At 33.5% G+C, this 72,089-nt stretch overlaps 1 pseudogene; it reads right to left on the reverse strand.

The window, feature by feature from the left end:
• Positions 1–508: 508 nt before the first annotated feature.
• On the reverse strand, positions 509–19,638 carry LOC120163516 (annotated as a pseudogene).
• Between the last annotated feature and the right edge of the window lie 52,451 nt (positions 19,639–72,089).

Here is a 72,089-nt window from a genome sequence, read left to right on the forward strand (position 1 = left end):
TAATTTTATATAAAAATTAGGTCTGCCATTTGTCAAGAGCTATGCTATTCTTTTGGGTTTGAACAATAGCTTGGAAAGCTTTGGTTGAGCCACTGAAATGGATTCAATCTCATCGATTTCGGGTAGTTGGGTTGTTTTCCAGGAGAACCATAAACTTTAAGCTGTGGATTTACAAATGATTGGTGGGAAAACAAATAGAAAGAAAAAACATGTTATATCAATTTAGTCATAATTTTAATTAAATTTAATAAAATTTTCATCAAAAGTGGCATATGTCATATAACGAAACTTTTTAACGATCTTTACTATTGAAATACTTAAAATGATAACATATGTAATGTTAGGTACTTGGATTGCCCAAAAACTGTTTAGACACCTAATTAGAAAAAGAGAAATAATTTGGACTATTTATTTATATTAAGCCTAAAAAACATTGAAGAATGAATTGAATAAGTAGACTGCATATATCACAATATGGTGTGCTTACTACATAATGAATTAAATGAATGAAATTTGAAAAATAAAGAAGATGATTAGAGTATATAAGATGAGAGCGAGTGTTAGGGGCTAAGCATCCGATGGTGTGATCCAGTGTCTCCAATTCACAAAACTCTTAGCCAAAAAGGGATGTGCCGTCTCAAAATCCAACTCCCTCTCCCTTGATATCGCCGCTGCTCCAGGACCCCTACATTTATACACTCCGAAGAACACAGTCCTGCAACCCATCAGGGCCATGGCTGAGGCGGCGCGAACCGCACGACCGCGCAGGGCCCCCAAAAAATGGGGCCCCAAAAAAGTATATATATAGTGGCATTTTTTCAATAAACGCCACTATAGATGGACCTATTGTGACGTTTTAAAAAAAACACCACTATTATTGCGGCTTTATTAATAAAACACCATTATAGATGGATCTATCGCGGCGTTTGTCAAAAAAAACGCCACTATTGTTGCCCCGAAATCGAATATATTTAGAAAATAGGGGCCCCTTTATAAAAATTTGTACATAGCCCCCGAAAACCCAGCCACGGCCCTACAACCCATTTCCCAATTATTTCTCTTATGTAAAAGCTAACAGTTTTATTCTGATTTTAAATTTTCTAAAATCTTATCGAGTATAGTTAATGATGACAAAGAATATCGTTTTATCTAGAAATTTTAATTTTGAATAATTGCGTTCACGTAATGTGTTATGTAGGTGGTTAATTTATTACGAAAGTTGAAAGAGTTGTTAAAACATACTTCTTGTTGACATGGCCCATTCATCCCAGCCACCTTGAGCAACGAGGTCATCGAAGTAAGTAAAAGAGTAGACAATCCTCGAGTACCGACCCATGGCCAGTACCCGTCACCGTGCAGTTCACAAATGCAAACCCCGTCTTCTCATCCGGTTTGTTTCTGTCAGGGGCCGCTATGGATCCGAATCTTGTAGCTACGGAGTGTACTTCACAATCCTGCATCAACCAATTCCCCCACAAACCCCAACCAACATTTAAACTAATTAAAACATGGGTAAAGTATACAAATAGTCCCTTGACTATATTGTGTCTGCTTTTTTGAGTCTCTACACAATTTAAAGTTATAAAATTATCTCTCAATTATAAGACATTGTTCTAGACTTATCTGATTATTAAAAGTTATGAACTGATCATCCGATTTTTTATGTTCTAAACTCATCTTTTTCTTTTAAAAATATTAATGGTAATCTAAACTGAACGTTAATTTATTAACTGTGTTATAATAAAATTATAAAATGAGCATTTTCTAATCTAAAATTCATTTTATAAAATGATAAAGTTAAATACTATAATAAATCTGAAACGAGGAGTATAAGTTTACAGTAATTTTAAAATCCAAAATCACGGGGTTCATAAATTTGATGTGAAACCGATCCAACCCATTTTAATATTAGACGCTGAGGCCTCATTTGGAAAGTGGGCAACACTACTTTATAACAGACAAAAAGCTCTCTTCCCATTTATTTTATGGATAAGAGAGGGGGATTTGGAACGTAGAGTCCTTTTTATTTGCCAACCATTTAAAATTCAGAAAAGTCACGTGAAACCTATCTCTATTCCCTATACAATGAGTAGGGCCGGTCTTGACTATTTTTAGGCTCGGGTAAAAATAAAAAATAGACTCTAATATAAAAAAAAAGAAATATGTAATACAAAAATTTTATTAGATTTTTTTATTAAATTAAAAAAAATAGTAATTTGTTACAATATAAAAGATGTCAAAAATATATTTAAGAATACAAATACTTATAAAAAAAATATTATATTCGATCATTTTTTATGCAAAACCATTGATGATAGTATCAACATTAATGTTTTCTAATATATTTTTCTCAATACATAACATATCATTTGAAAATAAAAGAACGATCTTATCTAAAATTTAAAAATATATAAAATTAAAAAAAGAATTTAAAAATGTGGTCTACCTAGAATTTTAAGAACAATCTTCAATATGATTCAAACACCATAATTGATAATAAACAATTGTGACTTTACGTGTGAGAGAAATATGATAAATTAAAAAATGAGAATAATAATTTTCAGATAAATTATGAAACATGAAAGAGAAAAGAAGCATGCTAATTATACTTAATTTTTTTCCTCTCATTAAGTTTTGAAAAAAATAATGTTACTAATTTTTTTTATTGATATGAAAAATCGGGAAAGATATTTGGTGAATTGATAGTGGGAATTTGGAAAGACCAAAATTAAAGAGTTCGATTGATTTTTTTTAATTTTGAGAAAGGAATATTATATTAGAATTTTATGGAACGTTAATGTAAAATTCAATAAAGATAATTGTCACCTTAATAAATTCATGGACCCTATTATTTTATTGAGTAAATTACATGTTTAGTACATAAATTATCAGTTTTAGTATCTAAACTTTTACTTTTTTAAAATCATACGTAAAATTTAGTTTTTGTTTCATTTTAGTACCCACCGTTAAAAACTTGAGTTTGTTTATTTCATTTTAGTACACATTCAAAATTTAACGTTAAGTTTTAATTTTTTTTTGAAATTTTAGGTACTAAAACAAACCAAAACTGATAGTTTGGTACTAATCACATTAAGTTTTTAATAACAGATACTAAAATGAAATGAAAACTAAATGTTAGATATGATTTTAAAAAAAAATTAAAGTTTAAATATCAAAACGGATCAAAACTAATAATTTATATACTAATTGCATAGATTACTCTATTTTATTTTATAATTTTTTAATTTATTATCAGAAAAAATTGTACTTACAAAATTATTTTGTAGGCCCTGGCGGGCGCCTCTCCTACCCTGGCCCAAGGCCGACCCTGACAATGAGTTATTACCTTGTACATGGAACGGCCGTTGCCAAAGATGAAGTCGATTGAGCCCTCAATATAACATTGTTTGAAGTAATGACGACTGGCGTCGTCGCACTGAGTATCTTGCGCACCGTATAATCCACAGCAGGAGAAATAAGCCTTGTCACCAGATATTTTGAACGCCACTGCTTGCCATCCTTGCAAATCCGGTGTCAACACACATTTTCGTCCTACTAGAATTCAAACTCTTAAAAATAGGATTTAATTTTACTAGGATTTAAACTCTTAAAAATAGGATAGAGTTCTACTATGATTTAAACTCCTAAAGATAGGATCCACAAGCACTATAAATAGCCCTTATAACTCACTATTGTAGACACGATTTACAGACATAAATACATAGAAAAACACGGAAAATACAAAGGCAAAGCTATTGTAAACGATTCGAAGTAATAAAGGTGAAAGTTTTTTTTTTTTTCGTTTGTTTCTCTTTACTTTTCACTTGCATGCGTTGTTAATCGTGTTTTCTTTAGAGAACTCCAAAGACAAATATTTTAGCCGGTGACCCAGAAGGAGTTTTTTCAAAACTTTGATTTCAGATCTACGCTCCCTAGAGGCTATTTCGCAAAAACAAATTACATTTTTGGAATGAGAGTACGAAAATCTATCAAAAAATGAAAACGTTTTTATTTTTGCCGGTTTTAATCTTCAATGTTCTTTGACATTTACCCACTTAATTTACATTCCTTTCATTTTAATCTTAATTAATTTATATATATATATATATACATACTTGCTAATTTTTTTTTAATTTATCAGTTTTTAATTTTCTCTATTTATATATGTTATTACCCATATATATATATTTATTTTCTTTGCATTTTTATTATTACTATTATATTTATTATTATTTTTACTATTATATTTTTCTTTTATTCTACTTATTTATATTTTATATGTATATTTTTTATAATTTATTATTATTATTTTTTTACTTTCTCTTTCTTTTTATTATTCTTGTATTATTACTTGTATTATTTTATATTTTTTATTTTGTTATATATATATATGCGTATGTTCTTTTTAAATATTTTATTTTTTATACCTATTATTAATATATATTTGGTTTTTTATTTTAAGTGCTATATTTTATAATATTATACATATATTTTTCTATTAATTTTCTATATTTTTATTATCATTATATTATTTTATTTCTTTTTTATTGATATTATTGTTGTTATATATACATTTTATATATATATATATATATATATATATATATATATTCTACACAAGTTAATTATATCTACCTACTTTGTCCCCACCCCTCATCATTGTTTTCTTCCTGTCAATTATACTTCACCAAACCTTACTTTCTTTTCTTCCCTTTTCGGTGTGATTGTCTTTTTTAACTACTTATTATCATTATTAGTATTGTTACTATATATATATATATGTAATTATCTTTATTTGATTTTTTTTACCATTATATGTGTATATGTTCTTATCGTCATTTAATTTATTAATTTATATATATTTACTTTTTTATTTATTTTATATATATATATTATTCGTACTTTGTTATTATTATTTTGTTTAATTTTTTTATTTTCTTTTTCTTTTTTATATATATTTTATTATTTATTTTTTTTACTTACTATTTTATCATTTTACTTAATTTGTTTTCTTTTCATTTTAATTTAATTAATTAATTTCTTACCAATTTATCTAACATGGCTTTTTTACTTTCTTAAGGGTACATTTTCAGTCAATCAAATGTAAGTTTTGGATCGTTATTTTACCTTTTAATTTAAACTTTCAACTTTCTTAATTAAAGACAACTGGAAATTACATAGTACCGAAAGGGCGGTTCAAGGGTGCTAATCCTTCCTTGACCGTAACCGACTCCCGGATCCGATATATCACTGGTAAGACACAGATCATGTAAGAATTATGGTATCCGATCAACCCATTTGTTTTAAATAAATGATCGGTGGCGACTCCCAATCCACATTTTTCAAGTTGAAACCCAATTTCGGGGCCCAACCGAAATACAGTTGCGACAGCTTGGCGACTCCGTTGGGGACACATGTAAGTGAGTCAGGCTAAGGTAATTTCCAGTTGTCTTTTTAACGAAAAGGGTAAGTTTAAATTTTAAGGTAACATTTCGATCCTTATTTCTTACTTTTGTTTATATTTTTTCGAGTAAATAGTTGAACTGACCATTTTCTCAATGATTTCAGCCTTCCAAACTTTTTCATCTAAAGGCTCTATACCCGAGCTCCGAACCCGTTTTAAGTGGAGGTGAAAGCGACGCCTTCGTGTGAATTTATTCATCGTATGGGCCTAGCAAGTAACCTTCGGGATTCATATACCTTATGCCTTCGTGTGAATTTATTCTCCGTATGGGCATAAGGGAATGTATCCTCCTGAGTTTAACTTAGTCCACACAAGCTTGTAATAGGCTTAGGGCTAAGGGTCTGGTAAGCCCAAGGGGGCACCAACAAGGAGAACTCGGGTACCGTTTTTTAGAACCTAAACCGGGAGACTATAGAGAAATAGAGCCTACCCCAAAACCTCATTTCAAACCCTAGGATGCCAGAATTATTTCATGCTTTACTTTCTGTTCAAAGCATGCGAACTAGACAAATATGCGGTTAAGATTTGTTTGAAATTAGCATGCGAAATATAGATCATGTCCGAGTAGGAATACTAAGCATGTTCAGGTAGATATCATGTGGGGTAGGATTTTTCATTTTATTATTTTGATTTACCTTACTAACTCTTTTCATTTTTTTTCTTTTATTTTATTTACCTCATATGCATCATTTAAAAGAGGTGTTGATCCACCAAAAACGTGTTAAACATGAATAATCTGCATTAATGGATAAAGGGGTTGTAATACAAGAGATGAAAATACAGAGGACAATCTACAGGGAGACTATGTGTCACATTCAATCCAGAAGACGTGGTACCCGCAATCGAAGAATATGTCACTTTGCTACAGTGTAAAGGACTCCGAATGGACCGAAATTTACACCGAGCACACTAAAGTCAAATTTTTTTGAGGCAAAGGTTGCAGGGGCAAGAGGAGGAAAAAGTTACTGACCCGAAGATTCCTTTCGAAAACTACGAGAACAAGATGAATTCCATAAACAAGTCGATAAGCTTCGGATTGAGGACTTCAATGACACTTTCGTTAGAAACAAGCTCGACAGAGAGTGAAAGTCGAAGATGCAGTCATTCGAGACCTTTTTTTTGGGGCAAACAGCTTGTCACTTGCACATTTTGGCCAAAGGAGCCTGAACGGTTCGACAGGGTATTCAACCGATGACAGACGAAGGCAGAAGACTAGTCAATATGTCAGAAGCTGTCATGATATTTTTGTTTCTTAAAAGATAAAACACTTTTGTCCCCAATAAGGAATATTCATAATAACAGGCATGTTTTTGGATCAATGCCTCGAACATTTCATGCATTTTGCATTTTGCATCTACATTTCATTTTTAAGCATTTTCATGAAATTAAGTCATGGAGGATTCGATGAAGTGGATTTAACCATATGGAAACAAGATTGTAACCTTAAAGAAAAAATTGAAAACAATATAGTGAGAGTCTGATCAGCCGATTGTAGGACAAAGCCTACCAGGATGATCTAAGAAAAGAATCCCCATATCCTAAGGGCTACGATGTTAAAGCTGTTAGCTGTTACCACATAAGAAGCCCCAAACATTCCTCTGAAAACTATAAGGCGCTTGCCGAAGAAGGGGGCATGGCATATACCATTTGCACTTAGAGGATTGTTTTGTTTGAACACGTCTTCGATCTTTCATGTTTGCTTAGTCTTTTAAAGGATTGAATTTATGCTACTTTCTATGGTGGAGCAATTGAACAAATCTTAATCTTTAGTTCTTCGAATATTAAATGAATTAATGATCCTTTTAATTCTTCAAGAATTATAGATTTTTGACATATGACAAGATTAGACCTTTCTTATCCTGTCTCAAACCCCAAGATAAAATACCTCGATTCTTTACCCAAAACAACTCATGGTCATTACCAAAAAAACCAAATTTTGACATTACCTCCCTTTGAAATTCTTGAACATTGCCTTTATCTTTTTGATACACCCATACATCTCTTTGAGTCAAATAAAGTCACACCATTGTCTTTTTAGACTCAAAATTGACATTTTAATACCATTAAAACCCAAGGCATTGAGTTGTTTATTTGAACAGGAGCATTCTTCTAACTTGGGGCATTTCGCAGATAGCCTGAACATTGAGACATATGGGGAGCAAAAAAAATCATTCGAAATAATTCTATCAATGGCTTCTAAACTTGCTTAAATACACCTTGGATCACTTCTGAACGTTGGGGATGATTAGAGAAGATATTATAGCCGTTTTAGTGTGAAAACATTTAATAAAACAGCTTGGAGCGTGGGGGGAATCGGTTCCCCCTTGAAGGGAATCGGTTCCTAAGTGTAAAATTCAAATATTTCGACCGCTGTACAAGGGGGGAATCGGTACCCCCTTGGGGGGGATCGGTTCCCTCCGAGCATACTGGAATTCTCGGAGCAAAACTGTTTAGGGGGAATCGGTTCCACCTATGGGGGGAATCGGTTCCCTCCGAGCATTCTGGAAATCTCGGGGCCAAAACCATTTAGGGGGAATCGGTTCCTCCTATGGGGGGGAATCGGTTCCCTCTGAGCAATCTGTAATTTTTGACTTTGAATTGGTTCGAAATACTTTGTAAGATTATTTTGAAATTGTTTTATGATTAAAACTTAATTTTACACTTAAGTAAGGATTAAAAATGATTTTTGAAATATTTGGAGTAATGTTTTGATATTCGAATAGTTATATCGAATATACTTAGAAAATCATTTGGAAAATCTTAAAATCCATTTAACTTAATTTGTTATATCGAAATATCAAAATGTTTCAACAATATTGGACTCGAGACAACACAAGTTCAACTTCATAACGAAGGGACGGCTGGTTGCCAACAAAAATTTCCCAATTTCAGAGCCAATTTCAACTTCACATCGAAGGATATTGGACTCCAGACAACGCAAGTTCAACTTCACGACGAAGGGACCGCTGGTTGTCAACAAACAACTTCCCAATTTCAGAGCCAATTTCAACTTCACAGCGAAGGATATTGGACTCCAGACAACGCAAGTTCAACTTCACACGAAGGGACCGTTGGTTGTCAACAAACAACTTCTCAATTTCAGAGCCAATTTCAAGTTCACAACGAAGGATATTGGACTCCAGACAACGCAAGTTCAACTTCACGATGAAGGGACCGCTGGTTGTCAACAAACAACTTCCCAATTTCAGAGCCAATTTCAACTTCACAGCGAAGGATATTGGACTCGAGAAAACGCAAGTTCAACTTCACGACGAAGGGACCGCTGGTTGTCAACAAACAATTTCCCAATTTTGGAGCCAATTTCAACTCCACAGCGAAAGATATTGGACTTCAGACAACGCAAGTTCAACTTCACGATGAAGGGACCGCTGGTTGTCAACAAACAATTTCCCAATTTCAGAGCCAATTTCAACTTCACAACGAAGGATATTGGACTCCACACAATACAAGTTCAACTTCACGACGAATGGACCGCTGGTTGTCAACAAACAACTTCTCAATTTCAGAGCCAATTTCAACTTCACAACGAAGGATATTGGACTGCAGACAACGCAAGTTCAACTTCACGATGAAGGGACCGCTGGTTGTCAATAAACAACTTCCCAATTTCAGAGCCAATTTCAACTTCACAACGAAGGATATTGGACTCCAGGCAACGCAAGTTCAACTTCACAACGAAGGGACCGCTGGTTGTCAACAAACAACTTCTCAATTTCAGAGCCAATTTCAACTTCACAACGAAGGATATTGGACTCCAGACAACGCAAGTTCAACTTCACGACGAAGGGACCACTGGTTGTCAACAAACAACTTCTCAATTTCAGAGCCAATTTCAACTTCACAACGAAGGATATTGGACTCCAGACAACGCAAGTTCAACTTCACGACGAAGGGACCGCTAGTTGTCAACAAACAATTTCCCAATTTCAGAGCCAATTTCAACTTCACAGCGAAGGGTATTGGACTCAAGACAACGCAAGTTCAACTTCACGACGAAGGGACCGCTGGTTGTCAATAAACAGCTTCCCAATTTCAGATCCAATTTCAACTTCACAGCGAAGGATATTGGACTCCAGATAACGCAAGTTCAACTTCACGACGAATGTCAACAAATAACTTCTCAATTTTAGAGCCAATTTCAACTTCACAACGAAGGCTATTGGACTCCAGACAACGCAAGTTCAACTTCACGACGAAGGGACCGCTGGTTGTCAATAAACAATTTCCCAATTTCAGATCCAATTTCAACTTCACAGCGTAGGATATTGGACTCAAGACAACGCAAGTTCAACTTCACGACGAAGGGACCGCTGGTTGTCAATAAACAACCTCCCAATTTCAGAGCCAATTTCAACTTCTCAACGAAGGATCTTGAACCCAAGGCAACACAAGCTCAACTTCACGACGAAGAGGCGGCTGATTGTCAATAAAATTTCATTCAGAGTCAATTTCAACTTCACAGCGAAGGATATTGGACTCGAGACAACACAAGTTCAAACAACGAAGGGACGACTGGTTGTCAACAAACAATTTCCCGGTTCCAGAGCCAATTTCAACTTCACGACGGAGGATATTGGACTCAGAATAATGCTACTTACTTGGATTTCAACTTCATGACGAAGGATATCCAATTTCAAGCTCAACTTCATGACGAAGGGGCCACCCGCGATTTCAACTTCACGACGAAGGGAATCGTGCACACAAGCATCATCCATCTTTAGATTGGATTTCAACTTCACGACGAAGGATATCCAACTCAAAGAAGGAGTATATGTCAACAAAGACCTTCGAGTTCGACTACGCTCAGCTCCAAGGCACATCATTTACAGCATAACCCAAGGCTAGAAGGGTTATCTGCCATCAAAATTATCGAGTTCGATTCCATTCAGCTCGATGACACATCAATCGCACTACTTTTCGGTTACAGTCGAGGTTTTCAAGTCAAGAAGATGACCTAGGTTAACCGTGCTTTAGTGACAAGAAACCATTTTCAAGCAAAAGCTATCTGTCAATGAAGATTTCTGAGTTCGATTCCGATCCAAGGTCTTTAAACCGAGAAGAAGACCGAAGGGCAATGAGAAGCCACGTGCTGATTCAAATTTCGAACTACGGCTTCAATTTCATATCATTTCAAGATGAACTCGACTTCACGACGGAGGAGTCATCCATAACTCAATTTGACAGGGAGTTATTGAAACATCAGAGTCAATTTTCAACTCCACCGAACGAAAAGTGTGTCTTTTAATCTTTGCTCTATCGTCGTTACACGACTATGGGCAAAGAGGGGCAGCTGTCAACAAACCTTTTCGTCCTACTAGAATTCAAACTCCTAAAAATAGGATAGAATTTTGCTAGGATTTAAACTCCTAAAAATATGATAGAGTTCTACTATGATTTAAACTCCTAAAGATAGGATCCACAAGCACTATAAATAGCCATTGTAACTCACTATTGTAAGACACGATTTACAGACAAAAATATAGAGGAAAACACGGAAAATACAAAGGCAAAGCTATTGTAAACGATTCGAAGTAATAAAGGTGAAAGCTTTTTTTTATCTTTCGTTTGTTTCTCTTTACTTTTCACTTGCATGTGTTGTTAATCGTGTTTTCTTTGGAGAACCCCAAAGATAAATATTTTAGCCGATGACCCAGAGGGAGTTTTTTTCGAAACTTTGATTTCAGATCTACGCTCCCTAGAGGCTATTTCGCAAAAACAAATTACATTTTTGGAATGACAGTACGAAAATCTATCAAAAAATGAAAACTTTTTTATTTTTGCCGGTTTTAATCTTCAATGTTCTTTGACATTTACCCTCTTAATTTACATTCCTTTCATTTTAATCCCTTAATTAGTTATATATATATATATACATACTTGCTAATTTTATTTTTAATTTATCAGTTTTTTAATTTTTCTCTATTTATATACGTTATTACCCATATATATATTTATTTATTTTCTTTGCATTTTTATTATTATATTTATTATTATTTTTACTATTATATTTTCCTTTTATTCTACTTATTTATATTATATATGTATTTTTTTATTTTTTATTATTATATTTTTTTACTTTCTCTTTCTTTTATTATTCTTGTATTATTACTTGTATTATTTTATATTATTTATTTTGTTATATATATATATATATGCGTATGTTCTTTTTAAATATTTTATTTTTTATACCTATTATTAATATATATTTGGTTTTTTTATTTTAAGTGCTATATTTTATAATATTATACATATATTTTTCTATTAATTTTCTATATTTTTATTATCATTATATATTTATTTTCTTTTTTATTGATATTATTATTGTTATATATACATTTTACTATTATAATATATATATATATTCTACACAAGTTAATTATATCTACCTACTTTGTCCCCACCCCTCATCATTTTTTTCTTCCTGTCAATTATACTTCACCAAACCTTACTTTCTTTTCTTCCCTTTTCGGTGTGATTGTCTTTTTTAACTACTTATTATCATTATTAGTATTGTTACTATATATATATATATTGTAATTATCTTTATTTGGTTTTTTTACCATTATATGTGTATATGTTCTTTTCGTCATTTAATTTATTAATTTATATATATTTACTTTTTTATTTATTATATATATATATTATTCATACTTTGTTATTATTATTTTGTTTATTTTATTTATTTTCTTTTTTTTTTATATATTTATTATTTATTTTTTTTACTTACTATTATCATTTTACTTAATTTGTTTTCTTTCATTTTAATTTAATTAATTAATTTCTTACCATTTTATCTTACATGGCTTTTTTACTTTCTTAAGGGTACATTTTCAGTCAATCAAATGTAAGTTTTGGATCGTTATTTTACCTTTCAATTTAAACTTTCAACTTTCTTAATTAAAGACAACTGGAAATTACATAGTACCGAAAGGGCGGTTCAAGGGTGCTGATCCTTCTTTGACCGTAACCGACTCCCGGATCCGACATATCACTGGTAAGACGCAGATCAGGTAAGAAATAGGGTATCCGATCAACCCATTTGTTTTAAATAAATGATCAGTAGCGACTCCCAATCCATATTTTTCAAGTCGAAACCCAATTCCGGGGCCCAATCGAAATACGGTTGCGACATCCGGCTTCGGTGCCGGTTCTGTATTATGCCAAAATTATAAAAATGCAACAAGTAAATGTTTAAAAAATTCTTAATCATTTAACAATTAACACTCAACAATCCATAAATGTCAACTCTCCGTAAATGTCATGTTCCAAGTCGAAATTTTACGAGAGAACAATCATCTCTTAATCAATGAAGTAACTTTATTCGTACAATCAGAATCTACCCTTCAACATGGTTACTCGAATGGTTGTCCGGTGCTTATATATATACCGAGTATTTACCTTGAAGCTGATATTTCTAGCAGAGAAATAATTAGCATATACAGTGACAGAAGCAGTTCGATAAGTACGCAATTGTTGGTCGTTCCTCACGATCACAGGCTCTGTCATGCCACTCTATGAATGTCGACTCTCTGCCTCCACCTTGAAAAGTTATGTACGGCTTTGTAGCTAGGGTTGTAAAATCACGTAATCGGATATGTTTTAGTCTGATATGTTTTAGTCGGATCTTAGCAGGTCGGGTAAAATCGAGTACAGGTCAATTCAAGTTAATTTGACATCAGATTCATATCGGGTTCAGGTCAGGTCAAATCAGTTTGGGTTATTTTTAGGTTGATTTGACACCAGATCCAGATCGGGTTCAAGTCGGGTAATTTTCAGTTCGGATCGATATCAGTTTAGGTAAAAACAATTCAGGTCCGAAGCAGATAAAGACTAGGTTAATTCAGGTTCAGGTTGACTTCAGTCGGATCTCGTTCAGATCGGGTCACATCATTGACAGATAAAATTCAGGTCGGATGTTTATCAGATACGGATTGAGTTCAGGTCGGGTCGTTTTTATTTTTTTGGATTAATTATTTTGTCATATTTCGTGATTGTTGAATTGGAAGTTGCAATTGTATATGATTTCGAGTAAATAAGAGAAAAATAAATATTCATGGATCAAATTTGTAAAAAAATAAATTTAATGAAAAAATTGAAGAATGTAAAATTAAAAATAAAATCTTAAAATATAAATTAAACAACACACATAGGTAAGGGACTAATCAAATAAATTTAAAATGTAAGGTTTAAATTAATATAAAAAAGGACTAAATTAAACACATTTAAAAAATTATGGGCCAATTACAAAAATATAAATAAATAACAACTAACAATGGAATATGCAAATATAAATTTAATGACTAAATTGAATACAAATAATAGTTAAAGACTTAAAATTGAAATAAATTAAAAACACAAAAGAGTTCAATCGAAATAAATGCAAAATGTGAAGAAATAATGAAAAATATACTAACTTACATTAATTCAAAAAATTGAAAAAATATAATATATATAATATAAAATTATATTTAAGCTATATAGTTTATATGTTATAATTTATATTAATATAGTATATATATGTATGTATAACTAATATAACTGATATATATATATATATATATATTAAAGAAACACTATGCATAAACTATATAAAGTAATAAATTATATAGTTTATAAAAATCCTAAACCCTATACCCTAAAACATAAACCCTAAATCCTAAACTTTATAAACTATATATGTATAGATACATTTGATAATTCATATATAGTTTATATAAACAATAGATTATATAAATTATATATGTAACATTAACCCTATAGTCTATAAACAATAGTTAATATATGTAACTTATAGTATGTGTATACATGCAATGTAAACTATATATGTAACTTATAGTACATGTATACATGTAATGTAAACTATATATGAAACTTATAGTACATGTATGTATAAACTAAGTATAGTATATATAAATCATATAAAGTAAACTACTTATATAGTTTATAGAAACAATATGCATAAACTATATAAATTAATAAAGTATATATTATATAAAAACCCTAAAGTGACGCCTCTTTCTTCAGGGAGTATAGAACTCGAACATCTTCTTCAAACGGGTTCGCTCCCTCTTTCTTTAGGGAGTATAGAACTCGAACATCTTCTTCAAACGGGTTCTCTCCCTCTTTCTTCAGGGAGTATAGAACTCGGATATCTTCTTCTTACAGGTTCGCTCCCTCTTTCTTCAGGGAGTATAGAACTCATTAGTGTATGCTTGAAGATTTGAAAATCATTATACTCAAAAATTTAGAATTTAAGAGAATCTTTTCGAATCCTTTTTTCTTCTGAGAGCTTGTCTCGTCGAAATTAAAGTCTATTTGATTGCCATTTGAACCTCTCCCTTCCTGGGAATTTGAATTGGTTAATGACTCATCATGCGCGTTTTCTTTTGATCAATCGATCAACTTCTTTGTACTTGAGAACTTTTTCTTTTTCTCCTACATCTCATGGTCTGATGGTTTGCTCCAACACTCTTTTGAGAAGGTTTACAATGGATTTGCTTCACTACCCTTCGGTGAAGACTTAAGATGGATTGGCTTCACCACTCTTCGGTGAAGGCTTAAGATGGAGTTGCTTCACTAATCTTTGGTGAAGGCTTAATATGGAGCTGCTTCACTAATCTTTGGTGAAGGCTTAAGATTGACTTTGCCCCAATATACTATGTGCAAGTCACTTTAATCGATTGATTCCTTTCTTCATACACGAAAATCCTTGTTTTTTTTCTACATCTGATGGTCTTCACTTCAAAGCAATGCTTCTTCTGTGGACTAGATCTCTCTGTTCTTCAGGGTATGCCTCTTTAAATGTAACTCTTTGTATTTGAGGTTTGAAATCTTCATTTCAATCATCGGGATTCTAACATTCTGCATCTTCTCTTTTCCCTGGAAGATCTGTCAAAATCATGTATTTATGTATGAAACAAAAATGCAATTCAATGTATCAGTGTAATGCATTTTCTTTTATGCAAATGATGTTTTCATGAATGCATAAATGTTGAATCAATCTTCACTTGGCTCTAGAGTAGTGAGCTCGATCTTCTCTATTTGACCATTCCTTTCCAGGGTTTGCTCTAGATATCCGTGTAGCAACTCGTAATTTCCAACTGCTTTTTTTTATGAGCCCTCTAATCTTCTTCTATCTTTTGTCATCTTTGTTTTCTTTCTTCATTTCGTAGAAAACATTTTCTCTCTCAACTTCTTACTATGGTAAAAAAATATGATTATGTTGCCCCATTTTCGGAGACTGTGCATATGACTACGCCAAACTCCGTAAAGATCACATGAAGGTCCACATCTATTCTGATTTGACTCTTGAAACACATCACAAGGAGGATTTATCCCAATTTTTCATGTCACCCCATTTAATCAAATATCAAACAAGGCTCATTTATACCATATCAGGTCGAGAGGTTTAACAACATCCCATCATTCAACCTTAGTTGGTTCCATTAGTTTCTTGTTGTTAAAATTCCATCGCCTCTTCTGTGGAAAGAAATCTTCATCATTTCTCAGTTTTAACCTTGGCGTTGTAGAAGGCAAACTTCATCTTGGGTAATGGAAACAACCCATGATCGCAACACTGATCCATCACCATACTCACTGGTTTGTAAAACATTTGACACCACATTCATCTTTTCATGCGGCTTCTACCCAAATCTTTCAACCAGGGAAGCTCTTTGTGTAGCACTAAGAGTTTTCGCGTGGTATTACAAGGATACCAAAACTCAGTTAAAATTAAAGTGAGATACTGGTTCACCAACATTAATGCATTTGAAATCACCAGAAATGAAACCGATGATGGACAAGATGATCATATATAGTAAACCCTACTGTCACTCTTCATCATTTTCACTCTTCATACATTCATGTCCCATCAGAACTATTTGTTCAATTCAATGATCTTTCCACAGGTCTTCATAGGCTTCCAAAGATGCCCCACATTAATACCTCTAGCTGAAACAGGACTTCACTAGTGCCCCAACAATCTTATACTAGTACGGGCCTTCAAAATGCCCCAACACCTCAAATTGTAAGGCTCATTCTCAATGCCTTCTTGGTCTGAAACTTGTTATCTCAACATGATGTGGGTTCAGTCGTGCCCCAACATTACCTTATACTGGTACGGGCCTTCAAAATGCCCCATCAGCTCAAATCGTAAGGCTCATTCTTCATGCCTCCTTGGTCTGAATCTTGTCATCTCAACCTGATGTTGGTTCAGTCGTGCCCCAAAATGGGTACTCATGGATCTCTTCGTGCCCAAAATATCCTAACTTGGACGTTCTCATTCTGGTGTCACTATACAGTAGTGTTGTCAAATAGTCTGAGCGATTTTCTTCATGCTACTTAAGAAGTGATCAACCCTTCTAACACAATGTCTTGCATTTTCATTCGGGTTGAGATATGTTCCCCTTTCAAATATGGCGAGCATCTATTTCTTGATGGGTTACCGATGACGTCATCTGGAAATGCTAAAAGCTTTTATTCTTCATCCATTCTGATCTCTCAGACCATCTGCTTCAAGATTGCAAAATGCTTCATATTCCAGCATTATTTATTCTTTTTCTCAAATGGAGGCACAATGAGCCTCACCAGCTTCAATGACCTTTTACCTTTGAAACTTTCTTGTTTGAAAATGTTTTTCCCTTTTCTCTTATTTTTAGGGAATGTGAAAATTTTATGAACAAATTTCAAAAATACTGTCATTTTCTTCAGACTCGCAATCAAAATAAATTGTAAAAAAAGAGTTCAATGAATATCAAATAAGTCAAAATTTCTTTTAATCCTTCAAAAATTATATACTTTTGAAAAGAGTAAAGATTAATGATGATAAAAGGCTTAAGCTAACTTAGGAAGGTAATGTGTTTCAGTTTGGCTTCTTGCCTCCTTGATTCTGGTTTTGTTTTTGGGTCTGATAAGGCAACTATTATATTTCTCTTCTGGAATATTCACTGGTTCTTAGCCTTCATGAGCGCTTTTGGACTGTGGGATGTTTTATCAAGAGATGTATAAGATCACCCTTCTGTATAGTGGTTGAGGATCTTTATGTTCGAGCAGCCTTTTCAGGTTTTCAACTCGAATTCTCCTTTGGTTTCAAGACGTCATCTAAAATTTTACGTCATGAACCCTTCTTTTATTATTCTTCCTATCATGCATTAAAGATTTTTTTTAAAAAAAATTATTTACAAATAAAATTAACCCTGAGGAGCGGAATGAAATCTGAAGATAGCCTCTCCACTTAGAAATACATGTATGATTAGAAGGGACTTTTCAGGCACGTAACATATGATAGGGCTCACGGTTATGAAAAAAATAAGATAAATAGGCCCAAAAAGTGTTTAAGGGTTATCAAACCAAGGATCAATTTGTTCTGCTGTCTTCAACCTTACTCTGCCTGATTTGAATCTGCTCGTGCATCTTCTATTCTTCTTTTTTTCCTTCAATGTTTCACGATTGACTTGAGATGTTTGAACCGATCGTCTTGAAGTTTTGGGTAAGTTTTCTTTCCTTCTCTTTCTTTATTTCATTTTTTCATTTCCAATTTTTCTTTTTTTCATTTTTTCTTTTCTTTTTCTCTTTCTACATTTCTCTTCTTTCTCTTCATGATGTCAACTCAATTTGATCTTAGAGCGCTTTGTATTTGGTATGCCTCATGGTATCATGACTTGCTTCTGTAGCGAAATTCGGACTGATAATCTTCACTCGCGCGAGCAGATGTTATTCACCTTTGCCCCCCCAGTGTGGAGGGTGATCTTTTGTTTGGGTTGAATCTGAAGAAAAATACTATTAGCTCAAAAGGGGACCACAAGGGGTATATATACATATATTTAAAGGGATAAATGAAACAAAGCTGTTCATCATCTCATACATGGAAGTCTTCGTAAAAGAGGTATCAATTTGTTCTGTTGTCTTCAACTTACTCTGCCTGATTTGAATCTGCTCGTGCATCTTCTATTCTTCTTTTTTTCCTTCAATGTTTCACGATTGACTTGAGATGTTTGAACTGATCGTCTTGAAGTTTTGGGTGAGTTTTCTTTCCTTCTCTTTTTTTCCAATTTTTCTTTTTTTTCATATTTCTTTTCTTTTTCTCTTTCTACATTTCTCTTCTTTCTCTTCATGATGTCAACTCAATTTGATCTTAGAGCGCTTTGTATTTGGTCTGCCTCATGGTATCATGACTTGCTTCTATAGCGAAATCCGGACTGATAATCTTCACTCGCGCGAGCAGATGTTATTCACCTTTGCCCCCCAGTGTGGAGGGTGATCCTTGGTTTGGGTTGAATCCGAAGAAAAATACTGTAGGCTCAAAAGGGGACAACAAGGGGTATATGTATATTGAATCCGAAGAAAAATACTATAGGCTCAAAAGGGGACAACAAGGGGTATATGTATATATATTTGAAGGGATAAATGAAACAAAGCCGTTTATCATCTCATACATGGAAGTCTTCGTAAAAGAGGTATCCCCAGGGGGACGTATATTCAGGATTAACCTTATTTATGTGAAAGTAATATAATTAATGCATGATATAATTATTTCAATGATTTTCAATGACAAAAAGTTTCTTGATGAACAAAATGATTTTTGCATAATTAGGATGCCCCATTTATTCTTCCGATGCAGTGGTGTTTGATTCGATCGGGCGCTACGCATTTGGCTCTGGTGCCCCACTCGAGCTCGTCATCCATTGTTTCACCAATTCCTGAGTCAATGTCCCCTTTTCCACAAGCATCTCTATCTCCTTTAACAGCGGCCTGCAATTTCCCGTAGAATGCCCCAATGCCCCCAAGTGAAAATCACAAACGCTATCTTGATCATAGCTATGAGCAGAAGGGTCTGGTTGCACTTTCACTGGCCTTGGTGTAAGATATTGAACTTTAACCAAACGAGGATATAAATCTGAGATGGAAGTTTGGAACACTTTCAAAGTATTTTTCGATCACGGGACTTTCTTTGGACAACTCGAGTAACTTGCTGCCCCTTTTCTTTTACGGTTGTAGAAGCTCTGGATGCGACATTCATTTACCTCCTCAGCCTTTTTCTTTTGATCGGCTGGTCGTTTGGAAGTGACTTTTAAGTTTCCCTTGCTGATTGCATCTTCAATGGACTCCCCAGTCTGCATAAGGTCCTTAAAGTCATTCGTCGAGTTTCCCAGCATTAACTCAAAGAAAGGAGCTGAGAGAGAATCATGAAACATGATATTTCTTCTTCTAGCAAAGGAGGCTGAACTTGTGCTGCCACTCCTCTCCATTTTAGGGCATATTCTTTAAAGCTCTCAGTAGCTCTCATCCTTATCCTCTGAAGGTTATGATGTTTTGGGGCTAAGCCTTTAACATATCGATATTGCCTCAGAAAACCATCAGCTAGGTTGACCCATGACTTGATACTCTCTGTTCAAATGATTATACCAAACTACAACTGGGCCAACGAGACTGTCATGGAAGTAACGAATCAACAAATTTCATCATCTAAGTACCCTTCCATCTTTCTGCAAAACATTTTCAGATGAATTAGGGGGAAACTAGTGCCATCATATTTCTCAAAATTAGTCACCCTAAACTCATGTGGGATGGCCAAATCAGGGACCAAACTGAGTTCTCTGGCTTCTAACTCCTTGTGAGTGACATTAACAACCTTCATATTTTTAACGGCTTCATTCAACCACTTAAATTCGTTCTCAAACTACCCATAATTGACAAGGCTCTTCCCTTGGTTTGAGTTAGATGCTCCGGAGCAAATTATCATTCTTGATGCATTACTCTAATGAGACTGGTATCCTTTATCAGCGATTTCCTCTCTATCAACAGCCTTGGTTTCCAGCACTCGGATTATTTGATTCGATGCGCCTTGTAGATAACCCGATGATTGATTCCTCGTATCTTGTTGTAACCGACCAACTGTTCTTGCAACTTATCTTGTAATTTCTCATTAGATTGCTCCTTTACTTCCATTTGTTTGCTCATGATGATGAGGAACAATATGAATGAATGATCTTGTTATTACTGAACAAAAATCTTTCATAAGTTATTTCCGTGTTTTCATAGTTAATGTATATAAAATGCTTAAATAACTACATGCAATGCAAAATGCAAATACACGAGGTGTTAATCCCAAAAGTGACACTTATAGAACAACCGTTCACTTAGACAACAAGAATTCAGTAAGTACACCATGTAGTCAAAATACAATTGTGATTCTTCATTTCCTCATTTTCTCGAGTCCGTACTCTTCATGGGATCTGGTATTGCACCTCCAAAATCGTCGGCGTATTCCATCACGTTTGATGAAGTTTGATGTCCTTAAATTGAATCTTGAAATCTTCATTCTTTCCTCCAATGCGAAGTGGTCTTCATGTCGTTATGCAGGGTCTTCTCATCCTTGGTATGAATGTATCTATCCATTGAGTTAACATCTTGGCCTTTGCACCTTTTCTGCAATCAGCTTCAGATCTCTTCATTCATCGGTTGTCCTTCTTCATGGATCGTTTGAACATCTATGGATCTCCCGGTTTTGACTACATGGTGGAGAATTTCTTGCCTCAATGTGGTCAGCCTTCTTGTTAGTCAATCACTTGCGAATTAACACCCCTCGATGACATGAGGATCAAATGCAATAAAATCAAAATAAAATAGACAGAGAACAAAAATGGGTTAGTGCACATAAGATAAACAACAAGATAGTGAATACCGTAAACATCAAATAAAATCTACCCTCACATGCTGGCTACTCAATCATGTTTTAGTAGATCATACCCAAAATGATATCTACCCACATGCTTTTTCATTCACAAAAAATCCTAACCACGTGGTATCTAATTCACATGCTTGTTCGAAAAATAAACCTAACCACATGACCTCTAGTTCGCATACTTATTGCAAAAATAAATTCGAGGAAAAGGTTAGAACGAGTTTCCCCTTTGTGTATGCGTACATAGATTCAGCATAAAATGGGCAGATTTTTGATATCACTAAAAAAAGGGTCCTCGAATTATCCTTTGCTGGTGTTCCCTTGAGCTTGCCAAACCCTCGATCCTCACCTATTATAAGCTTAAAACGGATCAAGTTCAATTCGAGAGGATACATTTCCCTATGTCCATGCGAGGAAACTCAATGTTTCACTCGTAAACATAAGGCATGTACCCCAGAGGTTACTTGCTAAAGCCCATGCGGAGAAAAGTAATTTTTCTCACGTAAGCGTAGCGTTCACCCCCTACCTAACGGGACAGAGCACAGTTAGAAGTCTCTAAGTATCAAAGGGTTATAGCAACAGTGGGGGAAACTCATAATCCTTTGCCTCGATCCAAGAAAAACAACAGACTAAGGTCAGAAAACTGAAACATGCAAATCACATGTTAGTACAACTATTTATTCGTTAACCAAATAATCAATTAAATGCAAACAAGAAAATTAAAACAAACAAGGGATCAAAAACCAAATTAGAACGAACTTATAACTTTCATTTGAAAAGACAATTAATTAATTGACTATAGGCATGACTCTCTAAAAAATTCCCCAGCGGAGTCGCCAAGCTGTCGAAACGATTTTACTTAAGTAGGTGGGAGCGAGATTTAGAAAACCGCGTCATTTTTAATTATTCTCTTTTCAATTGAATTTTTAATTAAAAAAATAATATGATTTTAGAAATCTCTCGTTTTCGAAGGTTTGGAAATTCCTTTACGATAAAAATATACGGTTCGAGGAGTCGCCACCAATATTTGATTAGGGTGTGATTGGGCACCCAAAAAACATTGTCGTTTTAAATAAAAATTGATTTTAATTAAAACGACAAATTTACAGTCTACGTTACCAAAATTCGGGTTCGGGAGTCGGTTACGTGTGGGGAAGGATTAGCACCCCCACAATGCCCTAAATCAGTACCTAGTCGATTAATTAATGTCTTTGCAACGAATATCACAAGTTCGGATTTAATTTGATTTATGATCCCTTAAAGCAACAAAAATGCAAATTTGTAATATTTAAAAAGCAACAAAATAAATTTAATCAAAATTACCAAGCCATTAGAAAGATAAAGAATATTCGATTATTTACAAATATTGAGACTAGACCTTTAGGTGAGTTCTAACGATCTTTTCTCAATGAATTTAAATAATCGAATAATTCTTTTTCTTTCATTCACAAATTTTAAGGTGATGAATCAATTCTTTTGGTAGCACTAATGGGATATACTTTTAATTTAAAATCGTCAAAGAAACTCTCTAGTAAGTTAAGAGAAGCCATTCCGACAGTTTTAACTTAAAAGGATATTACCATTAATCCGATTATGTGATTAGGTCAAGTTGCAAATGAGGCTAAAATGTTTTAAACGTTACACCTAAATATACATACTAACAACATGCTCAGAATACTATATACATGCATACACTTAAAATAAATCTAAATTGAACTTACGAACATGCATAAAATATTAAACGATGGGCTAAAATATAAAGAAAATAAACAACATGCTCTTTTCATAAACATTTCATTTCTAGGTACTTCACACACAATACAACCAAATTGCTACGTAGGACCAAATTGAAAGTTTTCAAAATTACACATCCAATGTAAAAACAATACGAAATAGCCCTAACATGATTCTGGACTAAAATGACATACCATAAAAATTAAGAGACGAAATTAACATTACAGTAAAGCTCGGTTCAGGGACCAAAACAGGACGAAACAAAGTTGGAAAGGCCTCACCAAATATTAACCCAGTACTCTAAAACCCGGTTCAACCCAAAGCCATCAAAACGCTGCCGTTTTGGGCCCACCTGAATTGAAGCCATGTAGACAACTTAATATATGAGATTTTTAGGGTTAAAACTTTTAACCCTAGCCCATTATTTCCCTCAGCCTCGCCATTCTCTGGTTTCCTCTCTACCTCCCACTCTTTCTTCTTCCTTCGCAACCCTCACCGAAGCCCCCGAACGCCGCAGCCTCCGCCACCTAATGGCTCCGATGAGGAGCCTAGACGTCACCTAAGCCTTTCCCGATGACAGCTCCTCTAAATACGACCTAAAAACGGAACCCAAAAACCATACTACCTTCAAAACCTCAACCTCCAAAAGCCCCCCATAAAACCATGGCCACCATGGCCCCTCCCAAACAACCCTGGTGTAATGCCTAAAGGTCCGATGAAAAACCCTAAACTGCCATTTCCTTACCACATACCCAAGATCTAGCCCACCAAAACCAAACCCCACCTCTACTCAAACTAGATGAAAATAGCAACGCTGTAAAAGGAAAACGGTGGCTTACCTTCGGTCTCTCGCCTAGGCACTCAAAGCTCGTTCCAAGGTCCTTTGGGTAAGACAGATTAAACCCCTTCCCCTTGTTTTTTTGGCTGTAATCTTTACTGGGTATTTTGGTGTTTTGTTGTTGGTTGTATTGGGTATTTTTTTTGATTCTGCGTGTATTTCTTCCGTGATGGCTGTTGGCTTTTCTTTTCTCGTTCCTCACTGTTGGATAATATATCCTGCTTCTATTTTTTGTTCTTGCTTCCATTTTGTCTCCTTGTTTTGTGTGTCTGCAGGGCCCTCTATTCGGGCATGGTAAGCACGGGAGTAAGTAATGGTGGCGGCCTCAGTCTCGGTCTCGTTGGATGGCCGACAGGCGTGGGTCTCCCTTGATAAGTTCACGCACTGTCTCGAGGAGTGCATGGTGGGTGCTTAGTGGAACAGTGCACTGTCTCGGGTCTCTAAACACAATTTGAGCCGTTGGATCTCATCAGATCCAACGGTGTAGGCTTCTGCGGCGCTGTAAATAGGGCGAAACCCTAGTGCTCATGTGATCTGGACCGTTGATGACAAGCAGATCCAACTGCCCAGGGAGAGTGGCGGCTGGGGACTTGAAGCTGGAAGCCCTAACGAATTTAGGGTTCTTCTACACTTAGGCTACTATTCGTCTGGGTCTGTTGTACTGATTTGGATTCCGTTTGGGCCAACCTGGTCCCATCTGCTGTAATTTGGACTGTAATGAAACCGGAAAACAAGTAGATCTATGTATAAACTGTATAAACTATGTAGTTTATAAATTGTATGTATAAACTGTATAAACTATGTAGTTTATAAATTATAATTTATATTAATATAGTATATATATGTATGTATAACTAATATAAGTAATCTATAGAATATATATATAGTTTATAGAAATACTATGAATAAATTATATTAAGTAATAAAGTATATAGTTTATAAAATCCCTACCTAAATATTGAACCTTAAATCTTAATCCTTAAATCTTAAACTTTAAACCTTAAACATTATATGTAAATAATAGTTAATATGTGTAACCTATAGTATATGTATACATGTAAATTATATATGTAACTGTTGAGTTAATCGATTGACTGAATCGGCCAAGAGGGAGGTGAATTGACAATAAAAATTTTGTAGAAGCTTTTGCAGAAAATTAAAAGAAATTACACAGCGATTTAGAGTGGTTCGGCTTTATCAACCAAAGTCTACGTCCACTACCTTAGCTATCCACAATAAAGATTTTCTAACAAATTCACTAATTTGTTCTTTCTTTTGAGGCCAAAGAGATAACCTTACAACTTCCTCAAGAATATATTTCAATTCTTGAGAACACTCTTTTCTCAAAGAGAAATACAAATTTGCAAACTTACAAGAAAAACCTCACAAGGCAAATATGTTTGCACAATTCTAGAACAAAGAAAGAACACTCAAGAATAAATACAATTGAGCACAATAAGTGTTCTTGAAAGCAAAATGAATATTGAATGAAAAAATAGGCTTGAAATGCTCAAACTTGAGGTTTGATGCTTTCTCTTTGATTCTCTCTTGATTCTAATTGCTTGATGTTTCTTGTTGTTGATCAATGGCTTCTATGCTTGCTTAAATACACATTGAATCACTTCTGAACGTTGGGGATGATTAGAGAAAATAATATAGCCGTTTTAGTATGAAAACAATTAATAAAACAGTTTGGAGCGTGGGGGGAATCGGTACCCCCTATGGGGAATCGGTTCCCTAAGTGTAAAATTAAAATATTTCGACCGTTATACAAGGGGGAATCGGTTCCCTCCGAGCATACTGGAATTCTCGGAGCCAAACCATTCAGGGGGGAATCGGTACCCCATTGGGGGGGAATGGGTTCCCTCTGAGCAATCTGGAATTTTTGGCTTTGAAATGATTCGAAATACTTTGTAAAATTCTATCGAATTTGAGTAAGGATTAAAAATGATCTTAGAAAGATTTGAAGTAATGTTTTGATATTCGAATAATTCTATCGAATATACTTAGAAAATCATTTGGAAAATCTTAAAATTCATTTAACTTAATTTGTTATATCGAAATATCAAAATGTTTTCAACAATCTCCCCCTTTTTGATATAATAAAACATTTTAGTAATTTTAAGATTTTGAAATCAAGTTTTGAAATTACTCCCCCTTACTTTAACACTTCTCCCATTTATCATTTAAAAACATATTTAACACTTCTCTCCCTTTTTGTTAAATCAAAAAGACATTTTAAAGAATTTAAACAAGGTTTTGAAATCATTTAGCCAATTGATTATATATAATACAAGCTGCTAAGATCACAAGCAAGAGAAACGTTAGCCATTAGTTTCATAATCAATATTCATAATTAATGTGAAATGGCAAAGTTGGTCATATATCTAGTCATGAAGTAAATGATGCAAAAATGAATAAATTTAATCACACCAAATAGATAATTTCTAACCATTCATAAATCCAAACAAATTCAAAGTCAATCAATCCACAAATTCAAACATTCCAAAATATTCAAAATGTTAAAACAATAAGTTTGGAGTTCAAAGCAAAACATAGAATCACATATCAAGATCAGGAGGAGGAAAGCGAGCTCGCATAGCGGCCATTTCGTTAGTGAGGTCATTAATACGCGCGTTGGTTGCTTCATTGTTTGCACGCATCTCCCGAAGAATTTCTAATTGTTGAGCTCCCATTGTAGATAAGTGGGACTTTATAGAAGAAAAGCGTGAATCCATGGTAGCGTATCGAAAATCGAATGTCTCCATAAAGGATTGGAAATATGGAGGCATTTGATGCGTTTGTTGTGCTTGCTCTTCGGGCTGCTCCTCGGGCTGCTCAGGCTCATCTTCGGCTTCATCGATGTCTCGCATTAATTGCTCAAGCTCGAGATCTTCGTCAGCTTCGGGTGGAGCTTGTGAAGAACTAGCTCCCGGAGTATTTGTAGAAGATCGAACCCATTCACCGGTTTCCTTATCCTTAATCCATCCCGCTCTCGTTAAGGAAAGAAGGTTAATTTGTTTCTTAAGGGGAAAAACAACATCTAGACCGACTCTAAGCCCAGCTTTGGAAAACAGATTACTCAAAATGCAACCGTAAACAAGAGATGAACAGAGTTTCTTGTTAGGAACAAGATTTACGGTTTCAACAATTTCAGCAAAAATAATCTGAGATAGGTTAATTTTAATATTGTTTTCGAAACAGTGTAACCACCAAAGATCTAAGGCTCTAAGAGTAGAATAACGACCTCCGGATGGTCGAAACCACCAAGAAATCATTAGATGAAGAAAACGTTCATGAAGGTCTAAGACACTTGCACTATCCCTTCTTTTATAACGAGATCCTAAAACCTATTTTTCATTTGAAATACCATCATTATCTAATCCGAATGTATTGGCTATGTAAGCCGAGTCAATATATAAGAATTGTCCTAGGAGGTAGGAACGAATTCCTATGGTTTCAGTTTCAGTTTGGTTTTTAACACAAACGGCATTAGAATAGAAAATACGAACAAGTTGATGGAAAACGATGGGTTCAAGGTCAAAGAGTTTATCAAATTTCCACTCTTGTAAAAGAGGAAGATATTTAAAATTGATAGCTAACATAGCTTGACGAGAAGGAATACGTTCTTCCCGGATTTTGTAAGAGTCAAATATTGATAATACCAAAAACGATGATTTCTAGGACCAGGATGATTGAAACACGAATTTTGGATAGTCAAGTTAGGATCAATGGGATTAGGATTAGAAATTGGAATAAGAGGAGGATTTGGAGGTGGATTTGGTTGACGGTGTGAACGACTAGATGATGACCTAGCACGTTTAGGATTGGACATGGTTTAGGAAATCGGAATAGAATTGATAACCTGCAATTTAGAAAACACATGTATGCAATTCAATCAATCCCAAAACTCAATTGAGTCCTCAATATTTCAAGGTTCTCTAAATCAATCCTAATGTTCAAAGTTTTTGAAAAACTTTTGAAAAATATGGTTTTGAGAAACAATATATGTATAGTTTTCATAACAACAACATAATTTAATCAAAACACAATAATTTGAAATTTAATTTTTTTTATTTCGAAAATTTAGAAAATTTAGGAAAATTCTTGTGTTTTTGATGAAATTAGTTGTAATATCTAGTTTCTAATCACTAAATAATCAATGCATGATCTAAAATTCAACCTAGAACTAATTAAAACTAGTTGTATGTTCATAAATTGATAAAAAAGAAGTTTTGGAAAAATACCTTGAATGATTTCGGATTTGAGTGAGATTAGATGAAGTTTGCACGTTTTTGATGATTCCAACAGGTTTAGAGGATGATATTTGAAGTGAATTCTGATTAAAAACGTTGATTTGAGGCAAAAATGGAGATTTGAGTGCTTAGAGGGAGAGAAACGCCGGAAGGAAGAAAAATAGAGGGATTTGAACAAAAATAAGGGTTCTGCCCGTGTTTAACTAGAACCCCAGGGGGGTATCAATTCCCCTGTGGGGGGAATCGGTTCCCCTTCAAAGGGGGAATCGGTTCCCTCAAGGGGGGATCGATTCCCTCTGCACCAAAATGCTAAAATTCGATTTTAAACACCCAAAATGCTAAATTAATTTCCTCTAGTGGTATTGGCAACTCATATATTGAAAATTAATCATGTTCAAACAATTCAATTAATCTTTAAACAATATTTGAACATAAAATTAATTTTTTATCAAGAATCATAAACTCCCCCTAACTAATAGCAACGAATGCAATCAAAAATTACTATTATAAGCATTTTTCATTTATTAAAAGTGCTAAAATTATTTTAAACGCTCAGTGAAGATAGATTGGTCAAACCTAATTCTCTCCTAAGTGTCCAAAATCGTTCCTTGTCTAAAGTTTTTGTAAAGATATCCGCTAATTGGTGCAAAGTATCAACAAATTCTGATCAAAATGTAAATTTAATCGTATAAATCATAATAATACATAAAACTGACTTGGTAAACCAAGTTTCTTTCAATTAACCTGTGAAATAATATTTAGTATGCCTAACATACCTATCAATCAGCATTTTCCCAAAATATCCATTTATTGCCCAATGTATGCCAAATGAGAATGCAAGGTACATGAGTTGCACATAAGTGCTAAACGTAAACATAGGTGTTGTAGTGATAGCAACACTATACTAATATAACAAAATGGTGATTCACAAACTCATTATGAATACCTTGGATGCTCACATAGCGTCGAAAGCACACAATGTACAAATACAAAGTTACAACATATGCATTAAACAAAATCGACCGATAACCGTCATATACAAAGTATGTCGAAATGCACCTACGACTCTCAATGCACATACAATAGGCCTTTAAATCAAATTAGTAGGTTAAACATTTATTCTGAAATATTGATAGATGTTAAAATAATATAAAAGTTCATCCATCTATTTTAGGGTAGTTCATACCCTAAAATTATTCGTAAAATAATTTCATAAACTTTATGAAAATATTTCAAAATATGGTACATCATGCTTTATAAAAACATTTGAAGTTAACTCATCGCAAGTCATCCTCATATCATATAAGTACATAATAAATGCACTCACCTGGTATGCCTCACTATTTATGCCTCACTATTATGCCTTACTATCGAAATCTAATTATTCTTGAACTTTTTCCTTGCCTTTCACTTTGCTCGTATCACGAGTTCGATCACGATCTACACAAGCATCGATGCAAAGAATATACAATTATAAAATACAATGTTAGTATCCTTACTAACATTTTTACAAAATAATAATACTCGAAAGTACTATTATTTCCGAATTCTTTTAAAATTCATCTTAACTTTTCCTTTTTATCCATAATGGGCCCTTGTCATAAATTCTTCAATCCAAGCCCAATTAAGCCCAATAAAATTCCACCATTTAATTTCCAGCTCAATACCTCAACAATGCCATAATTACCACTTAAGCCACTAATTTTCTCAATATTCACTATTTTGTACTTAAACTTTGCTAACTTTCCGAAATGACTTAATTTCACATTCTAAATTCAATTTAAGCCCTCAAACAGTAATTTCCAGTAATGTAAATCAATTATTGAGTAATTAAATAATTATCCTATAAATTTTAAAAATTGTTGAATATGTCCCTTAACTTCTAAAAAATTACAAAATGACCCAAAAAAAATTCTAAGGCTTGTAGAACCTTCCAAATATCATTTATAATCCATGGGAATTTTTCCACAAATTTTCCAAACTTATTTCCTCATGGACGAATGCTTTAGGGGTATATTTCTCATGATTTTCACTTGATTCAAGCATGAAGCCAACCTCTATTAAGCATTTCAAGACCTCTAGAATAAAACCCCTAACTTAATTTCATTAAAATACATCTTTCCCCTAAACATAGGGTTTGAACGAATTCAACATCTGCTTATGTAGCCTTGTACAAGTTATTTTAATCATCAATCATGCTTGTATATGATTCTACAACCTCAAGAATATCATAATCATTCATCAATTTCATAAACCCTAATGTGAACACAAACCCTAGAATTTGGGATCTTTGAACTCAAATCAAATTAGAAAGCAATAAAGGTACCAAATGATAGCGTTCTAACATGTGGTAATTCTTCCAAAAATAATTTTTATTCCATAAATAGATAGTTTACTTTTGAGAGTGGGGTTTTATTAAAATCATATTATTGATATGGAATTTACGTTGAAAACTAGAAAAGGTTAAAGTCTGGTAAGAAATTGGTAAATTGAATCGAATAAAAATTTTGGGAGAAATTGAAGAAAGATAAATTAGGCTTAAAAATATTATTTATACATGTTAAAATGATGGAAAATAATATGGATCATTGGATTTGAATATTTATTTCCATGTTTAATTTGGATCGTTGGATTAAAGTGACAAGATTGCGATTTTTGGAAAGTTGGTTGGTAAAATTGGAAAAAGGTAAAATAATTTGTTCATCTTTGACTTTTGAAAGATAATAAGGTTGATGTGGCTAGGTATTATTGTAAATATCAAGTTTCATTAATAGAAAAATGGACATTTCATATTAAATGAATATTTTATTCATTTAAGCTTAATTAAAGGTTAAATTAACATGAAATTCATTAGAAATTTCATGAAAACTTAGCCATTTTCAGCCAACATTTCGTGCTCCCCATGAACAAGGTAAGAGAATTTTTATTTTTCATTTTTGAGCAATTTCTTTGAATTTTGGATCATGCCGCGAAATAGAAAATTATTCTATTAGAAAACACTATCATTTGGTGCCATTATTGTTTGCTAATTTGGTTTGCGTTTAAAGATCTAAAATTTTAGGGTTTATATTCATATTAGGGTTTATGAAATTGATGAAGGATTGTGATATTTTTGATGTTGTAGAATCATATACAAGAATGATTGTTGATTAAAATCACTTGTACATGGCTATATCAGCATATCTTGAATTCAACCAAAACCTAGCTTTAGAGGAAATATGTATTTTTATGAAATTAAGTTAGGGGTTTGATTCTAGAGGTCTTGAAATGTTGAATAGATGTTGGTTTCATACTTGAATCAAGTGAAAATCATGTAAAATATACCCATAAAGCATTAGTCCATGAGGTAATAGGTTGGGAAAATTTATGGAAAATTCCCATGGATTAAAAATGATATTTGAAGGTTCTACAAGCCTTATAAAAATTTTGGGTCATTTTGTAATTTTTCAAAAGTTAAGAGACCTATTAGGTAATTTTGAAAAGTTATGGGCTGATTGTTTAATTACTCAATAATTGATTTACATTATTGGAAATTACTGTTTAAGGGCTGAAATTTAGAGTGTGAAATTAAGCCATTTTGGAAAGTTGGCAAAGTTTAAGTATAAAATGATGAATAATGAAAAGTTTTTGGCTTAAGTGATAATTATGGTATTGTTGAGGTATTGAGCTGGAAATTAACTGCTACAATTTTATTAGGCTTAATTGGGCTTGGATTGAAGAATTTATAACAAGGGCCCATTTTGAATAAAAAGGAAAATTTAAGATGAATTTTAAAGAATTCGAAAATAATAGTACTTTTGAGTATTATTATTTTGTAAAAATGTTAGTAAGGATACTAACATTGTATTTTATAATTGTATATGCTTTGTATGGATGCTTGTGTAGATCATGATCGAACTCGTGATACGAGCAAAGCGAAATACAAGGAAAAAGTTCAAAAATAATTGGATTTTGATAGTAAGGCATAATAGTGAGGCATACCAGGTGAGTGCATTTATTATGTACTTATATGATATGAAGATGACTTGCGATGAGTCAACCTCGAATGTTTTTATAAAAGCATGATTTACCGTATTTTGAAATATTTTCATCAAATTTATGAAAATGATTTTACGAATAATATTAGAGTATGAACTATCCTAAAATAGATGGATGAACTTTTATATTATTTTAACAACTAACAATATTTTAGAATAAATGTTTAACCTACGAATTTGATTTAAAGGTCTATTGTATGTGCATTGAGAGTCATAGGTGCATTTCGACATACTTTGTATATGATGGTTATCGATCGATTTTTTTTAATACATATGTTGCAACTTTGTATTTGTACTTTGTGTGATTTCGGCACTATGTGTGCATCCATGGTATTTATAATGAGTTTTTAAATTACCATTTCGTTATATTAGTATAGTGTTGTTGTCACAACAACACCTATACTTTTATTTAGGACTTATGTGCAACTTATGTACCTTGCATTCTCATTTGGCATACATTGGGAAATAAGTGGATATTTTGGAAAATACTGATTGATAGGTATGTTGGGCATACTAAATATTGTTTCGTAGGTTATTTAAAAGAAACTTTGTTTACCAAGTTAGTTTTATATATTATTATGATTTATATGATTAAATTCGTATTTTGATTTTTATGACATACTTATGTTTTGGTTACGCCTCATTTATATTATTATGCCTCACTAAGTGAATACTTAGTGTGTGATGGTTTCACGTGTAGGTAATAGCGTACAAACGAAGTAAGGAGTGTAGCTGGCACTGTAAATCAAGGGTTGCCCCATCAGTAACAGTATGACATCTCTATATGTTTATTTTGATATTACTAGTTGGCATGTACTTAGATATGTTGTGATGCTCTGATAAGATACTTGGTATTTGGTTGTAGTGCTATATTACATTTGACTTAAACTATTGTTTAATGGATTTTTAAACGTTATTTTATATATTAGTAGTTGAAGAACGTTTATTCAACTATATTATTAAACTGTTTATTTAAAGAAACAAAATTTTACAAATTTTCATATACGAAAATATTTTAAAAGTCATGTGACTTCTGTGACTCGTGTACGGGGACGTATATGAGAAATGGGTGTTATATTTATTGGTATCAGAGCTACCGATTTAGTCGATTCTACTAAAAAAATGAGTGTATTTTATGTAAAAAGTGTGTACATGCCACTAGGATGTAAAAGTTACTGATATGGTGTCAATATGTTATGATTAATGTCACTCCTCACTAACTTAAGTTGTTATTATGTGTGTTGTGTTAGACGTCGGGAACTAAGGATAAATGTAAAAAAGTTGATAATGTTTAAAGGAATGTCGAGATTGAAATTAACCCACAAAGATTAGACATGACTTCAGTAGCACACCTTAGAAGAGTTGGAGCGATAAGGTATTTCCTCTATTTTGTGGAAGAAATTCCCTAGCGTTTAATAAAGTTACTGTATTAGATGAATTCATTAAAAATTTTAAATGGATTACAAGAGAAGTTGAATCGGATGAGGATCTAGAGGAGATTATTTAATCTATTGATGACTCAGAGGTTTCTGTAACACCCATATACGTATATACATTTCCATATACGTATACAATTGTTACATTACTTTGAAAACGTTTTACTGATTTTGTAAAGTCTTTAAAATTTTGTTGCAAACTTAATTTCCACATAAATAAACATAATAAATAAGTATTCATCAAAACACATTACAATATGTTATGTTAAATTTAATTACATGCCAACAGGTTTACAAAAGGTTTACTACCGTCCTATTGTTATTAGTGAGTCAACCTCGGTTAATGATATCTGCTGCTACGGCTTCACTTCTTACTTTATTACTTTATTAATTTTACAGTTACCTATACGTGGAAATACACACGTTAAGTATATCTTAGTGAGTCATAATATAATAAATAACCTTTGGGTATTCATACACATTTTATTCCCCATTTATCATAATCATTTGCCATGATTTTTTCTTTTCATTTGTAACCTCCATTTATGTTTATAATACACCATTATGCACTTTAAGCTATAATACATACTTTTCTGTTGATAATGCACCCATATGTATTTTAACTCTAGCATACTTTTCTGTTGATAATGCACCCAAATGCATTTCTACTAAAGTATGTTTTTCTGTTGATAATGTGCCCATATACATTTCAACTATGGCATGCTTTCATGCCAATAATGAAGCTATATGCATTAGTATTTTCATTTCTTTTAGAGCAATTTATAATCTAACTCATACATAATATCATTTTCATATATTCAATAAAACATAGTAATTACAGTAAAACATACATTAATAATTAAACAATTCATATTAAATAATTACTAATCATTTTCATCTAGATTACATACAATAAAATGTACTCACCTGGCTCACCTTGCTTTAGATATCCAAAATGAGAAGATAATTACTTTGGAACTTGACCTTTGCCTATCGACTTACTTTACTCAGGAGCTTGATTTTGATCTATTCCACATTCATTAAATACGTACATAATATCAATTGTTAGTGTGTTTCCTAACAATTATAACTTAACATTAATCAAAATATTTATTAATAGCTTTCTACAACGATATTAGCCCAACTTAAAATTTATGGCCCTTCAGTATCAAACCCCTACTATGGTATCGATACTACCGTAGTATGGTATTGATACCCCCTTCCAGTATCGATACCAAAATTAGCTTCGATGTAGCCTGGTATTGATACCCTCACCATGGTATCGATACTACTATGCTATGGTATTGATACCCCCTTCGGTATCGATACCAAAATTAGGTTCGATGTTTCATAGTATTGATACCCTTACCATGGTTTTGATATAACATTGCTCGATACTGATACTAATTGAATCAATATTAATACTTCTCATATAATTCAACCCAATTTTTGCCTATGATATCATTACGGTTCTATCAATACCGATACCCCTACCCATATTTTCTAGTTTTCAACCCAAACTTTACCCAACTTTGTCCAATTTTCCTCTCATTTACCCCTAACAATACTATATAAGACTTCTCTACTTAACCCTACTAACTTCCCTTCATTTGGACACTTAAAACATCTAATATTCCTCAAGAGCATTTGATTCTAAGAATCACACCACAATTTCTAACTTGTTATTTTACTCAACCAATTCTTCTAATCCTTCAATTACCTTATTGACAAGTCAATTTTACCAACAAACATTAATAAACCTTCATATATTAATATATCATTATAAAACCCATTTTCTAAAATCTCTTTTATTTCCCTTGTCTCCTTGTTTTAATCTCATCTAAACCTTCATTAAGCTTCCATCATATACAAGGATTCATTAACTAGAAAATATTGAAGAAATAAACCATTAAATTGAAAACTTACCTTTAAGCTTATGAGGGAACTCTTCTACGGGGAAAGAAGAAGAAGAAAGAGAAATTTTTGTAACCTAATCCCCTTTTCCCTTATCTTTAATACCAATTTAAAATACATTTAAATTCTCTTTCATATAAAAGACCAAAATGCCCTCTTAATAATCCAGTCACAATTTAGTCTTAACCATTAATCCTAATCATTCTCATCTTTCATTATTAATAGAATAAATCTTAATATTTTTGAATCATTTCAATATAGTCTCTATATTAGTATTTGGGGCATTACAATTCTCCCCCCTTAATAAAATTTGTCCTTGAATTTTAAAGAAGTACCTGAAACAAATATATGTGGAAACTGCTTTTTTATATCCTCTTCTCTTTCTAGGTAGCCTCTTCCACCTCATGATTCTGCCAAAGCACTTTGACTAATGAAATCCTCTTGCTATGCAATTCCTTGGTTTCCTTAGCCAAGATCCTCACCAGTTCTTCCTCATAAGTCAAATTTGGTCAGATTTCTATCTCTTCTGGAGTGATAACATGCAAGGGATCTGATTTGTATCTCCTCAGCATCGATACATGGAAAACGTTATGGATCTTGTTCATATCTAGAGGCAAAGCTAACTGATAAGCCACGGGTATAACCCTTTTCAATATCTCATACGGTCCAATAAATCTCGGACTCAGTTTTCCTTTACACCCAAAGCGTGATACCTTCTTCCAAGGCGATACTTTCAAAAATACTTTGTCTCCCACTTGATACTCTATTTCTTTCCTTTTCAAATCCACATATGACTTCTGACTATCCGAGGCTATCTTTAGATTGCCCTATATAATTTTCACTTTATCTTCCATATCTTTCATCAAATCTGGCCCTATCAAATCTTAATCTTTCAATTCAAACCAATTTAATGGTGTTCTACATTTTCTCCCATACAGAGCTTAATACGGGGCTATCTTAATACTCGATTAATAACTATTATTATACGTGAATTCCGCTAACGGTAAATACTTATCCCATGATCCCTTAAAATCAATTGCACATGCACTTAGCATATCCTCAAGTATTTGAATGGCTAACTCTGACTGCCCATTTGTCTGCGGATGGAAAGTTGTGCTGAAGTTCAATCGAGTACCCAATGCCTCGTGCAACGACTTCTAGAACCTTGAAGTAAACCATGGGTCTCTATCAAATACTATTAATACATGTATTCCATACAGTCTGACTAATTCTTTAATATACAACTCTGCCAACTTATCCATCGAGTAATCTACCTGAATTGGAATAACATGAGATGTATTGGTTAACCGATCTACAATAACCCATATCGAATCCTTTTTACCCGGTGACAAAGGTAGCCTCGAAATGAAATCTATCGTAACTCGCTCCCATTTCCACTCAGGAATGGTTATTTACTGCAGTAACCCAGATGGCACTTGATGTTTAGCTTTCACTTGCTGACATGTTAGACATTTAGCAACAAACTCTATTACAGCTCTTTTCATGCCAGACCACCAGTAACGACTTTTCAAGTCTTGATACATTTTATTTCCACCTGGGTGCATAGTCAGAGGGCTATAATGTGCCTCATATAGTATATCCCTCCTCAAATCATCATCGTAGGGTATACAAAGTCTTCCCTTATAGTATAGACATCCATCCACTCTTATTTCAAAGTCTTTTATTTCATTCCTCCCGACTTGTGCCATTATCTTCAAACATTTCTCATCTAACTTTTTCAACTCTTTAATCTGATCCAAAAACGTCAGCTTTAACTTAAGCTTAGAAATTAAAACACCATCTTTCTTTACTGACACGCGTCTATCCAAGGCTCGTAAAGAAGCGAAAATCTTTCGACTTAATGCATCTACTACCACATTTGCCTTACCCGGATGATAGTCGATGATTAGATCATAAACTTTTAGAAGAACAATCCATGTTCTTTGTCTCAAGTTTAATTTTTTCTGCTTCAATAAATACTTCAGAATCTTGTGATCTGTATAAATATGGCACCACTCACCATACAGATAATGACGCCAAATTTTTAGTGCAAACACAACTGCCGTCAATTCTAAATCAGGCGTCAGATAATTTTTCTCATGATTCTTCAACTGTCTGGAAGCATAAGCTACAACCTTTCCATCTTTCATTAGAATACACCCCAATCCATTATGGGATGCATCACTAAACACCACGTATTCTTTTCCCAAATCAGGTTGTACAAGTATCGGGGCCTCCGTCAATATTCTCTTAAGCCCTTCGAAACTTTTTTGGCACTTTTTCGTCCATACAAAAGGCACATCCTTCTGCAATAACTTAGTTAGTGGAAAGGCTAACATTGAGAAATTACTCACAAATCGTCTATAATAATCGACAAGTCCCAAGAAACTCCAGACCTCAGAAATGTTCCTTGGAGACTGTCAATCCACTATAGCTTGGATCTTTCTTGAATATACTCGAATGCCTTCTATGGAAACTATGTGACCAAGAAAAGCAACTCGGCTAACCAAAATTCACACTTTGACAATTTGACATACAACTTCTTCTTGTGGAGTGTCTGAAGAACTACTCGAAGATGAACATCATGCTCTTCTCTTGACTTGGAATATACTAAGATATCATCTATAAATATCACCATAAATTGGTCCGGATATGGTTGAAATACTCGGTTCATCATATCCATGAATGCCTCTGGTGCATTAGTCAAACCAAATGGCATTACTATAAATCCGTAGTGCACATACCAAGTCCGAAAAGCGGTCTTTAAAATATCATCGTCTTTGATTTTCAACTGATGGTGCCCTGACCTTAAGTCTATCTTAGAAAACATCGATGCTCCTTTCAATTGGTAAAACAAATTATCAATCATCGGAAGAAGATAATTTTTCTTTATTGTGAATTTATTTAATTGATGGTAATCAATACATAATCGCATTATCCCGTCCTTTTTCACAAATAGCATCGGTACTCCCCACGGAGAAACACTAGGTCTATAACCCCTTATCTAGTAGCTCTTGCAATTGGACTTTTAATACTCTCAATTCAGTCGGAGCCATTCTATATGGAGCCATCGATATAGGTTTTGTACCTGGATAAACCTCAATCATGAATTCTACTTCACGATTCAGAGGTAATCCTAGTAACTCGACTAGAAAAACGTTTGAAAATTCTCTAACTGTGGGAATATCATTTACTTTCACTTCCGAACTCGAGTATCTATCACATTGGCAAGAAAAGCTATACATCCTTTCGACATCATCTCTTTCATGGTCATAGCCGATATCACATTCGAGGGTGATTTCGATCTTTCACCGATTATTACAATTTCTAAACCTTTTGACATTCTTTAAGAACAACCGTTTCTTGCGACAATCAACCTATCCATAATGTGAAGACAACCAATCCATGCCTAGAAATAATTTCAAATTCATCGAAGGGAAACTCCATCAAGTTTGCCGGAAATATAATCTCTTGGATCTTTATAGGACATTTTCTACATATTCTAGTGACTCTTGCACTTTGTCTCATGGGATTTATCGCTACCATCTCACTCACAATTGTTTCTAAAGGAATTCCTCTACTTCTAATTAGCTAGGTACTAATATATGAATATGAAGAACCAGGGTCAACTAGAACAAAAACAGGCTCATCAAAAAGGTAAAATGTACCTGTTATAATTTCAGGGTCATCCTGATCCTCACTAGTCTTGATATTATAAATTCTTGCGACTCCCTGAGTACCTTGTCTCTGAACTAAATCCATTTACCCCCTGGATCTACCCCTTCCTATGCTTTTTACTTTAGGCTACTACTGATCTTTCAGACTGTGTTGAGTTATCACCAGATTTCTTAGTGTAGTTCCGTGCCAAGTGACCTATATCACCACATAGAAAACAAGCTCCACTGACAAATCTACATACTCCTCAATGCAATTTACCATAAGTTTGACATGGATTATTTTCCCTGAAATCTCTACCCGAGCTAACAGCAAAAGACTGGGACTGCCTACTCTTCGGTGCTGCTGCTGCAAAGCTATCTCTCTCAGAGAATCTAGAACTCGAGCCTTTTCCTCTTTTAGCATAATGGGGAGTGAAAGGCATTCCCACTGTTATCCCCATTTGAACACTCTGCTTCGTCGTTAATGTTTTCTCCTGAGCTCTTTCAATAGCTTTGGCTCTGTTTATAACTTCTTCTAGACTCGGCAAGTTCAATGCCATCATCATCTCTTTCAGCTTCAGCCTCAAACCCTCTATGAACCAATCACGTCTGGCCTTATCATTTGGCATAATTTAAGTGGCAAAACGACTCAACTTGTTGTATTCAACCTCAAATTTATGGACGACTCGATCACCTTATTTTAAATTAAGGAACTTTATCAATATTCCTCGTTTGAACTGCTCACCCACATACTTGTTTTTGAATTTTTCCTGGAAAAATTGCCATTTGACTTGCTCTGATGGTGCATACATCGTAGTATTGGACCAACATACTCAAGCTGATCCTCTCAGCAAATATACAACTCCTCTCAACTTCTCCTGATTTGAACATTGTAGGCTTTCAAGCATTATCATCACATCATTTAACCACATATCTGCCTCCATAGGATCCTCACCCTCATCTCCTTTGAACTCTGGAGCTCCTAAACTCTTCAACTCCTTTGGAATCAACATTTGAAGTACTGGAGGAGCAGAGGGAGGTTGAAACCGAGTCAGTATAGCATCAAGGGCTTGCATGAAAGTTCCAAAATCAGGTGCCAGAATCCCTTGAGGTGCAGGTACACTTGTATTTTCAGAAGGAAGAGGATGTGCACTATTATCGTAATAACTTTCACTCCCCATTCCCTCTTGCATTTCTTGTTCTCTCGCTCTTCGCGTGTTCGATGATTCTGACATCTAATAAAACATTAACAATAATAACAATATCATTAGTAAGGAGTGTTATCAATCACCTTCTAATGACACCATCTCAGTAACATTTACAACTTTATTGGCAAGTAATCATTTTTCTATTTTAAAAGAGAACTAGATTTGGCCAAGAATCGGCTAAACCTATAGCTCTGATACTAATAAATGTAACACCCATATACGTATATATATTTCCATAAACGTATACAATTGCTACATTACTTTAAAAATGTTTTACTGATTTTGTAAAGTCTTTAAAATTTTGTTGCAAACTTAATTTCCACATAAATAAACATAATAAATAAGTATTCATCAAAACACATTACAATATGTTATGTTAAATTTAATTACATTCCAATAGGTTTACAAAAGGTTTACTACCACCCTATTGTTACTGGTGAGTCAACCTTTGTGAATGATATCTGCTGCTACGGCTTCACTTCTTACTTGATTAATTTTGCAGTTACCTATGAGTGGAAATACACACGTTAAGTATATCTTAGTGAGTCATAATATAATAAATAACCTTTGGGTATTCATACATATTTTATTCCCCATTTATCATAATCATTTGCCATGATTCTTTCTTTTTATTTGTAACCTCCATTTATGTTTATAATACACCATTATGCACTTTAAGCTATAATACATACTTTTATGTTGATAATGCACCCATATGTATTTCAACTCTAGCATACTTTTCTGTTGATAATGCACCCAAATGCATTTCAACTAAAGTATTCTTTTCTGTTGATAATGTACCCATATACATTTCAACTATGACATGCTTTCATGCCAATAATGCACCCATATGCATTAGTATTTTCATTTCTTTTAGAGCAATTTATACTCTAACTCGTACATAATATCATTTTCATATATTCAATAAAACATAGTAATTACAGTAAAACATACATTAACAATTAAACAATTCATATTAAATAATTACTAATTATTTTCATCTAGATTGCATACAATAAAATGTACTCACCTGACTCGCCTTGCTTAGATATCCAAAATGAGAAGATAATTACTCCGGAACTTGACCCTTTCCTTTCGATTTACTCGACTCAGGAGCTTGATTTTGATCTATTCCACATTCATTAAATACATGCATAATATCAACTGTTAGTGTGTTTCCAAACAATTATAACTTAACATTAATCAAAATATTTATTAATAACTTTCTACAACAATATCAGCCCAACTTAAAATTTCTAGCCCTTCAGTACTACCCTAATATGGTATTGATACCTCTTTTCAGTATTAATACCAAAATTAGCTTCGATGTAGCCTGGTACCGATACCCTCACCATGGTATCAATACTACTATGCTATGGTACCGATACCCCTTTCGGTATCGATACCAAAATTAGGTTCGATGTTTCATGGTATCGATGCTACATCGCTCGGTACCAATACTGATTGAATCAGTATCGATACTTCTCATATAATTCAGCCCAATTTTTGCCTATGGTATCAGCACTGTTCTATCAATACCGATACCCCTGCCCAAATTTTCTAGTTTTCAACTCGAAATTGAACCAACTTTGGCTAATTTGCCTCTCATTTACCTTTAACAATACTATATAACACTTCTCTACTTAACCCTACTAACTTTCCTTCGTTTGGACACTTAAAACATCTAATATTCCTCAAGAGCATTTGATTCTAAGAATCTCACCACAATTTCTAACTTGTTATTTTAGTCAACCAATGCTTCTAATCTTTCATTTACCTTATTGACAAGTCAATTATACCAACAAACATTAATAAACCTTCATATATTAACATATCATTATAAAACCTATTTTTTAAAATCTCTTTTATTTCTATTATCTCCTTGTTTTAATCCCATCTAAACCTTCATTAAGATTCCATCATATACAATGATTCAACAACTAGCAAAAATTGAAGGAATAAACCATTAAATTGAAAACATACCTTTAAGCTTATGACGGAACTCTTCTACGGGGAAAGAAGAAGAAGAAGAAAGAGAAATTCTTGTAATTTAATCCTCTTTTCCCTTATCTTTAATACCAATTTAAAATAAATTTAAATTATTTTTCATATAAAATACCAAAATGCCCTCTTAATAATCCATAGTCACAATTTAGTCTTAACTATTAATCCTAGCCATTCTCAGCTTTCATTATTAATAGAATAAATCCAAAGATTTTTGAATCATTTCAATATAGTCCCTATATCAGTATTGGGACATTACAATTTCTACAAGTAAGCTTAAATATTATAGGAATATTTAAGTTAAACATTAAGTTGCTTAAAGAAATGTTGATTTGAGTTAGAGGAAATAAGTAAGCGGTAAGTATGTTATCCGCTAAAAGTTTAAAGAAAAATGGGTTACTAGTGAATTAGATGGTAATTATGTTATCATTCTGAAGGTTTTAAAATTAGTTTGAATGAGAGTATATTTTAAGTTTTATGGACTTGATAGAGTTACCTTGCGAAGGTTAATTTGAGGAATGGATTGTCTACCCCTTCCATGCTACAATGAATTATCACTTGGTTGCGGTTGATTTACGAGAACTTGAAAAGTTTAGAGTTTGCAGTGGTAGGAAAAATAGTAAATTTGTTTACTAGTGCGATTTTAGCATTAAATGCTATGAAATTATTCTTACAAAGTTGTTGAGTCATATTATTAAATGATGTGGGCATTTAGACTTTCATAGTTGAGATGGAAAATGTTCAACTGTTCGAGATTATTTTCAATGGATCTGAAAAAGTTATATGGATTACCTCAAGAATGAAATAAGGAAATTTTAAAATATAGGTATTCTATTCGACTTGATCTCAAGTGATATGATACCGGTAAACCTTATGGGTCATGATGCAAGTGTGAGTTAGACATGTAGTAAATGTCCGATAAAGATTTAAACGACTATATTCCCAGTGAATCTAATGAAATTATCATTTGATGAGTTTAAGATCATATTGGGCATGGGTTGGTTGTCTCCGCATTTTGGTTGGTTTGATTATCGTAAAAAGCGATTATTTCATAAAAATGCAGTGGATTTAGAAATTATAGTGATTGGTGAAAAAGTAAAATCACCAGCCAATGTGATATCGACAATGATTGCGAAGAAAATTATGTTAGAAGGATGTATTACTTTTCTAGCTAATGTGATAGATACTCAAATATCTGAAGTAAGATTGTATGATATTCCCACAACTTGGGAATTTCCATATGCCTTTTCAAATGAATTACCTGGGTTACCTCCAAATCGAGAGGTGGAATTCTAGATTGATGGTCATCATGGTATTGAGGCTATTTCTATGGTTTCGTATTGAATGGCTCTGACTGAGTTAAGAGAACTAAAGGCTCAGTTACAAGAGTTGCTTGATCAAGGTTACATTAGATAGAGTGTTTCACATTGGGGGAGTACCGGTGTTGTTGGTGAAAGAAATATGAATCTATGTGGTCATGTATAAATTATCGACAGTTTAATAAAGTGACAATAAGAATAAGTATCCACTTCTGAGGATTGATGATCTATATGATCAATAGGAAGGTGCAACAGTGTTCTATAAGATTAATCTTCGGTCTGGATACCATCAATTGAAGATTATAGAAGAGGATATTCCTAAGACAATTTTTCGGGCATGGTATGGACACTATGAGTTGTGGTGATGCCATTCGGTTTGACTAATGCTCTTGCAACATTTATGGATTTGATTAATCGAGTGTTCCATCCTTATTTGAATCAAATTTTGGTGACTCTTTGAGAGAAAAAGTAGTATGTCAAGCTATCGAAATGTGAATTCTGGTTAACAGAAGTTTCTTTTGTTGGCTATGTTGTTTCGGCAGATGGTATAAGGGTAGATCCTAAGAAAATTCATATTATAGTGGATTGGAAAACCCCAAAGAACATATCAAAGTTTGAAATTTCTTGGGACTTTTTGGTTACTATAGAAGGTTCGTGAAGGACTTTTCGATGATAGCGTTATCGGTAACCAATTTTTTTAAAAAATATATGTGCATTTTTTTCGACGGAGAAGTGGGAAGAGAGTTTTGAAACGCTAAAGAAAGCTTTAACAGAGGCACCAATGCTTGTACAACCTGAGTCGGGTAAAGATTATATGGTTTTTAGTGATGCATCTCTTAACAGCTTGAGATGTATGCTTATGCAATAAGGTAAAGTTGTGGCCTATGCCTTGAGGTAGTTAAAGACTCACGAGAGGAATTACCAGACGTATTTAGAGTTGGCAGCGGTTGTGTTTGCTTTAAATATTTGGTGACATTATTTGTATGGTGAGTGGTGCTATATTTATATGGATCACAAAAGTCTAAAATACTTGTTGACTCAAAAAGAGTTGAACTTGAGACAGAGAAGATGGATAGAGCTTTTAAAGGATTATGATATGATCTTTGACTATTATCCAGGAAAAGTTAATATAGTGGTTGATGCAGCTTTTATAGCCTTGAGATCTTTGGATACTTGTTTGTCTTTAAAAGAAGATGGTGCTTTGATTATCGAGTTAAAGATGGTACTTTTAGGTCTGATAAGAGAATTACAAAGGAAAAACTAAAAGTTCTTGGTAAGAATTGCGCAAGTAGAAGAAAATGGTGAGATTAAGGACTTTGAGGTCAGGTCCAACGGATGTTTGTACTATCGTGGGAGACTTTGTATTTCCGACTATGAGGAACTAAAGAAAGATATTCTTGTTGAGGCATTATAGTTTGTTGACTATGCATCTAGGAAGAAATAAGATGTATCATTATATAAAGAGACGATATTGGTGGTCTGGCATAAAAAGAGCTATCACAGAGTTTGTTGCAAAATGTCTAACATGTCAACAAGTGAAAGTTGAGAATCAAGTGCCTTTCGGTTCGCTACAACTAATATTCATTCCTGAATGGAAGTGGGAACGAGTCACTATGAACTTTGTTACAGGGCTACCTTTGACACCTAGCAAGAAAGACTCAAATTGGGTGATTGTTGATAGATTAACTAAGACAACTCACTTAATTCTAGTACGAAGATATTATTCAATGGATAAATATGTTGAGTTGTACATAAAATAGATATATCATATACATAGAGTGTCTGTATCAATTATATCAAGTAGAAATCCAAGGTTTATTTCAAGATTCTGGAATTCCTTGCACGAGGCCTTGGGTACTCTATTTAATTTTAGTACGGCTTATTACTCGCAGATTGACGGTCGGTAAGAGCAGACCATTCAGATATTGGAGGATATGCTAAGGGCGTATATGATCGAATTTAAAAGATCATTAGAAAAGCATTTGCCTTGATCATTAGAATTGCCTTTTCCTTTAGCATAATTTGCTTATAACAGCAGCTATCATTCGAGCATCAGGATGGCTCCGTATAAAGCACTTTATGGGAGTAAGTATCGAACACCATTAAATTGATTCAAGCTTAAGGACCGAGATCTAGTTGGCTTTGATTTGATGAAAAACATAAAAGATAAAATGAGGTTAATTCAAGATAATCTCAAGATAGCTTTCGATCGAAAAAAGTCTTATATAGACCTAAAGAGAAAAGAGATTGAATATCAAGTGGGTGATAAGATATTTCTTAAGGTAGCACCTTTAAAGAAAGTATTGCGGTTTGGATGCAAAGAAAGGTTGAGTCTGAGATTTATTGGAACTTATGAGATTTTGAAACAGTCAGACCAGTGGCTTATTAGATAGTACTGCCTCCCGAAATGGACAAGATCCATGATGTTTTTCATTTGTTGATGCTCATGAAGTATCGATCAAATCTATCGCATATTATCACCCCGGAGGAAATAGAGATTCGATCAGATTTGACCTTTGAAGAGGAATCGATTGAGATTTTGGCTTGAGAAGTCAAAGAACTATAGAATAACACGATTCCTTTTGTCAAAGTTCTTTGGCCAAATCGTAAAGTCGAGTAAGCGACCAGGAAAAGAGAAAAGGATGTGAAAAGACGGTATCAGTACCTCTTCACATAAGGTGCACACTAAGATTTGAGGATGATTTTTTTTAAGGGAGAGAGTTGTAATACCCCAAATTTTGGTTAGTGATCAAAATGAAAGTTTTGAAAGTTTAATGGTTAAAGTATAAAATTCATATAAGTTTAGGGACCTAAGAGGTAATTTTTCCAAAATAATTTTTATTACATAAATAGATAATTTACTTTTAATAGTGGGGTTTTATTGGAATTAGATTATTGATCCGAAATTTACGTTGAAAACTATAAAGGGTTAAAGTCCGGTAAAAATTCAGTAAATCGAATCAAATAGAAATTTTGGAAAAAAATTAAAGGATGATAAATTATTCTTAAAAATATTATTTCCACATGTTAAAATGATGGAAAATAATATGGATCATTGGATTTGAAGATTTATTTCTATGTTTAATTTGGATCGTTTGATTAAAGTAACAAGATTGCGATTATTGGAAAGTTGTTTGGTAAAATTGGAAAAGGGTAAAATAGTTCATCTTTGATTTTTGAAAGATGATAAGGTTGATGGGGCTTGGTATTATTGTGAATATCAAGTTTCATTAATGGCAAAATGGACATTTCTCGTTAAATGAATATTTATTCATTTAAGCTTAATTAAAGGTTAAATTAACATGAAATTCATTAGAAATTTCATGAAAACTTAGCTATTTTCAGCCAACATTTCGTGCTCCCCATGAACAAGGTAAGAGAATTTTTATTTTTCATTTTTGAGCAATTTCCTTTGGATTTTGGATCATGCCGTGAAATAGAAAATAGTTCTATTCAAAAAACACTGTCATTTGGTACCATTATTGTTTGCTAATTTGGTTTGTGTTCAAAGATACCAAATTCTAGGGTTTATGTTCATATTAGGGTTTATGAAATTATTAAAGGTTTATGATGTTTTTGAGGTTGTATAATCATATACAGGCATGATTGTTGATTAAAATCACTTGTACATGATTATATAAGCCTATATTGAATTCAACCAAACCCTAGATTTAGGGGGAAAGATGTATTTTAATGAAATTAAGTTAGGGATTTGATTCTAGAGGTCTTGAAATATTGAATAGAGGTTGGCTTCATACTTGAATCAAGTGAAATCATGAGAAATATATCCCTAAAGCATTCGGCCATAAGGAAATAAGTTGGAAAATTGTGGAAAAATTCCCATGGATTAGAAATGATATTTGGAAGGTTCTAAGATCCTAAGAAAATTTTTAGGGTCATTTTATAATTTTTCAAAAGTTAAGGGATCTATTTGGCAATTTTGAAAAGTTATGGGATGATTGTGTAATTACTTAATAATTGATTTACATTGCTGGAAATTACTATTTGAGGGCTGAAATTGAATTTAGAATGTGAAATTAAGCCATTTTAGAAAGTTTGCAAAGTTTAAGTACAAAATAGTGAATATTGAGAAAGTTAGTGGCTTAAGTGGTAATTATGGTATTGTTGAGGTATTGAGCTAAAAATTAAATGTTGGAATTTTATTGGGCTTCATTGGGCTTGAATTGAAGAATTTATGACAAGGGCCCATTATGAATAAAAAGGAAAAGTTAAGATGAATTTTAAAGAATTCGAAAATAATAGTACTTTTGAGTATTATTATTTTACAAAAATGTTAGTAAGGATACTAACATTGTAGTTTATAATTGTATATGCTTTGTATGGATGCCCTGTGTAGATCGTGATCGAACTCATGATACGAGCAAAGTGAAAGGTAAGGAAAAAGTTCAAAAATAATTGGATTTCGATAGTAAGGCATAATAGTGAGACAAAATAGTGAGGCATATCAGGTGAGTGCATTTATGTACTTATATGATATGAGGATGACTTGAGATGAGTTAACCTCGAATGTTTTTATAAAATCATGATTTATCGTATTTTGAAATATTTTCATAAGTTTTATGAAAATGATTTTACGAATAACTTTAGGGTATGAACTGCCCTAAAATAGATGGATGAACTTTTATATTGTTTTAACAACTATCGATATTTCAGAATAAATATTTAATATGTGAATTTGATTTAAAGGCCTATTGTATGTGCATTGAGAGTTGTAGGTGCATTTCGACATACTTTGTGTATGATGGTTATCGATCGATTTTGTTTAATGCATATGTTGCATTTTCGTATTAGTACTTTGTGTGCTTTCGGCACTATGTGTGTATCCATGGTATTCATAATGAGTTTGTGAATTACCATTTCGTTATATTAGTATAGTGTTGATATCACTACAGAACCTATGCTTTCGTTTAGCACTAATGTGTAATTTATGGACCTTGCATTCTCATTTGGCATATATGGGCAATAAATGGATATTTTGGAAAATATTGATTGATAGGTATGATAGGCATACTAAATATTGTTTCGCAAGTTATTTGAAAGAAACTTGGTTTACCAAGTCAATTTTATGTATTATTATGATTTATACGATTAAATTTGTATTTTGATCTTTTATGATATTCTTATGTTTTGGTTACACCTCATTTATATTATTATGTCTCACTAAGTGAATACTTAGCGTGTGATGGTTTCATGCGTAGGTAATAGCGTAAAAATGAAGTAAGGAGTGTAGCCTGACATCGTAAATCAAGGGTTTCCCCATCAGTAACAGTATGACATCTCTAGATGTTTATTTTGATATTACTATTTGGCATGTACTTAGATATGTTGTGATTCTCTGATAAGATACTAGGTATTTAGTTGTATTATATTACGTTTGACTTAAACTAATGCTTGATGGATTTTTAAACGTTACTTTATATATTAGTAGTTGAAGAACATTTATTCAACTATATTATTAAACTGTTTATTTAAAGAAAATTTTTACTGGTTTTCAAGTACAAAAATATTTTAAAAGTCATGTTATATGTGTGACTCGTGTACAGGGACGTATGGGTGTTACACACTAATTAAGTCAACTCAAATAAATTTAAATTTGAAAAAGTAATTATTTTAAGTCAAACTTATTTTACTCACTTTAACGGTAACCAAAAATAAATAATAAATTATTTAGTTACAAATTTCCTTTAATTTTTTAATAACTTTTACATATTTTTAATATAATTTCACTAATTCTATTTTTTAAGTTAGTGAGATTTAATAATAAAAATTTAATGAATGATAGTTTTCCTTAATAAAAATATTTAATTAATGTGTCACAGATTTAGCCTAGTTGATTCGATTGTTGATCTGTGCGACACTTGAAAATGAGCATTTTTCCCGTCAAATCAGCCTTTATGGTGAATATCTTATCAAAACAAAAGCACACATCAAGTTAGTTCATCGTTGCAACCAAGCCCCTCAAGCCAAGGGCCGAGATCTGGGGCATAGTTGATGCCCCCGGTCGACCTCGAACTTCTCTGAGGAGAAAAATATTTTATTAATAGAATAACATCGAGTCACAAAAGACTCACGAACACCATACCTTTACTTATGGAATAGCCAAACTCTGTCGGCTGTCTACCCCTACATATATGTGAAGACAAAATAACAGAAATGTTACAGGTAGACCTTAAAACGCCCGAACTAGGGACAACTTCTTCACCCAAGCTCTCTACCTAAAAATAATGAAATGATTGAAAATATGGAAATCTTATTCTACCCTGCTAATGAGTCCTATACATGGTTGGCCTTGGCATACCTACCCGATTGTGGCCTTATAAAGGATAAGGCCACTACATTTTCTCCCATTTAATTTGTTAACGCCCTCATCGAGTGAACAACTTGAAACCCCTCTATCTTGTTCTTAATTTCCCTAAGGTTATGCTCTCTCTCCTAACTCTACTCTTCTTGATCCAAGTCTCCCCAATTAACCAAATATTCCCGTCTTAGCTTCTTGCCCAACATCACCACTCTATCAATAAGAATCTCATCAACATAGTGTTATGAGGGTGGTTGTTCGCAAATCAACTCCCTGATTGTCTGAATTCAAGCGAAGTCCCTCAAGTTAACATGAAACGACTTCAAATTGCTCACATAAAAGACTGAGTGAACCGGGTCGATCTTATAAGAAGTATTTTCAACTTTAGCCACAATTGTGATAGGTCCTTCATACATGTAAACCAAGTGATGATCCCTTTTTCACAAGAATCTAAGTTACATTGGCATCAGTTTAACCAAAACTAAATCTCTAACTTCAAACTGCAGATCTCTTCTATTGCGATCAACACACTTCTTCAACATTTCGTCGTTTTCTCCAAGTATGCCTTGGCAATTTCAGCATTCTACTTCCACTCCCTACAAATTTAGAAACTCAAGGGCACCTCCCTTGATTAGTCTGATCCACTGTTTGAGAAAGTCTTGGTTGCTGACCTATCACAAGTTCAAAGGGGCTTTCGTTAGTGGAAAAACTCTTTTGGGAATTGAAGCATAATTGGGCAATGTCCAGTTGTGGAGGGCAATGTCCAGTTGTGGAGGCCAATTCTTTTGATTAGCATAATGAAGTGCCTCAATATTTATTTAACAAGCCATTAAAACGCTCCATATGACCATCTATATCAGTCCATATTACTCGGGGCGTATTCAGATAGATAAGTAGAAAGTGAGGGCCATCCACGAGTGTCTAACCCACAAAATGTTGTGAGGTTAGGTCTTTCCTCGGCCTGGATAATTATTATTGATGATTTGTAGAGAGTTATTCCCATAGGGTGAAGTCACTCATTGATTTGAAGAAAGCCAAAAGAATATAAAGAGGCCTTTGACGAGTTAAAGAATGTGGTGATTAATGAACTGGTTCTTGCCTTACCAGACTTAGAAAGGCCTTTGGAAGTTGAGACAGACGCTTCAAACTATACAATTTGTGGGCTACGGTTACAGGATGATCACCCTATGGCGTTTGAAAGTAGAAATCTTAGTGAGACTGAAGTGAATTATACTTCCCATGAGAATGAGCTCTTAGAAGTAATCCATTATTTGTGGGTTTGGAGACACTACTTGTTGGGTTTCAGGTTCATAATGAGAAAATACGTTGGTTAGTCACTTTTTGACACAACATAAGCTTACTACGAAACAAGCTAGATGGCAGGAGTTTTTCGCAGAGTATGATTTCAACTTTGAGTATGAGGCTTGGACGAAAAACTAGGTGGTCGATGCATTGAGAAAAATAGTAGATCTTATAGCACTGAAACAGTTGACTCCCTTGTCTGCTAGTAGGGTGTCTAACAAAATTTGGTAACTTATTGTAGATTATTCAAAGAAATATTTGCAAGTGGTAGCTCTCACGAAAATGGTTGAGATGGGACGTTCGAAGTGTTTATGGATTGAGAATGGTATAATGATGAAAAAGGGACCGTGTATTTTTGTTCCTTTGATGAAGAGAACTTACATAGAAGTTATTGAGGGAATGTCTTGACCCCCCGTGGGCGGAACATCATGGTTTGAGACACACTTTTGCTTTGCTTACACAAGGGTATTATTGGCCCCAAATACGACAGGATGTAATGGATTACACTAAGATTTGTCTTGTCTGTCAACAAGACAAGGTGAATCATCAAAAAACAATTGGGTTATTGAAACGTTACCAGTGCCTACCCGGCCTTGGGAGAGCATTCCCTTGGACTTTACTCCAAATATAACTCGAGTAGGAGATCTTAGGTCTATACTAATAGTGGCGGACAGGTTCTCAAAGTATGTCACTTTCATCTCAACATCTAAATATTGTCCTGTAGAGGAGTCAGCTCGGTTGGTATTTAAGCATGTGGTGAAGTATTGGGGTATTCCACAGAGCATAGTCAATGATAAAGATGGGAGATTCATTGGGACGTTCTATAAGGGATTGTTCAAGTTGCTTGGAACCCACCTCAATTTCTCATGGAGTTATCATCCTCATACAGATGGTCAGACGAAGTGTTTTAATGTCTTGTTAGAGAAAAATCTAAGGCACTTCATTCACTCCAATAAAAAGAATTAGCCTCCACTTCTGGAGGTTGCCCAATTATGCTTTAATTTCCATAAGAGTTTTTCAATTAATAAAAGCCCTTTTAAACTTGTGGCAGGTCACAGTCGGGAATTCCTCATACGGTGGATGAGAATAATCAAGGGAAGTGACTTCGAGCTTTTAATTTTGTAGAGGAGTGAAAGCGGAATGCTGAAATTACCAAGGCATACTTGGAGAAAGCATCAGCGAAACATATAAAGAAGTGTGTTTATCATAACATAAGGGATATGCAGTTTCAAGTTAGGGATTTAGTTCTGGTTAAGTTGATGCCAGAGCAAATTAGATTCTTGTAAAAAAGGGATTATGGCTTGGTTCAAAAGTATGAAAGACCTATCACAATTGTGGCTAAATTAGAAAATGCTTCTTATAACATCGATCCTCCTACTTAGATGAAAGTTCACCTAGTCTTTCATGTGAGGCATTTGAAGTTGTTCAATGGTGACCTGAGGGATGTCGATTAAAGTTAGACAACTAGGGAGTCAATTTGTGCATAACCACTCTCACAACGCTATGTTGATGAGATTCTTTTTTATAGAGGGGTGAAGGTGGGCATGAAGCCATTGTTAGAGTATGCCCAAAGTATGATGATTGTAACAATATATTTGTTTACTAATTTTATTGAATAAAGGCATTGCCACTATTATTTTCAGTTATATGTCCGTGTTTAACATAAACTGAAATATAATAAAGTCCATATAATAACATTATTATTATTAAAAAATCCATAGTCCAGTATTATTATGGGCATGGACAATAATAATATGCTTAACACTAACATATTATTGATTGATGAAAAACAAGTTGTCATTGACATAGAGATGTCAAAATTTATACATGATTATATTGTTAGAAAACAATGTATTGGATTGACCCACCATGAGCATATGTCTTGGATTATTATGTAACGGTCATAACATTGCTCATGGTGATGAGTATATGTATGATCCTCAGACTTGAGATCAATGTTATCCCAACATATATTGTTGTATGTTTTGATACAGTTAAACATGCTCCGTAACTGGTTGCACTATAAAGACTGTTATTTAATATATCTCGATATATGTAGTGGGGTGCGTATGATTAAGATAGGATTTGTCCTTCTTACATAATAGGAAATATATCATAGGCCACTTGATTGAGTGAGACTAGAAATGCATAGTCATTCTCGAATAAGTTGATCTGAGATATCACAAATTATTCATTAATTATATTCTACTCTAGATATCAAGAAACAATAGATGGGCTATATAAGTGTGACTATTCCAAGACTTATGTCTATTCTAGATATAAAGGAAAAAATGTAATACATAAAAGAGTTAATCACGAAGATGATATGTCGAATCATAATTTCTTGTAACTTAGGTGACAATGATATATTGCTAGATGTCACTCATTGTATGTAATATTAGAATTGTTCTAATAATTACTACTAACATTACAAGAACCTACAGGGTCACACCCTAGGATTGAAATGAGCAAAGATGTACAATTTGTTGTAAGTTACTAAAATATATCTAGAGTTAATATATGTATATTTGATATACATATGATTTTAATTATCCCGAATATAGTAAGTAAACATTAAAAGAATGTAACTTTGATTACAACTCTTTTAATCGCTATTTAATTTGAAATAATTAAATAAGAGTTTAAATAAACGTTAAAGATTGTAATTCAAATTACAAGTCTTTAATGGATATTTAATTTGAATTAATTAAATAAGATTTTTAATTAATTCAAATTAAATTAAAATCCCTAATATGTTAGGGTAACTGATATATTTAAAGTGAGGTAAGGTCTAGCAGCCACTTCTTCTTCAGCCGTTTTTCTCAAAACTGTTTTGAGAAAAGAAATTTTGCTCTCAATCGGGTGAACTAAGTAGAGGTCGAGACGTGTTTTCGTGGAGGGTTACGATTCGAACAGTTCGTGATCACCAATAGTCACTGCTGCCTTTGCTATTTTTCAAGGAACCCCATTGTAAGTATTCGCATCCTTTCCTCCCGATTTTGGCTTTGCGTACTTGGATCACTGGTGAGACCGTCGAATTTTGTTTCTGATGCACCATGAGGTGCGCCAACAATCCCAACAGCCATGATAGGAGTATCTGGTCAAATGGGGAAGTTTGGATCCGGAAGAGTAGAGTTGGGAGAAAAAGTATGACCTTAGGGTAGTTAATAAGAAAATCGAGGAATTTCAAGTTTCTCAATCGACGAGGGAATCAACAAATTAGGTGGGGGAATGTCGTGATCGTCTACTTTATAGGGCCACAATGGGTAGGTATGCCAAGGCCAACCATGTATAGGGCTCATTGACAGAGTAGAATAAGTTTGTTGTCTTTTCAATCATTTCATTGTTTTTAAGTAGAGAGCTTGGGTGAATAAGATGTCCCTAGTTCAAGGATTTTAGCATTTACCCATAGCATTTTTGTTATTTTGTTTTTACACATATGTAGGAGTAGACAGCAGACAGAGTTTGGGTTGCTCTACAAGTAAAGGTATGTGTTTTGATCATATATTTGAGATAAAGGCTGACTTAATGGGGAAAACGTTCCTTTTCAAGTGTCACACGGATTATCAACCGAACCAACTAGTCTAAGTTTGTTGTTAAAAGTTTAATGTTAAACTACACAAATGGCACAAATATTTAAATAAGTTTTTCCCCTATTTAAGTTTCAAAAGTAATAAATTGGTTATTAGTGTTATCGATTTATAACAAAGCAATCACTCAACAGTAATAACCGTTAATATGGATGACAAAAAGTTTACCTAACATGTTAATCGCTTACTTGACAACTTATTTGCCTGCTTTCTTCATCATGCTCGCTCTTTCTCAAGTCCACGCCTCAAGTCTTTCTCTTTCACTGCTCTACGACTGTCTCAGTCTTCAACAACCCCGTCTCCTCCGTTCGAACAATATAGTTTTGGTAGTGAATACTGATTTTTTCTCTCTTTTGAACAAACAAGCTTTTTTTTCCACAATAAAGACTTTAAATTGGGATGTTACAAAAAAAACACAGAACTTAAAAGCAAAATCTTTGCATGACTTTTACTTTTGAGGTTGTTGATGATGATCAAGTCTCTCCACCAAAAGAAAAGAACACAAGGATATATATTTCCTTTTCAGCTTCCGTTGCGATCACACAATGGATTAGAGTGTATTCTTCCATTGTTCCTTTCCAATAATGCATCACTAGCTATGTCAAGGAATGTAGAACCGGAGAGCTCGACACTGATCCAATCAGTATTTTTTGTTTTTACCTGCAGACCAGCAACTTCATTATCGTGAATGATGGTCATGAAGCTCTTGTTAGTGTGATCGCGAATAAAAGAATAAAGAAGAAATCTACTCAAAGTAGGTTTTCTATATAAAAGAAAATAAAAGTTTCTATTTCTAATCAAACTAGATATCTTACTTTCTCAAATATATATATTAATTAGTTTTTCCACTTTAAATTCGAGTCAAACTTTAACGTAAAGCAGCATAATAAGCTTTAAGATGCACATCCTTCGATATCAGAGGAAAGACATTATAGTATATTAAACACTTAGTGGGGCTAAGTGAAATAAAAATAAAATTAAGGAAAGAATAATAATCCAATAATAATCTATCTCACTATGCATACATGAATATTCTTCTCATCATCATTTTCAACAATATACTTTTTTCATATGAAATAGCACGTTGCATTAAGTTTCCATCTGTCTTTGACTCTTGCTTGACCTCTATATGTCGTTCTGCAGTAGTTGTAAGAGTTATCATATCGTTAGATGAATGAACATTAACAATGAAGCTCACAGCCAAAGCAAGGTGATAACATTTGGCTCTCATAGCTTCAACAGCCTCCACGCATTGCGCAACTACTAACGTTACTACTGATGCCACAACCATGTAGATCTTGATCATTTGTTCATTTTTTCCATAGGCTAAAGAAGAAGTTAAGATGGTTGTCGTTGCAATGGTTGCAGCGGAGGAGGCAACTACAGTGATTGATAGAGTTGCGTGGATTTGTTTTGAGCTTTGGTTTCTTCTTTCGCTTTCTCTTTTCTTTCCTTTAACCATCTGAATTTGTCCCATTGGGTGTATTCACGTCATTGTCGGCACTTACGTGACCTCCGCCATTGAATAAAGGTTGATGTAGTTGTAAGGAGACGGTGATTGTTGATATGAGTTGGTGGTGGCTGCATGATGTTGATGCTCCACCAGTCAAAGTATTTTTCATTTATTAGCTGTTGCACCAGTGAGCTCCGCAACACTTTTTTACGGTCAAAAGTTGGGGGTAAAATTGTGGGTATGTATGGTTGTCTCATATGGCAAAAGGGTGACAGATTATTGATTTAGCATGTTACATCATCATGTTACTTTCAATAATAGTGTTAGAGTGAAAAATTTATTATAAATCGATAAAATTTATGATTAATTTATTATTTTTATAATTTTAATAAAAATTAAAAACTTAAATATTATTAATCATTTATTTAATTTACCCAACATTTAATTCAGCGCAGATTTAATTGTCACTTGGACTTTTTAACGCTTTTAGCTAAGAAGTTTTTTTACTACTCGTTTACGTAAGTCTAAAAAATGACTTTCCCTCTCAAGAACTCACTAAACGAAACCCTAAACACTAAATAAACACCCTCAAAGAGCTTCGACCCTTCACCTTTGTAACACAAACGGTGACCAACGGGACTCCGATGAGAAACTCAACCAAGCTGGTAACGGACCAAAATCCTCCTCTCCATCTCGATGACTAAAACTCGACACCGACAAGGCTAAGGTAAGCATTCTCTTCCCTTTTTATTTTACTATTTCGAGACTAAAAAAATAAAGAAGGTTCCATCTTTTTACTTCTTTATTTTCTTGATTTCGTATAGCCTTGCTTCTCTGGTTTTTCTCTTGGGGAATTAGAATGAAAAAAGAATTTTGTCTTACTTTCTCTATATGCGTAGTGTAAAAAAATAGGGTAAAAGATTGGCTGTTTTTTCTTCTATTCGAATCCCTTCGAACGAGACCCCTTGACTGCTGAGAACCGACCCCAGTGATTAGCCCCTATTCCAGCGAGAAGAGCCAACAACTAAGGTATGCAAATAAACTTTCCCCCTAATTTTCTTTATACTCTTCGAAACCCTCTACCCCTTTCTTTTTACTGTTTTGGTTCGGAATTTTTTATTCTCCGACTAACCTTAACCCTTTTTCTTCGACAATGGAATCAGAATGGCGATAAAAGAGACTCAACGAGACTCCAAACACGTTCGCACAACCCAGGTAATTCCACCCCAAATCTCTTTTTTTTAGTTTTGAAATAATAATGGCACACACAAAAACAAATTGGAAAACAAAAGAAATTAAAGAAGAATACCTCGAAAAAATCTGTAGTTCTATTGCTTTCTCTGACTTTGAATTATGGGATTACACTATTGTTTTTTGTATTCCTTTACATTGTAAATTCCCAAGCAAAGAGCTTTCTCTGTAAATTCCCAAGAAAGAGAGGCTGTTTTTTCTTTTCCAATATCCTAGTTGAGTTTTGCTGCTGCTGTTGCCTCTGGTTAATCGCTAATATCTGATCCTCTAGGGTTTTCGGTTGATCGTCTCTGTTTTATAGCTGATGGCACTAGGTTTTTTGCCTTTTTGTCCTTTCCTTAATTGCTGATGCATATCTTTTTTTTTCCTTTTCTTTTTTGTTTGCCTTGTTGGAGATTATACGTGGCCAGGAATCCCTTTTTTTGCTCCTTTGTTTGTTGCAGGTACGATCGAAGACAGTTGAGGAGATATGAGACAGCAGGCCCTTGTGGGTGGATCTCGGCCGTTAGATCGCAGATTAGATCTAATGGTTGGCAAAATACGGCGGCAGTAGAACGTGATTTTAGGGGGGAATGTCTCAGGAAAGGCGGGTTAATATATAGCTAATATACGGCGTTACCGGATATATTAAAAGATATTTAACAAATTCGGTTTAGCGCTACCGGAAATGTTGTCTAATAATAATGTAGTAGGTCTAAGTCATGAAGAAATATTAAAAAATTGTGCAACCGGAAAACTTAACTTGTCGGTTCATGTCGATCCAAATTAAAAATGTGTCGATCCAAAACGATATAACAGGTAAAACTATGACAAAACCAGTATTGAAATGATAAAACCGGTAAAGCGCTACCGGATACATTTAAAGTGCCGGTACTTTAATATAAGGATCGACACTTCGTGAATTTAAAAGAGAAGCAGTTTTAAATCCTATAAAGTGTCGATACTTTTAAAAAATGTATCGATCCAAAACGATATACCAGGTAAAAATATGATAAAACCGGTAAAACGTTACCGGATATATTGAAAGTGTCGATACTTTATATAAGAATCGACACTTTGTAAATTTAAAAGAGAAGTAGTTTTAGCGTCTATAATGTGTCGATACTTTAAAAAAATATATCGATCCACAACGATATAACAGGTAAAAATATGATAAAACCGGCATCAAAATGATAAAACCGGTAAAATGATACCGGATATATTGAAAGTGTCGATACTTTCGTAAGTACGTGTAATAAATTATCGACACTTTCAAAGAAATAGGTAATTATCCTTTCGAAAGTATCGACACCTGACATAAAAGTATCGACACTTTTGTATTTGTATCGATTAAATATAAATAACATATCCGATGAAAATATAAAGGTCATAGCTAAATATCCTCTGAAAATAGATAGAACGGATGAGTTTTTGAAATCGAAGCGTAATTGTTGCTGCATTTCAGAAGGCGTTTCTAAAGCGAAGTTTGTTTGTTTGTTGCTGCAGTCAAATCGAAAAGTATGTTGTCGAAACCCTAATTTTTTATTATTACAGTAATCGTGATAGGGTTTTTATGTGTTGTTTGGGGTTTTGGAGTAAAGAAGCATTTGGGACCGATTGCAGGTAGAAAGTGATATTCAAGGAAAAATATAAATGTCGATACTTTTATTAAATATTATAGGTAGAAAATGATATTATAGGTTGTATAAATGTGCCGACACATTTTGGTGTGGCCATTCAAATATTTTTGAAGAAAACCGTTTTACCACAAGAGTAGTTATCTATATTTGTATATTGAATAAAGTGTATGTAACAAAATAATTTGATTTGCGTAAACTGATATATGAAGGAAAAATGGAGTCAATGGGTTGGAAAATTGTTGGTGGAGCAGATGACTTTGAAATTGAGGCCGAGACTCGAAAGCAACCAAAGGGTGGATATATGTACTTCTAGTAAGTATCAATGTCTTTTTGTTATTATTGTTGAAATGGTAATTGGATTAAAGTATCGATAAACTTTAAATTGATTACAAATTTTAAATGTTGACAGTATGGTCGAATGCAAAAGGATGAAGGAAGATGGCACACAGAGCGGTTCGGTATGTAAAATGGAATTGACATTGAGTAGTATTTAGTGTTAATGTATTGATTAAGAAACGTTTATGTTTAATATTAGGTGACAAAAGATGTGAGGTTCAAATGGAATTCAATGAGTGATGCTGAAAAGGAACCTTACATCACACAATCAAGAAATGATAGTAAAGAATACAAAGAACGGAGGAAAGCACATGAAAATAAGGTATTCATTAAACTTGTAAATACGTTGATACAAAATATATAAGAACTATAACATTATATATTGTTAAAAAATGTAGGAAGTGTCGACAAGATTCAGCATTAAAAGGGTGAATTCATTAATTAAACACCTTAAGGAGAAGGGTCAGTTGAATGTGCTGGGAGAAATAGGTTTTGGATCGTTGGTAGGAGTAAGGGATCGACCTATTCGGAGGGAATTGTGTCGATCCTTGATGGCGCAATTTGATGTCAGACAATGTATTGCTAAGTATGGTGATTTTTCATTTCCTCTCGAGATCTCATGTGCTGCAGCCGTATTGGGGGTAGAAAATGAAGGCAAAAGTGTTGTAGAAGTCTGTAAGAGTAAGGACTGAAAAGAACTTGCCTCCAAATATGGTTTGAAGCAGAAAGTAACATATGCTGAAATTGAAGAGGAAATAAAAAGTGGATCTTACATTGGGGATGAGCTGAAGGCCAGAGTTCTATTATACCTTGTTGGTATCTTTCTTTGTCCAACGGGTAATACGTCAACGAACAAGCAACATATGAAGCTCATTTGCGATGAAGGCTTGAAGGGTGAATTCAATTGGGCTTAATATATCTATTCGAGATTGATTGAATCAATAATCACCTTTAAAAAGGGCAGCCAGAGATACCTCAAAGGGTGCATAGCAATCTTAGAGGTAAATGAGTTGAATTTTTTGTGTTTTTATATAAAAATATAAATTTTATTATAAATGCAGGTTGCACTGTTCGATTTTTGGTTGGGCTATGAGGCAGTGCCGGCTTATGAAAGAACCGGAGTGGCACGCATCTGTGCATGGGGGAAGGAAGGGTGGTTAGAGTGATGGTGAAGTTGAAGTTGGATAGAGCGAAGAAGGAAGAAAGGTAATAAATGTAATTAAATAATATTAAGAATATAATCAATGTCTTAATATTGTAATTTAATTTTGAAGGTTATTGGCAAGGATATAGAGGAGGCAGTAGAGGCAGAGGAGAAGAAATGAGAGATGGTTGTATTGGGGGATGACGGTGAGTGGGACGACGGTGAGGGAAAACATAGTAACTTCGATATTTTGATGTCTGAATTGGCTGATATCAAAAAAATCCAATTTGATATCATGCAAAGACAATCAAGAGTCGAAGAGAAACTTGATAGAGTCGAAGAGAAACTTGAGAGAGTCGAAGATACACTTGAGAGGCATAAGGGGGTAGTGGAAGGAAAAATAGATGGAGTGGTGAAAGAAGTAGAGGTGTTGAGGGGTGAAGTGGTGAAAGAAGTTGGGGTGTTAAGGGGTGATATTAAGATGTGACGGGTGAAAAATTTGAGGGAGTGGTGAAAGAGGTTGTGGAATTGAGGAGTGAACTTACGGGGGTGAAGGGGGTGGTTGATAAATACTTGGATAAAGGAGATCAATTGAAGGGTGAAATAAAAGAGATGAAGAGCTATGTAGAAAAAAAATACGATGAACTGAAAAAATATGAAGAAGAAAAGAGGGAGGAGGAAGAAGAAGAGATGGAAGAAATGAGGAGGAAGGAAGTCGATGTCATTTATACACCGGAGAGTGTTATAGCAGCAGATTTGGATTCGGAATATCCTGCACCCCAGAAGAAGAAGCAGAAGGTAAGTTGAATAAAAGAAAACTTAATTTGATTTTTATTATGTTGTTGTGACAAAAATTTGTATGCAAAATTGTAGGTTGAAAAAGCGGATATTCCAAGCAGAATTGATGACATCGAAGCTGCAATTTGTGATTATTTATGGAATAGTGAGTTAGAATCGGAGTAAGTGAAATATATTGCTTTGTGAGTTATATTTAAATATTTAATGACAACATATTAATCCTAATGATTCATACATATATTCTGTAATCTCAATGGGAAATCAATTCGCTAGTGTATACGACGTTGCAACGTTGAAGCCTACGGAATGGGTTGGCGGTGTGGTAAGTAGAAAGTAGAAAATGTTAAAACTTATTGAATATGTTATGATTGTGTAATTAATTTTGTTAGGTTATTGATTTGCTCGCCTGGACAGTATGCTACGATTCTCAGAAGTTACTCCGGAGGATTGGCTACCTTCCATACCACTTAGCGGTGAGTTAAATTAATAAATGGAGATAAGTAGTGTTATAGACGGTAAATTAATAATGTTTGTTGCGTAATTGCAGCAGCAGGCGTTGGATGCCAACAACAAAGAAAGTGTTGAGAGTATTGCTACCTTCTGGGGTCACATACTGAATAACTATGTGAAATTCACCGACTATGAGAAGGTAAGACACCATACCAATTGCAAATGATGTTTTCGGATATAGAATGTTGAATTTTTTCAAATTGGGTGTGAAATTTATTGCAGATCATGATCACAATAAACTACCATAATTCACATTAGTATCTGTTGGTGTTGGATATGGTAGATCGTGTTGCAACAATATATGATAGTATGTTTACAACTGAAGCAGCTAAACAGAGAGTGAAGGATGCTAAGAGATTGGTATGTATGTATGTATGTATGAAAAGACATTATGTAAATTATAATGCATAATTTTTTTGGATCATAACTTCTTCTATTTTAATGCAGATTAAAATATTAGATTCTTATAATAAGAAACGCATTTGGGTTGAATCCTATGGATCTCTAGGAAAGTATCCCTTGAAAAATTTCAAATTTGTGGAGCATAAGAAGAATAAGCAATTGAATGAGTATGAGATGTTATCACAAATAGAAAGCTTAATTTATGCAGTATTCATTATAATTGACATGTGTGGTTTTCAAATTTTGTAACAGACATGATTACGGTATGTATGTGATGATGTGGATGGAATCGATCGGTTCTACAGGGGCAACTGGTGATTTTGTAAGTGGAAAAAAAATTCGTTTATAGTCAAATTGTTAAAAGTCGACGATTGAATGCTATAGTTTACAATACTTAACGTTCTCATAATTTGAATATAGGTTGTTGGAGAGTGGGATCGATCGCGAATATTAAACGATCTCGTAAGCCACAATCAAAATCAACGAAGAATGGAGATAACAAAAGCTGCCATGATACATAAGAATAACAAAAGAATGCAATGATGTAAATGTAGGGTTAATTTTGTATAAGATTTATAATTTTGTATACGATTTATAATTTTGTATGTGAATATAATTATGAATGAGATGAGAAAAGTTAGCAGTATGTTGTTGTACATGTTTCTTATACACATTAAGGGTCATGTTGATACTTTAAAGTAAAAGGCAAATTTACAATATGGCAAACAGGGTGCAACCATAAAGTTTCGATCCATATATAAAAAGTGTCGATCCTAAAAACATCGAAACCCAAAAGTATAATGTAATAGGTAATTTTTCAATCTAATCGGTGCAAGTATACCGGTTTTATGAGAGAATAGGTCTAAATAATGTGTCGACACTTTTGTAGTTTGTGTCGATATTTTTGGTCCAGAATGAATGGCAAACAGGGTGCAACCATAAAGTGTCGATCCATATATAAAAAGTGTCGATCTCATAAACATCGAAACCCAAAAGTGTAATGTAATAGGTAATTTTTCAATCTAATCGGTACAAGTATACCGGTTTTATGAGAGAATAGGTCTAAATAATGTGTCGACACCTTTGTAGTTTGTGTCGATATTTTTGGTCCAGAATGAATGGCAAACAGGCTGCAACCATAAAGTGTCGATCCATATATAAAAAGTGTCGATCCCATAAACATCAAAAACCAAAAGTACAATGTAATATGTAATTTTTCAATCTAACCGGTACAAGTATACCGGTTTTATGAGAGAATAGGTCTAAATAATGTGTCGACACTTTTTTAGTTTGTGTCGATATTTTTGGTCCAGAATGAATGGCAAACAGGCTGCAACCATAAAGTGTCAATCCATATATAAAAAGTGTCGATCCCATAAACATCGAAAACCAAAAGTACAATGTAATATGTAATTTTTCAATCTAACCGGTACAAATATACCGGTTTTATGAGAGAATAGGTCTAAATAATGTGTCGACACTTTTTTAGTTTGTGTCGATATTTTTGGTCCAGAATGAATGGCAAACAGGCTGCAACCATAAAGTGTCGATCCATATATAAAAAGTGTCGATCCCATAAACATCGAAAACCAAAAGTACAATGTAATATGTAATTTTTCAATCTAACCGGTACAAGTATACCGGTTTTATGAGAGAATTGGTATATAATATGTATCGACACTGTTTAATGTTTTGTCGATACTAATTTAAATATCAAGTGTTTTTCCACCGTTCACTATATATAGTACTCTAAATTGAAAAACCCTAAACATAAAGGCAAGCAGGCAGAAGATAACTCTTCCTCTCCGAAGAATACTAGCGTTATCATAAGTGACGATCAGATATTTAGGTAAATTTATCGATATTTTATGGGTTTGATTGATTTCTATATTGAAGTTTTTTTCCTGAATGTGTTTGTGTTCCATTGTAATAACATCCAACCAAAATGGCTCCAAAACGTCAGCGTCAGAAGCGCGGTCTTTCTCAAAGCTCTTCTCAACCCAGTTCTTCTCAACCACAACCTCCTTCTGTAACAAAAATCAAGTCCTTCGAAACTCTGAACTTTAGATCCGATATGGAGAAACAAAGATGGCAGACGAGTTTTAAAGTAAGGAAGATTCGTCCCGAACGTGTTATTAACCTGGGTTTCTTGTTTGATGATAAATATGCATTTAGTTTTAAATTCACATTTACATCTTCGGGTTGGCTTGAATTCCTTGGTGTAGAACCAAGATATTATCCCAACCTAGTTAGAGTCTTCTACAACAATACTTCCTTACAGCACGAGCATAATAAGACTAATATAATAGGAATTAATACACATATCATGGGGAAGGATATATATATCTCCAGAAACTATTGCGGAGGGTTTAGGTGTAGCGAATAAAGGGGATTCAGATGAAAATGGTGTAGATTGGTCTACAATTAAACAGGTTGCTAGAAATAGCCCAATTCACCTCGATGTAGAGTCGAGAGTGTTTCACAAAATTCTCACATGGTATATCCGGCCTAGTGGGGGAAAACATTCAAAGCTTCGAGACAGCGATTATTGGTGGATAGAAAAGTATAAATCCAAAACGGCTCCAAACATTGCAAAACTCATATTTAATACAATTGTATATATGGTCACAAAGGGAGCAACAATTTCAACTACACTACCATATGGATGTGTCATCATCCATCTGTTGAAGAAGAAGGAAGTTGATTTTTCGCATGACGCCCCTTTCGATTAACCCGCAAGATTGACATGGTATTTATTAAAAAAGCGGGATATGATTTTGTTGAAAAACTCGGTTGGAAGCATGTCAAGGAGGTCGGATTAGATCAAGAGAGGGAGTAAATAGACCCCGTTGGCCATGAAGAAGAGCAACCAAGTGGAGACGCAATGATGGAAGAAGCTCCAGTTGCAGAGGATGTCACAATTAAGACTGTGATGGAATACATGGTCAATTTTCGGGAGCATATTGATTCCCTTGTGAGTGGAATGCGATCCGATATTTCATCATTGCAACATGAAGTCTCCATGTTGCGTAACAAATTACGTCAACGACATCAAACGAGTTAGGTAATTCATTATTTATGTTTCTAAACATTTACACGTTCTGAACTGTATTTTATTTTCTTTTAACAGATGTGGACAACCAAGCGGTCAATGAAGATGAAGCTGACGATGAAGATGACGATGAAGATGACGATGATGATGACGATGAAGCTGACGATGAAGATGATGACGATGATGATGATGATGATGATGATTCAAACAAGTATATCGTGTCTGCAACGCCGCCTTCAAGAAAACTTTTAATTTTTGATCTCAATGGTGTCCTTGCCTACATCCCAAGACTGCCTGCAGGTTTTAATTCTATTCTTTTGTATCCATTATTTTAACATATAAGCGTAGAACTTTAATCTCATTTTCTTCATGTTGTAGATGTTGTCCTCAGAAGAGGATTATTTGAATTTATGCAATTTTGTGTCGACAATTTTGTTGTTGCCCTTTGGTTTTCAAAGATGAGGTTAGAACATGTTTGGAGCAATTGGATTACTGTAGTCAAAATCGTTAATATACATTTGAATGTTAACATTCAAACTTGATTACAATCTCAGGCATAACGTCGACCGTGTACTTGAGAAACTACCTTTATTTTCTGAGCATTTTCTATTCGTGTGGGTAAGATGAATGTCATTACAGTTTGCTGACTTTTCGTTGTCTATGATTCCTACATATTTATGTTCGACTGTTTGTGAACAAGATCAAGAAAAATGCAAAACATACGATTCTGTTACCTACTGTAAAGATCTCAATGATGTTTGGAACGCGTGTCCAGATTTTAACGAGCTAAATACACTTTTGGTCGATGATTCAGCGGAAAAAATGATTTATAATCCGGTAAGTTGCATTTATACAATATGTTTTTCCAGTTGAACAAGTGTTCAGACATTGATTATTTTAACAACTTATGTGTTTATATAGAAATACAATTACATATGTCCACATACCTTTGACGCTGCTTCCCATTCGAACGACAATGCTCTAGGTATGACACAAATTTATTCATGCTTATGCGAATTTAGTTTATTGTTAGTAAAATTACACCTCATTAGTTTGATAATTGAAATTATTTATGTATGTCCTCAGAAAAAGGCGGAAACATACGAGAGTATTTGGAAAATTTGTTGAAGGCCTCTAATGTTCCGGACTTCGTTAGAAATAACCCTTTTTTATCGGATTAATTTTGTTTGTCGGTACATTATTTGAACATTCTTGTGTATTTATATTTTGGTGTGATTATATTGTGTGTATATTTTCATTAATTATTCCATATTTGCTTCTATGTATACATATACATTTGAGGATTGTTGAAATATCAATACTAGTTATTAATGTATTTTACATCTGCTTGCAAATGTATCGAAACACATGACTATATCATTGTTTTCCATGATATCCACAACAAAGCTTTCACACTTTTTAATATTGTGTCTGTACTTTATGTCCAGAATGGAAGAAAAATGTGTCGATACCATTTAAAAAAGTGTCGATTGAAAAAACATCGGAACCCAGAATTATAATGTTAGAGATAATTTTGTGATATAACCATTATAAATATACCGGTTTTATGAGCGAATAGGTCTACAACCTATATCGACACTTTTTAATATTGTGTAGGAACTTTATGTCCAGATTGGAAGAAAAATGTGTCGATACATTGTCAAAAAGTGTCGACATTTACACATCGGAACCCATAATTATAATGTAATAGATAATTTTGTAATATAACCGGTATAAATATACCGGTTTTATGAGCGAATAGGTCTACAACCTATATCGACACTTTTTAATATTGTGTAGGAACTTTATGTCCAGATTGGAAGAAAAATGTGTCGATACATTGTCAAAAAGTGTCGACATTTACACATCGGAACCCAGAATTATAATGTAATAGATAATTTTGTAATATAACCGGTATAAATATACCGGTTTTATGAGCGAATAGGTCTACAACCTATATCGACACTTTTTAATATTTTGTCGGAACTTTATGTCCAGATTGGAAGAAAAATGTGTCGATACATTGTCAAAAAGTGTCGACATTTACACATCGGAACCCAGAATTATAATGTAATAGATAATTTTGTAATATAACCGGTATAAATATACCTGTTTTATGAGCGAATAGGTCTACAACCTATATCGACACTTTTTAATATTGTGTCGGAACTTTATGTCCAGATTGGAAGAAAAATGTGTCGAGACATTGTCAAAAAGTGTCGACATTTACACATCGGAACCCATAATTATAATGTAATAGATAATTTTATAATATAACCGGTGTAAATATACCGGTTTTATGAGCGAATAGGTCTACAACCTATATCGACCCTTTTTAATATTGTGTCGGTACTCTATGTCCAGATTGGAAGAAAAATGTGTCGATACATTGTTAAAAAGTGTCGACATTTACACATCGGAACCCAGAATTATAATGTAATAGATAATTTTGTAATATAACCGGTATAAATATACCGGTTTTATGAGCGAATAGGTCTACAACCTATATCGACACTTTTTAATATTTTGTCGGAACTTTATGTCCAGATTGGAAGAAAAATGTGTCGATACATTGTCAAAAAGTGTCGACATTTACACATCGGAACCCAGAATTATAATGTAATAGATAATTTTGTAATATAACCGGTATAAATATATCGGTTTTATGAGCGAATAGGTCTACAACCTATATCGACACTTTTTAATATTGTGTCGGAACTTTATGTCCAGATTGGAAGAAAAATGTATCGATACATTGTCAAAAAGTGTCGACATTTACACATCGGAAACCAGAATTATAATGTAATAGATAATTTTGTAATATAACCGGTGAAAATATACCGGTTTTATGAGCGAATAGGTCTACAACCTATATCGACACTTTTTAATATTATGTCGGTACTTTATGTCCAGATTGGAAGAAAAATGTGTCGATACATTGTCAAAAAGTGTCGACATTTACACATCGGAACCCAGAATTATAATGTAATAGATAATTTTGTAATATAACCGGTATAAATATACCGGTTTTATGAGCGAATAGGTCTACAACCTATATCGATACTTTTTAATATTGTGTCGGTAATTTTAAGTAACGCGGTTTTTCTTCCTTCATTCAAAATATTTATATGTACATACAATAGGAGTCATGTTGATTCGTTGCCATTCCATTCCGTCTTCGAAAAAATCAGTTGATGTAGGCTGTGTGCTTGTACTCAAACTGAGCTTGACTTGAGGACATGTTAGTTTGTTATGCCCCTCACCGTTGCAGTATCCACATCGCCTAATTTTCTTCTCGACCTTGTTCTTTGGCACTTCTTTTCTCTTGCGTTGTTTTCGTTGAGGGTCACGAACATTGTTTACTACAATGCTCTGGTTGACTGAATCATTCAAACCAAACGAGTTTTCTAATTCTTCTATTAGTTTTTTTATCTCATCTCTTGCGGTTTTGAAAGACTCGTCTGTCTTTGATGCAATGTAGCATAACCTACTTGACGTTGAACGTAGAGCAGCGAACCTTGCCATTTGCATCACTTCTGGAGACACATTCAAATCAACATAGCTGGGTGCAGAAGCCTTCGCATCATTAGTCCACCTACTTTGAATCAAAGTCCCGGGCAAATATGTGTAGTCCAAGTGCTTCAAAATGTGAAGTTGATGGCGACACGGAAGTCCAACAGTCTCGAATTTTTTGCAGGAGCAAATTAGAGTTTTCGTACGAGAATCAAAACTAATTTCAAATTTCCTATTTTTTTCTGCGTACTTTGACAAAATATAATGTTGACATTCATCTGATAAGGACTTAATCTCTGCCTCAATCCGGTACAATGTCTCCCGTATAAGTTCATCTTAGAACACACGAAAAGATTCGCGGGTAAAAATCCCGTATAATTTAGTAATTATAGGCGTCTAATGATTTATTTTTTACGTTACGGTATATATTATTATTAAATTAAAAACAATAAACATATATATTACATATTTATTATTATCTTTGGTTAATATTGTTAAATTTAAATTCTAAATATTATTTTATAAAATATCAAAACAATCAAATAATTTTTTGTGCAAATGAAATTATTAAATTAATATTGTAGGTGGAAAACATGAAACACTATTAAAAAAAATTGAAACATAAATTACATAACTTTAAAAAAAAGTATTGATCGTTTTTATAAAAAGTATAGACACTTTCAATATAATAGGTAAAAATATGATGTAATAGGTAGCGCTTATATAATGTAATAGGTAGCGTTTATATAATGTAATAGGTAGTGCTTATATTATAAAGTATCTATCCTTTTTATAAAAGTGTCCATACTTTTTTCACTGTGAAAAACATTAATTTAAGGTTATCTTTTGAGTGAGGTTTAAGATATTAATTTAGTAATTATAGGCGTCTAATTATTTATTTTTTACATTACGATATATATTATTATTAAATTAAAAACAATAAACATATATATTACATATTTATTATTATCTTTGGTTAATATTGTTAAATTTAAATTCTAAATATTATTTTATAAAATATCAAAACAATCAAATATTTTTTGTGCAAATGAAATTATTAAATTAATATTGTAGGTGGAAAACATGAAACACTATTAAAAAAAATTGAAACATAAATTACATAACTTTAAAAAAATTATCGATCCTTTTTATAAAAAGTATAGACACTTTCAATATAATAAGTAAAAATATGATGTAATAGGTAGCGCTTATATAATGTAATAGGTAGCGTTTATATAATGTAATAGGTAGTGCTTATATTGTAAAGTATCTATCCTTTTTATAAAAGTGCCCATACTTTTTTAACTGTGGAAAACATTAATTTAAGGTTATCTTTTGAGTGAGTTTTAAGATATTAATTTAGTAATTATAGGCGTCTAATGATTTATTTTTTACGTTACGATATATATTATTATTAAATTAAAAACAATAAACATATATATTACATATTTATTATTATCTTTGGTTAATATTGTTAAATTTAAATTCTAAATATTATTTTATAAAATATCAAAACAATCAAATAATTTTTTGTGCAAATGAAATTATTAAATTAATATTGTAGGTGGAAAACATGAAACACTATTAAAAAATTGAAACATAAATTACATAACTTTAAAAAAAGTATCGATCTTTTTTATAAAAAAGTATAGACACTTTCAACATATTATAATGTAATAGGTAAATTTGCAATGCTAATGGTGTAAATATACCGGTTTACTTATAAAATATGTCAATATAACCGCTACCTATTACATTATATAAGCACTACCTAGTATGTTATTGTACTTTATAATATTTCCGGTTAAATAATATAATATAACCGGTCTAAATTTTAATCGGTCACTTGTTTAACCGGTCACGTCGTATATTAACCGTTTTTTACGCGCCGCACCGCATAACTACCCGATTCTAGGGTTGACAGACCCTGACCCCAAACCCATCCATAGATCTTATGGTGCACATTGAGTGGCGCTGAGCATTCCATCAGAGAACCCTATTGGGTTTAGGATTCCCATAAATGGGCTAAGGCAGTCGGGTTTAGTTGCTGGGTTTGTTTCGATTATGCATGTAATGGGTTTGCTGCTGTAGGCCTGTAACAACAAAAATAATAATAATATTTAGTGTATATATATATATATATATATATATATATATTACAGTTATACCTACATACATTATAATTATTTAATTACTTATTTACACATATATATGATATGTATATAATAATGATTACATAATAACATATATATACCACATCTATAATATAATTAATAATAATATAAACCCAAAAAAAAATCAAATAAAACCCCAGATAAAATCAGCATCTACAACAATAAAGTAGGCAAATGGAAACTTCCATTTACCCTATTGACATGATTAAAATGCCTGAATATAATTCACTATATTACCAATTTATGTATAAAAATTATATAATAAAAATTGGGAAAAAAATGTTGAATGTACTAATAAAAAATCTGGGATCCAATCATCCCACTTCATCTTCGCAAACCTATATGTAAATTATATTGATGACACTTAACTTCGTCCGTACAAAATATAACATATATATAGTATTATTATATGATATTATAAGTTATAGTATATATATGTTTATTTACATTCCATTTCTCTTGTACATGCCCAAGTACAAACGTTTCAAATAGCATGACCCATTACACAAGCAGCCTGTTTGGTAGACTACACGTGACCCTAGTGGCCCAGTAGCACACGTGACCTGAATCAGTCTCCAAGCCAAACCCTAGAGCGTCGTTCCTCGTTCGATGTCCCCATGCTGCACGCCACCAACTCCGACTCTTTCGGTTCAAAGAGAGTACGAAACAACAACCCATAACCGATCATCTCGGTTCAACAACAAACAAGTCACAAATGTTAGTTTTTAACTAGGAATCAAATACCCAAAAATAGGGGTGCTTGAACATTATAAATAGCATGTAATTTCTATTGTATTGGACACGATTAATATACAAAAAATCACACGATTCTATAGTGGGAATTTCATTCGAAGTACACGCAATACAAGCAATTCTCATACCCGAGATACGCAAAGAACGATCGTTTGAAGCATTTCTGCATAATTTCGAAGCAAAAGTAAGAATAAAAAGCTTACCTTTTCGATTTATTTGGCTTGCATGTGGCTCGTTTTCTTTTATTCTCTTCGTTTTGATTCGAACAAAACCAAACGTCGATAAACAGGGTTATGGGTCGAGA

The sequence above is a fragment of the Hibiscus syriacus genome, unplaced genomic scaffold, assembly GCF_006381635.1.
Source record: "Hibiscus syriacus cultivar Baekdansim isolate YM2019G1 unplaced genomic scaffold, ASM638163v2 tig00111458_pilon, whole genome shotgun sequence".
NCBI lineage: Eukaryota > Viridiplantae > Streptophyta > Magnoliopsida > Malvales > Malvaceae > Hibiscus > Hibiscus syriacus.